This window comes from Ornithodoros turicata, unplaced genomic scaffold (genome assembly GCF_037126465.1).
Source record: "Ornithodoros turicata isolate Travis unplaced genomic scaffold, ASM3712646v1 Chromosome25, whole genome shotgun sequence".
Lineage (NCBI taxonomy): Eukaryota > Metazoa > Arthropoda > Arachnida > Ixodida > Argasidae > Ornithodoros > Ornithodoros turicata.
Genome location: NW_026999346.1, coordinates 807,280 through 879,368, shown reverse-complemented (window position 1 = coordinate 879,368; position 72,089 = coordinate 807,280). Strand labels below are relative to the sequence as shown.

The 72,089-nt window shown below is 46.5% G+C and overlaps 2 protein-coding genes and 4 long non-coding RNA genes across 6 annotated transcripts; all 6 read left to right on the top strand.

Annotated features, from left to right (window-relative positions):
* The first annotated feature begins 4,177 nt into the window (after positions 1–4,177).
* On the top strand, positions 4,178–7,291 carry LOC135373482 (uncharacterized). Its single transcript, XR_010416485.1, has 3 exons — positions 4,178–4,265; positions 5,093–5,206; positions 7,118–7,291. It is a non-coding gene; the product is annotated as an uncharacterized LOC135373482 (long non-coding RNA).
* A 23,880-nt stretch (positions 7,292–31,171) lies between these two features.
* LOC135373430 (uncharacterized) lies at positions 31,172–36,428 on the top strand. Its single transcript, XR_010416462.1, has 3 exons — positions 31,172–31,355; positions 35,127–35,231; positions 35,298–36,428. It is a non-coding gene; the product is annotated as an uncharacterized LOC135373430 (long non-coding RNA).
* Positions 36,429–36,733: 305 nt separating this feature from the next.
* On the top strand, positions 36,734–40,390 carry LOC135373431 (uncharacterized). Its single transcript, XR_010416463.1, has 3 exons — positions 36,734–38,683; positions 38,743–38,851; positions 40,309–40,390. It is a non-coding gene; the product is annotated as an uncharacterized LOC135373431 (long non-coding RNA).
* Positions 40,391–52,960: 12,570 nt separating this feature from the next.
* LOC135373444 (uncharacterized) lies at positions 52,961–54,817 on the top strand. Its single transcript, XM_064606645.1, has one exon. It carries the CDS (start codon positions 52,961–52,963, stop codon positions 54,815–54,817), a length of 1,857 nt encoding a protein of 618 aa, XP_064462715.1.
* Positions 54,818–54,943: 126 nt separating this feature from the next.
* Positions 54,944–58,294, top strand: LOC135373443 (uncharacterized). The gene has a single exon (XM_064606644.1). The coding sequence runs from the start codon at positions 54,944–54,946 to the stop codon at positions 58,292–58,294; it is 3,351 nt and encodes a 1,116-aa protein (XP_064462714.1).
* Positions 58,295–61,239: 2,945 nt separating this feature from the next.
* Positions 61,240–62,419, top strand: LOC135373474 (uncharacterized). The gene is made up of 3 exons (XR_010416479.1): positions 61,240–61,743; positions 61,851–61,970; positions 62,297–62,419. It is a non-coding gene; the product is annotated as an uncharacterized LOC135373474 (long non-coding RNA).
* Positions 62,420–72,089: the final 9,670 nt, after the last annotated feature.

The following is a 72,089-nucleotide window of genomic DNA, read 5'->3' as shown; positions in this document are numbered from 1 at the left end:
TCACCGTTCGGGCTTGTGTATATACTGCTGTCTGACCGCGCTCGATATCGGCCTCCGGGATTCGCTCTGGCACCCAAACGATCTTCCTTCGATCGAAACCAACTCTCCGGAACGGTGAAAAACTTACCAGTCGTTGGTAATAATAAGTAAGACATTTCGGTATCTCTTCTCCGACGTAGCATTTATTTCTTTTTTTTTATTTGATCTACTCACAATTGAGAGTTAAATTACGACTGTCTAATGCACTGTATTAAGCAGAGTTAGAGGTAACTCGTTACAAGTAACTCGTTAGTGTAACTAAGTTCCTTTTTTTTTCGGTAACTTGTAACTTAACTCGGTACTTTTGCGCCGTGGTAACTTTCAGAGGAACTCGTTCCAGGTAACTTTTTCAGGTAACTTTGCCAAAGTAACTTAAGTTAAAAGTTCCAAGTTCCTTTTAACTAGCTTTTCACTCACGTCCCCATATTTTCTTGCTTTCCCTCCTGTTCATTTATGACATTTTTTTTTGCCATAAAACGTGATATTCAATGAATGACAGTATTTTATTCAGGAACTAAGAACCGCTGCCATTGAAATGAAGCTGAACCATTGTGCGCCCACAGGGGGTAAGATGCAAAGCGTTCGAATAGACCTCTACCAGGGAAACGTCATCATGACATTGGTAGACAAACTGAAACCGAAACAAATCGGAAGGAAGGCTGGGTTCCACGAACGGGCACTCGTTCGCTTCCTCCCATTGGAAGAAAGTCAGAAGTAACTTGGAAGTAACTCGTTCTTCTTCTTTTTTTTTTGAGTAACTGAGTAACTGCGAGTTACATTTCACGCTGAAGAACTTAGTTACATTTTGCACACGGTAACTTAACTTGTAACGAGTTCTTTTTGACGGCTAACTTCTCAATCTATGCTATTATGCTCAACAACTGGACGCTGCAGAAAACCGGCTTCGTGGGGGGACACAAAATGCAAACACTGTCGTCAGCTCGACGCCATTGAGCGCGTACTAAGGAAGCGTTATGACGGCGCGCGTTAAAAAGAGGACGTTAAAAAGAGGACACCTCAGAGGTATATGCTTGGACACCTTGATGATGTACTGCGTCAAGTCTTTAGAACCCTCATAGCTTGATCTAGCGCCTTGGAATATCAGTCAACCATTGATCGATCATAATCCCCCCCCCCCAATCCTCACCTCATATAAGCATGCTTCCTTACCTTCCAACCTAACTCGTGACGTAGACTACAACTGCGACTTTCAGCGGCGTACAGACAATAACAGATGGATAGGGGATATAGGAGGAAGGTGTGGAAGACAGGAGGTTTAGTATTCGTCCCAAAGACGTCCTCGAACCCACTATCTTCATGTCTTTAGCATGATCTTGGAGGTACAACTACCGAGTGGTTGCTGTACCAAGTCCTTGCCCAAGTCCTTCTTGTACCAAGTATCTTGTCGCATCCGTTGAAAGATCGTGAAGTTGTTCAAATATATCCCCGCGCTACGTCCAAAAAGAGAAATAGATCGCCAACCCAGGGAGACGTCCAGGATACGGCGTCATTGTTGCCCAACATAGGGATCTTGCAACGAGCGTATTTTACGCAGGCCCATGTCATAAAGCGTGCAATCCGTCTAAGTAGGTAATAATGTTTACACGTTCATATTGTTTCTTTGTTTTTGTTTTACGCCCAACGAAAGTATAAGAAAGAAAAACGCGTCCTCGTTCAAGACATATCGGAGCAGATCTTGGTCAGTGTTGAGGTCAATCCCGATCAACTTGGGGGATTCATCCGGGTCAACCTGAGAGCTGCTCTCCATAAACTTGGGAACTGATGTGACACAACTTGGGAGCTGCCCCAGATGAGATTCAGAGCGCATGTGAACCAACTCGATGGCTGATGTACGGGTCGGTGTCGCTCAACGACCGCGCATCTAATGTAACCATTTCCATCCTCTAGTGATCGGGTATTCGAGGCGTGACGTTATAAAATAACAGGGCAAGGTGCAGCAAGCGACTTTTCAAGTCATGTGAAGTGAAAGCGCCTCAATTCAGAAATCATGTAATCAATCATGTAAGCAATCAGTAATGCGCACGAATAATGACAGCCTTTATAGTTTTATCATCAAGCAATCATGCAAGCAGTCATCATCAATCATGTAAGCAATCAGTAATGAGTACGAATAATGACAACCTTTATAGTTTTTATATCCTAAGGATGAAATAAAATTGAATCGAATTGAATTGAGTTGATAGTTTTGTAACGCAAAGATATTTTCAAAGTCTTACCCTGCCTGCTCATTTTAATGTAGGGGGAATCAGATAATAATAACGTACAAACACTCACGCCACTAATTAGTTTTTCACAGACCTGAAGAATATAACAAGTTCGTACCTACAAATCGCACACTATAGAAAAAAGCTATTTTTGCCAAAACGCGCTTCTACATAAATCTGACTGCGGATGCCATCGATAACGATTAGTCACGCTATCATTGCATATTTATACCCCTTTGGTCACGACGATGTTACGGCGGCATGCGATCCTTAACACCATTAATCTGCAACCTAAGCTACAACGGGCAATACTCATGCACGAGCACTTTGCCCAAGCCAAACACCATTTATCAGTAAGCGCGACTTCACGCGCGGCTCGATGCGTTGAATGTCGCCAGCTTTCTCATTCGAAACTACTTCGTGGCGACATACTCAATCGATGAACATCAAAGGCGTAGCTAGGAGTCTCAGTGCGCAACCAAATGTTATTGACGTCCAGAGTGGGTTTATTATACGAACGGTACTAGCTACGGCTGAACCTGAACTGTCTCTGCACTTTTCCGTGTGAGTACGGCACGTACGAAGAATAGGATGAGAAAAATGTTCTAGGGTCTGTCTACTTGGATGACGTTGCAGAAAACACGCTGCCAGATGAGGGAGTCTGATGATGATCATGATGATGATGATGATGATTCGGGTTTTTATGGCGCATGAGCAACTAAGGCTATAATGCGCCAATACTGGATCATGATGATGATCAGGGTTTCTCTGGCGCATCGTGAACTAAGATGAGGGAGGTTAATGAACACGAGGTGTTGAAGCACAAGCCGCAATTAATCCTTATTTCATATTTAAAGTGGTATGGTTTGATTTATGTCATGGATTGATGGTGATAATGATGATGATTCGAGTGTTTTTTTGCGCATTGATAACAAATGTGCCACAACTGATCATGTAATTGATTTTAATTGAAACACTCAGACGTTTTGCACTCTGGCAGTCGGCATCATCAAAAAGCAAGTGGCAGCCTCCTCGGTAGTCCAGTCGGTAACGTGTTGACTTGCTGAGCTCCCGGCTTGGACGCGTCCATTGGCACCGTCCGAGGACGGTGGCAATGCTGGGGAGGTGAACATTGCCGCTTCCAGCACCGTTTCTCATAACATAAAAGCGCTAAAAACAGGACGAACACAAGACACACACAACATCGGTGTCGTGTTCGTCCTCAGCATCGTTCAACATCGTGTTCGTCCTGTTTTTAGAGCTTTTAAGTTATGAAAGTCTGTCATCAACAAGCCCAAAGGGTTGTTTTAGTTTCCAGCATCGTGTGAAGTAAATATCCGGCGTACGTCAAGAGAACCCCAGGTGATCGTGATTGATTGATTGATTATTTAAAAGAAAACCAGGGCGAAATTGAACTTGTCTCGTGACCAGTTCTGCTACTACCAAAACAAAACAACAAACAAACAAACCACCCAAAACAAACAAAAGTACATGCCCCACCCGCAGTCCTATATACCCTCGGCACGTGCAACATGTCGCCATACTATATGGGCAAACAAACCTCACGTGTAACGTGGCGGCAGCATTACAGCGTGCTTTTTTGTTACTCGAAGCCCTCGCTAGGGGTCCGCACTGTCGCTTTAAACGAAGCAGAAGAAGAACGAGAGAAGGGCGCTCCTGCAACATATCCAAGCTGCAGCTCTTTTTTTAACGAGGGCGAAGCACATGTTGGAAAGAATCAGTTTGGTCATCTGCACTCGGTCTAATTATGATTCTTTGAGCAGTCATTGTGAACGAAAACATAAGTACGAGCAACTGCGCAAAGCAATTAACGTTGAATGAAAAAAATAAAATAAAAAAGAAAACGCTCCAGACCGTACCAGTTGCGAGCAATAAAAAAACATGTCTGCATCTCAACTGAGAACGGGTGTCATTTTCTTCTTCAGCCATTTTAAGCAACGGTCCGGTCACAGGACTCCATCTTACTCGAGAAAAGACGAGGTACATTTTTATCTAACACATTTTTTTCTTCTCCTATCGACTACTTCCGAATTTTAGGCGTCCCATTACTATCTAGGTTTCTGCGCCTTATCAGTTTTTTCTGTGTAAATTAATCTGATAATTGTGTTAACTGTGTAATCTGAGAAGTATGTTAACGCGAACAAAATGCGTTCCATTTTTTGGCATCATGGCAAACGCGTTTAAAGGCAGTAACCTTACAAGCCCCTCACGTGGCTGGACCATGTGTGTGTGCGTTCCGTGTATTTTCACACTTGTGTGTTTTACTTCCGAATCACCACCACCACCACCAATAATGATTATCATGATCACCCTCTTCCTCCGCCTAATTGGCATCATCACTACAGGGGTTTTCACGTAACAATTGTAACTCGTGCAGGCGATGTGCAGTTGAGTGCCTCACACTAGTGAAGCCAAGATTTTATTTTATTTTTTTGTTACAACCAACCAACAAACACTGATGGACTACTTCAGATAACACACTACTCATGTTGGTGATGATGGTCATGATTGGAGTTTTGATGGCGCACAAGCAACTGAGGCCATAATGCGACAAAAAAAGGTGGTTAGTGACTAGGTAAAAGCAGAAATATTAGACTAAAATTGGCATTTCACAAAGATTGAGGCATAAACATGATATATGAGCAACGCTGGATAAAACTATATATCATTTAAATCGCCAATACCATTAAAATTGCTATAAATTCTCATGAATGGTAGAAAAGGCTCATCACCCAACAACAAGGCTGGGTGCACTACTTATGTATGGGTATTACTGATGGTGTTTATTTAATCTCGAAACCACATAGAATATGATCCACGCCTGGCGCCTAGTGCTGGTTGTCGCTATGTTGACGCCAGTAGTCATGGGATATCCCGATGTCTCCCAAAAAGCTTATTCGTGTCTTCTGTGGTACGATCAGGTAAGCTAAATTTTTCTGTCATTGCGACCAGTCGTTGAGGATTTCTACGCAGTACGAGCTTTACAGTTGTTGTTGTTGGTGGTGATGATGCAAGTTTATAACTGTGTCTACGTACCATGGTAGAAGTCGAATACTGATGCGGCTGCGATGTGTATGAGTAACTGTAGCGCCACTCATTGCATGCCGATAGCCTTCGACGACGACGAATCGGCCCGTCTGTTTCTCGTGCACAGCTGGCATGCATATCGGCAGTTCAGTTCTGTGTCGCGCAGATTAATCCGACCTAACCTGGCTCCTGGTCTTTGAGTCTCTTTCTCGGTAGGGCTTCAGTAACTACAAATTGGTGACCCGAACGTGATAATGGCTTCGGAGCCCCCTCAGGCCGGAAACCAAACGCTCCCACCTCCTACTGCCAACGCCCCATCGCATACGGGAGACAAGGCTGCCTATCTAAATCCATGGCACATTTGCACACCTACACATGACCTTATAATGTTGTGTGTAATACTATACAGTGGCCTACTGGCACGGTGGGCCTAGACCCAGACTTTTCAGGCATGTGTGTTTTGCAGTTTGTCTGCTATTTCGTCATATGAGGCAGATTTCTAGAGGAGTTGGGGTTGGAATTAGAGGACTTGTGCGTTCACCTGTACGTATTTTGCTAACTGGAGGTTTTCTTACACAGCAAGAAAAAAAAGTCTGCTTGTTCGTGTAAACCTATTCACTGGAGTCTCCGTTAGTTTTCCCCTCTGACAAAAAACATTCGAAACCCAAATATGCATATTATTCATACAATTATCTGAAAGCAGTTAAAAGAAAGACGTTGAAATCCAGTTGCAGCCCTTCTGCACTGCCTTGCAGCATGCGTCGTCCTCTTGCGCCCTTTTTCTGTCCATATAAATGGGACAAATACAGGGACAGGCGTGAGCCATAGACTGACTTTGAGATTAGACTTGACCGTTGTGATATACGTTCAGGTGTCACCTGCATAATTTCACCTATCACCTACAGCCCATAATCATGATGGCATGTGCATGCCTGTTTTCTGCTTGACCCTGATGTCCGCACTAGATAAAGATGAATGATGACTGTCTTCGTGATGATGATTATTCGGGTTTCTGTGGCGCATCAGCTATTAAGGCCAAAATGATGACTGCCTTGAGATATCATAAATTTAATTATCAAGTTTCGTCTCGAGCAGATGGCTCGATTGCCACTGACCGTGATGTCATTGTGGAGAAAGCGCATGTAATAAGATTCAATTATAGTTTATAAACAATTAGCTTCGAGTGTAGCTCAAATATATCTTGCACGGCGAGACCGTACGGCATAGGTTGTTGATGATTTCTGGTTTTCCTGGCGCACGAGCGACGAAAGCCATAATGCGCCAAGACAATGGCAGAGAAGGTACTAGCTAAAAGTTGATGATGATGATGATGATGGTTGGTATTTTCCGGCACAGAAGCAACTTAGTCTATAATGTGCCACGCTCTAAGAAAAAAAAAAGGTAGAATTTCCTACCCAAAGTTGCAGCAGGACAGGACTTCTACCATTTCGTGCCTATCCACACGCGACTTATCCCCCGGGGGCTTAAGCGGCGGCGTCCCTTTCCCTTGCTCCTCTCTCTCGCGTTTGCTCCAAGAGAAAATGGTAGAATTTCCTACTCAAGCTGGTATAACGACAGTTTCTACTCGGCAGTTATACCCAAAAGGTAAAACTGGTTGGACTAGAAATACGGTTGCAATGCAGTTCTACCGAATCGGGCAGAAAATCATACCTTTTTTTCTTAGAGTGCAAGCTGACACGTTTCGTCAACTTAGACTTAGACGTTTCGTGAACAATGCTAGACAATCTACGCTCCTGATTTGTGTCTCTTCCGCATATATACGTGGAACTTTCTCATATACGCAGTGCGAGCGGAACTATGAATGCTGCAGTTACTATTGCGAAGTCAGCCTCTGGCTAGGGGATAAGCGGTGTCTCTGAAGGACAAATCAAAGACTTCACACTTCAAGCTTACGAATAAAGTATTTTGACTAAGTGCCTGTTCTCCTATAGGTTCAATAAACGCGTTCATTGCAACAATATATTGTTTTTCTTTGTTGTCGTCTCACACTGCATATTGTTAATAATACGACCCTTACCAGTGGCATGATTTTTTTAGTAAGCTGTGTATTACGTACATAATGAATTTTCCAATGACAGCTGGAACACAATCACACTCGTTTTTCCTCTTTTAACCTGGTAATGTACTTCAGGTAAGAACACGACCTACTAGATTATAACGACCATGTCATAGGCACCCCTTCCCAGCGCCGCATTTGGAAGCTAGCCGTGGCGCTTCTCATCGTCCCAGTTATTGCTTCCTCAACTTCTACAATACTTTGTACTTCAGCTTACCTTGGTATTTCTGTACAAGCGGTGGATATTCCACAGATGTTTCATTCTGAGGTTGATCATCGTCATCATTCCACGCGTTTTCATAGGAGCTATTGCTGTCGTCTGCTACGGAAGTCGTACATACGCTTCTGCACGTTCAGAATTCAAATTTCCATCGTCCAATCGCGATGCAGGTCTCGCGTGCCGATGAGTAGCGCCCCTAGCGGATCGTGCGGACGGGCTCCTCATAGGGGTTGCCGATTATGACATGGTCGTTATAATATAGTAGGTCGTGGGTCAAACACGCCGCATGTATAGAATAAATACTTTCTTCAGTTTAATTTGAGCGACACAGAGCAACTGTGGCTGTGAGAAGAGAATACTGACGATCCCGCTTCCTTGATGTCTTTAGCGTCCAAAGGCCGACATGCATGTGACGTTTTCTCGACGGTTGTCTGCTCGGCTCCGAAACCAATCAATGGGCCAGACCTGTCTCGCCGACGTCTGGAGGAGCAGATACTTGATGTGAAAGGCGGAAGTGACGCGTTTGTCTTGACCAGTCGGCGCCTACCGGAAGCGGTCTCCGGCACAGCAGTGTGCAAGCGCTTTCGTGGATAGGCTATGAAAGTAGCAGGCAACCAAGTTGGCTGATGATGATGATGATGATGATGATGATTCAGAGTTTAATGGCGCAAGGCCAAGATGGCGTACAGGCGAAGTGGGCAACACAGTTGGGACAAAGAAGCATTCCTCTTGTGGAAGGAACCAAAAATGGTCGTCCCAGTTACAAAGCAAGGATATCGCGATGGCTGCTTCCTTCTATTCTTGAAAGCCATGCGGTCCTACAAAATGGGAGGACTGTCTTCGCATTCTTCGTCTTTCATGTTAGTGGGCTTCTGTTGTCAAATTACATGCGTGCCGTATAATGGTGTTTTATATTGTAACAGTGGAAACGTTAGAAACATAGCCGGATGTACCTCACATCCAGAGTCATGTACTATACGTATTTTATCTATGTGTGTTGTCGCACGTGTCTTCTGTTCTGTATATTATTTTTAATTCGTGCGTAATTGAAACGTTTTCAAGAAATGCAGCAGCAGACCCCTAATTGGCGTCACCCAGCTCCGAAGTTTGCGAATAAACATATATTATCTCTCTCTTTCATCTGTTTTGGCGCATTGCAGCCATAGGAACTCGTGCGCCATAAAAACTACAATATCATCATCATCTCTCTCGCTCTCTGTGATATATGTTCTTGCTTGTGACACTAAAGAATGCAGCTTGGGGCTCCGAATGCGAAGCGTCGCCGACGCCGCGCAAGGAATTTTCCAGAAATCGCAGTTCGCGGGTCGGCTCGATTGTTTTCGGCCGAGCTGACGCCAGAACTGCGGAACTCGGCGCTTTGCCGTCGAGGGAACATTGGGTGCTGGTCCCGCTTTAAGGGGGGATCACTTCTGCGCAATACAATAGAGAACGTTTGTTCCCACACCGCTCAGAAACGGCGTAAAACATCGTCAAAGCAGAAGTTACTAGCGTGTTGACCTTGCTTTACCCTCGGCAGTGACACATTTTGTAGAATTCCAGGACTGTCCGTTGATTTGTATTGAGCCCGAATTCGCAAATATTTTAGTGTGCGACACTCTCTGAGATGACAGCACGTGTTCGCGACGCACCAAACTTTAATTTATTAAAAATCAACGGCTCAACCTTGTCCTCTAAAAAACTACGTCATTGACCAGGGGAAAAAAATAGCAGAACACGCCAGCACCAATCTTAAGATCATAGTTGAGAGCGTTCACGTGTCTTATGCGAACGAAAGTCGCCCATAGATTTCTGAAGAAGTGATTCCCCCTTAAGGGAGCGACACATGTACAGCTTGGTGATGATGATGATGATGATGATGATGACGATTTTATGGCGCACAAGCAACTAAATGTACAGTTGGGGACAAACTTTTACGGAACACTTCACTAGCTTTTTTCTTCATGGGAGCGTCAACCTGCTAGCTATATACGGAAGAGACCGAGTAAGAAACGGGTGACATATGCTATTCTATCCGTCTCTCAGTAGGCGTGCCCGTACCTGTCTGCTGCTAGGGTATAGCCGCAATGGAGGAATGCGACACTCCGGTGTTCAGGTGTTCAGGAAAATTTTGTCCCAAACTGTGCACCGCACACTGTACAACTTTTGTCCAAATCTGTAGGACAATATGCGCGACGAGTCGTAGGGCACGTGTCATCCTCTGTGGGAGCTCTTTGCCCCCCCCCTCCCGCCTCCCGCCGCGTAATAGACCCCTTTCCATACGCAATACACAACACTGTCATATCACAGACAGAAAAAAATATCACGTGCTCGCAGAGTGCTCCTCATGTCGCTGCAGAGAATGAAACTATTGGTGCGGCGTGTCGTCCGGTGCGGACGGCGACCACCGCACTCGCAGAGCAGAGCACCCTGAAACGGATTGTTGCGAAATATAGGTAGTCGCGAGAAACCATGTAGGAAAGAAAGAGATGGGGAGCCCTACTGCTCCGAGAAGTGAAGCCAAGATTGGGGGCCACTCCAGTGACATCACCGCTGGCCTTCCGGTTTCGGTTACGTACATCTCTATGGGAGCCTCCAACGCATAGTTTCGGAATACTTGTACAGGTGTGGATGTAGCGCACCAAAGTGCCGTGTGCAAAGCGACCTCATTGGGCTATTCAGGTAACGTGACCCTCCTGTGGCTCCAAAGAAGCTACAGCTCACCTCCTATCCCCACGTCACTTGCCCCACGCTCCCCTCTCCTGTTGAAGAGCCGTTGGGGCGCCTCCTTTCCTTCCTTCCTCCATGGCAGAGACTCTCTCCGACACGTCTCAGTGCGACTGAACCGCCTGGATATCTCCGCTCCCGTCGGCTAGATGTGCCGAGGTGGTAACATCACGAACCAGGCAGCCAATGATGATGCCTCTATGGCAGATGTGGTTGGTCTGATAAAAATGGCGCACGGTCTGCATTCAGAATACAACGAGTGGCTGATTTCGTGGAGTTGCGCTGAGGGCCAAGTGAAATAAGGAAAGAATTTTTCTTGTTTACTGACTAATCACGTGAGGAAATCCTCCTTCCTTACGTTAAATGAACTGTAAGCGAATGTTGCTCTGACGACGCTGTTATAGGGCTGTTGCAGTGAAGTTTGCACAGCGCCATTTCGGGCCTAAACGGCCGCGGATCCCAACAGTAAGGAGTTCCATCAGCGGGTTTTGCATGGTGTGTCAAACGGTATGGTGCCAAGGAAGCTACAAAACCTGTAGGAAATCAACAGAAAAAGCGGTGCTTCTTGAAAAGCGCGGGCAACTCGAAACCGTGTACTTGAAAGTGCCGCGTCGTCTGCTAAACTGGGGAGTGTTGCATGATTTGGGGCGCTGATGTTGCTGCTCACTTGCGCCGCCTGGCCCAGAGCAACAGGCCCATAGCGACACGGCGGTCGAGAGTCCTCCCTGAGATTTGCAAACGCTGTACGGGATATGGAAACGACGGAACGGTAAGTTCAAATTTTACATTAGTAACCGATAGCTGCTCAACATCTTGACCCCTTCAAGAACTATAGAGCAGACTCAGCTCGGTCGTATGCGCAAAAATTTAAGTTGGCATGCTGGTTAAGCTTGATCTTTAAGTCTATTGTATCATGACGTTACACGCGTGATGCATACCGTTTCCACCCTTATATATCTATATGTAACTGGTAGGGCCTAATTTCGTGAACTGTGCCATTATTCCTTACAACATTATACGACACTGTTCAAAGACACACCCATCTGTTGTGCCATTTGTAAGGCGAGCAATTCCAAGAAGACGAAGAAGTAGCACATGAAACAGAATGAGTCTTGTGCAGTGACGTCGCTTTTGGTCACGTCACTCGAGAAAACATATTGCCGCATCGGAGTTACTGCAGGAGGGCATGCCGTGAGTCGTTGCAGTGTGCATGCAATTACCAAGGTATATTGTAAAAAAAAAAAAAAAAAACACGCTGTTGGCTCATTCGGCACGCGGTATGACGCCTGTGACGCATCCCCATGTTTTCCCGAGTCACGTGGCTCAAAGGCGCTCAAAGGATGTGCGTGACGTCATCTGCACGAGCCTCAATGATACTGGACTTGGGAAAACCTTTTTCTTTTTTGTGTGTGTGAATGTGTGTATTTGTATGTCTAAAGGCTATATAATTTTCTGTGTTGTTCTACATGTCTTTTGGAGTACATCGAACTTCTGTTTTATATTTGGCATTGCTCCACCTGTTCTTATTTTTCACTTTTAGGTATGTATTGCAGATGGTACTCTATGCAGTTATGGCAGTGGTTCTTTGATGGAATTCCGCAGTCTTTTGGTGATTTTTTGTGTTTTGTGCAGTATTTTCCATAATTATTTCCATTAGCAGTGAATGCAAACTGGTTTTTTCAGGGATCACCCGCCATGGCTGCACCTTTCCTCTTGTTTCTTTTTTTTACTAGTTTCTTCGTATAACTTCCTATTCTTCATCGGCTCTACAGTAAATAGATAGTGCTATACGGCTAACAGAAATTAAGTAACTAATTAGGAGCAATACAAAACATCCAAAGTTGGGCATGACGACTGCCAACCACATCCCGTTGGTCTCACCATCGTATGATTCCCCATTGTTCTTAAACCTTTCCTCAGGCTAATTGAAACACCCTTGTAAACATAGGCAGACACGTGACAGCAACATGGCACATATACTCGTCAGCAATTACTTCCTCCGTTGGGTTTTGCCAGCTAGGTCGTAAGGCGTAATGTAAGTATGCAACACGTCATAGTTTTTATAGCTTTGTTTCATTGTGGAAGCAAAATGTAACGAACGACACGCGTAAAAAACAGGCTGTAGTTCTGAAGGTGCAATAAAGAGTCTCAACGCAGCTGTTCTGAGTTATTACACGTGTCATTCCTACTGTTCCAACTCACTCCGATACTCATTTTCTGATCCCGGCGTCGGGAACTTGGCGCCCCCATCGCCCGGCAGCAGCCGCAGTAGCCCCCTCCTGCTTTCACGGTTGGGTCGCCGCAGGAGGGAGACCCCCACATACAGCTGTGTGTGGCTGTCCCGTGTCTGGGGAAAGGATGATCCTGGTGGTTGAGTGGACCCGGAGGTTGTTTAGGACCCCTTGGGGCCCCTCTGAGAAAGCAACACACCGCTTTGGCCCCTGCTTCCCATAGTCGAGTGGTCCTGGAAGGCCCGGCCAGGATTATTCAGCTAGTCGCCATCTCCTATTTCCTTACTTTCTCCTTTCATCTCCTCTTCCTTCCTGTACTTTCCTTACTCACCTTCTTTGGCGGCAAGGGTCAACCTTGGGCAGTTCTTTCAATCTCCGTTGATACTGCACTTGGGTATAGTGCAAAAGGATGTGTTAATGTGCGGAGCACGTTCCCTTGGTTGGGGTCGGTGGTGGCCGACACACCTACTGCACTGAATGGAAAACCAAAATATATGGATAACGAAAACCCCAACAAAACTGATCGGCGCCTGAAAAGGAGCCGCACCGAAAGGCTTACGCAGAATTTTCTTGACCATACGTCAGGTCCCTGGTTCCCCAAGTTTCTTGTCATTCAGTCAAATGAAGGCGGAAAATCACTGACAAAAATCTCTCCTTTTGCCGTGGCAAAGGAGCTGGAAAAAGTCATAGGTAAATCATATAAGGCAAAAAAACTGAACACTGGGGACATCCAGGTTGAAGTTCAGAACCAACAACAAAGCACTGCATTGCAAACATTGAAAAGCATTGGGGATGTTTCTGTAACTGTTACCACACATCGTACATTGAACACGACGAAGGGCGTGATCTCGGAGGACGAGCTCATCGAATATACAGAGGCTGAGATCCAAGAGGGTTTGAGTGAGCAAGGCGTAATATCCGCAAAACGAATCATGATCAGAAGGGACGCCAAGGAAATTGCCACCAAACACATTATTCTGTCTTTCAAACTGCACACGATACCCACTAACATAAAGGCAGGTTACCTGAGTTGTAATGTTAGACCCTACGTGCCAAATCCGAGGCGTTGTTTCAAATGCCAGCGTTTTGGGCACAGCTCACTTGCATGTCGCGGACATCTGACATGCCCAAAGTGCGCTGGCAAAGACCACACAGGAGAGTCTTGCAGCAATGAATACCGTTGTGCTAACTGCCAAGGTAACCATCCAGTATACTCAAGATCATGCCCGCGCTGGAAAGATGAAAAAGAAGTAATCACAATCAAAACAGAGCAGAATATTTCCTATAAAGCGGCTAGAACGCAACACGAATTTCAAATGAAAGGCAGTTTCTCCGAAGTGGTGCGCAGGGGAGTGGCACCACAGGGGAAATCCGTGGAGACTCAAACCTGCTCACAGGTTATTGAGCCTCCACCCCACACTCCCCAACAGGAAGCTGGGGGCACTCAGGTGTCTCCTGCTACAACGGAGGTCAGCCGTCCAACTGGCCAAAAAGAAGCAGTCACGGCTCCTTCTAAAGCCGATGGTCTGCAGTCGATTTGGGATGGAGGCGTGACAACCCCCACCCAAAAAAGCACTCAAAGCATGGAGGTTGATGATGACGACAGAATGTCGCAAAAGTCATCATCAAGCCTCCCTGAAATGCATCCAAGAGAAAAACGAGAAAAAGGCAGAGGAAGAGGAGTAAAGACAGGTGAACCACAGAAGCCACCCCCGCGAAAGGTCCAACCCCGTAAATGAAACAAGTGTTATTTAGTCGGCATAACCAAGTGCTGCGCTTCGTTTTCTTTCTTCTTGGAATAAGCGCGACTATGAACCACTTCCTCCAATGGAATTGTCGTGGTTTGTTTTCTAACTTAGATGACGTAAATCATCTTTTCGATACCTATAATGCAGCATGCTTTTGTCTACAGGAAACTTATTTGAATACTACCTCTCCAACTCCTTTACGTAGACACAATATATTCCGAAAGGATCGAAATGACACGAATCGTTCATCTGGAGGTGTGGCGATACGAGCATCTATTCCAGCCAAGGCAGTTAACCTCAACACACAGTTGGAGGCTGTAGCAGTGCAGGTGTGCCTGGACAGAGTAATCACTGTCTGCTCCGTTTATCTGCCGCCAACAGCATCCATCACGCAAAACGACATAGAAGATCTATGCAGCCAACTTCAAAATCCGTTCATTCTTTTAGGCGATTTTAACGCGCACAACCCACTCTGGGGTAGTACAAGGACCGACTGTCGGGGAAAGATGATAGAAAAAGTCTTGCTATCATCTTCCATCTGTCTTTTGAATACAGGGTCACCTACGTACGTACATTCTGCTACACAATCTTTCTCGGTATTAGATCCGTCTTTATGTAGTCCATCTCTTTTTGGAGTTTTAGAGTGGTCCGTAAAAGAAAATCCAATGGGAAGTGATCATTTTCCAGTGGTATTGAAGTATCTGCCTCAAGTAGGTATATTGACGTGTCCCCCTAGATGGAAACTGGAACAAGCCGACTGGAAGACTTTTTCTGAGAAATGCGACTTGTCTTTAATCTCTGTTGATAGGATGACAACTGACGAAGCAAACGATGTCATAACTAATGTCATCCTTGACGCAGCAACACAATGCATTCCTGAAACTTCTGGTCGCTTGCCTAAGCGACCAAAACCCCTGGTGGAACAAGGAGTGTGAAGAAACACGAAAATCTCAAAATCGTGCGTGGGGTACATTTCGAAGATACCCCACCAGTGAAAACCTTGTTCTCTTTAAAAAGGCGAGAGCCAAAGCAAGGTGGACGCGCAAGCAAGCCAAGCGGTCCTCTTGGCAGAGCTTCCTATCATCCCTGCCTTCCAATTCTCCTTCTAAACTTATTTGGGATCGCCTTCATAAGATCAGAGGTGTACACATGAGCCGCGCTACCCCTCTTTTAGTAGTGAATGGTCAGCCATGTGAAAGCCTATAGGAACAAGCCAACGTTCTCGGTGAGCACTTTGAAAGCGTTTCCTCTTCCTGCAACTACACCAGTGAGTTCCTTAAATTAAAGAGTAGTGCAGAGAAGAGGAAAATTCCAATGCATTCTGGAGACAATCTTATATATAATCAGCCTTTCACAAAAATAGAGCTTCATCGTTCCTTAAAGTGTACAAAAGCAACTTCACCAGGCCCAGACAGGGTGATGTATTCTATGTTGAGTCATCTGTCTGATGCATCTAAAGAGGTTTTACTCAAATTTTTTAACCAAGTTTGTACCCAGTGTGCATTACCCTCAGCGTGGAAAATTTCAACTATAATTCCTCTGTTAAAACCAGGAAAGGAACCTTCAAGCCCGGCCAGTTATCGACCAATCGCTCTCACGAGCTGCATTGGCAAAACGGTTGTGCGTATGGTCAATGCTCGACTCGTCCATTTCCTAGAGGAAAATAAATGCCTTTCTGGACTACAGTGTGGTTTTCGCGTTGGACGTTCCACAACAGACCACCTCGTTCGAGTGGAAACAATCATTCGTGAAGCGTTCGTCCGAAGACAACACTGCCTGTCAGTACTTTTTGATCTTGAAAGGGCATATGACACCGCTTGGCGGTATAACATTCTACAATATCTATACTCCTTCGGAATCAGGGAGCGCCTTCTTAGGTGTATAACAAACTTCCTTCAAAGCAGGACATTCCGAGTACGGCTTGGAATGATACTATCCCGTCCTTTCATCCAAGAAAACGGGGTGCCGCAGGGATCTGTCCTTAGCGTCACTCTGTTTCTCGTGAAAATCAATTCAGTAGCTAGCATAATCCCACCTTCCATGTCTTATTCATTGTACGTGGATGACATTCAGATTTCCTTCTCTTCCACGAATCTAGCAACATGTGAGCGACAGGTGCAGCTAGCTTTAAATAAACTTCCCAAATGGTCCCTCGAGAATGGGTTCAAGTTCTCATATGACAAAACCGTATGTGTTCACTTCTCGAGGGTCAGAAGGCTGTTTCCTTCACCTACTCTTAAGCTGAACGGACAGGACCTTGCTGTTAGGGGTGAACACAAGTTTCTTGGGGTCATCTTTGATAGCAAGCTCACTTTCTTACCCCACATCAAGAGCCTTAAAACAAAATGCATTAAGTCACTTAAGCTATTGAAGGTGCTGTCCCACAAATCTTGGGGAGCAGATCGCGACACCCTGCACAGGGTCTATGTGTCCACAGTGCTGTCTAGAATGGACTATGGATGTGTTGTTTTTGGGTCTGCGCGGAAATCTGTCCTGAAGATTTTAGACCCAGTACATCATCAGGGACTGCGTTTGATAACTGGTGCTTTCCGTACGTCGCCAGTGGAAAGCCTCTATGTTGAGAGCAACGAATGGTCACTCGAAAGAAGGAGATTTTACGTATCTGTTTCGTACTCTTTGAGGGTAAGAGGTTATCCCAATAACCCAGTTATTACCTGCGTTGGAGGCACGCGCTTCAAGCAGCTGTTCCTTAATAAGCCCAGCATTGTTCCCCCATTTAGCATGCGTGTTCTTCAGGGATGTGAGGATTACAGTTTCCCACATAATTCGCAACTTTCACGGATCATAGGGGTCGCTGCGCGGGATTCAATATGGCTGCCATCTCGGGGGTTGCTGCTGTAGTGTCGTATGCGCCGGAGGGATGGATGGAGCGGACAGTCAACGTAGAAAGCTCTCCCTCGCAGCTATACTGCTGTATGCTGATGATGACAGTCCAACGACGCAAGGTGACACCGAAAAACGTTCGAAAAACGAGGGGAAAAGGTGTGTAATTGAGGGTGAACGACTGCTGGAAGCAAAGCATGTCCTCGCATGCGGCCTCGTTGAGAAATCAGCGACATACGAAAAGTACGTCAGCCTCGTCCTTACAACGAGCAATCCAAACGGCGATCCCACGGAAGTGTTAGTTAGGCTCGAGGATTCTTGCACCATAAAGGTAAATGTCCTATCGCTCGTTTTGCAATTTAAGATACGAGTCATTGTTTTCATAGGCGCACTGCAAATGCAAGGCTGGAAACTGGGGCCACTGTAAGCATGTCTTCGCAACTTTGCTGTACATGCACAGGTACGTAATTGATAGCAGTAAATGTCTATTTTCTCGTGTCAATTAATGTGAAAATTACATTCGACAGTATCGCGCCTCCCCTTTTGCAGGGAATTTACTACAACACTCCCCCACGCCTTCCTTGTACACACATTAAATTTTGCAACACTCCACCTCACACCAAAAATTCTCACACCAATAAATTTTTCTGTACAAATGCCAATAACCAGCACCGTTTTAGTGTCACTCTCACTGCAAAATCTCAGCACCCCGTAGAAGACAATCCTTAGAAAATCTTTACTCTTTTCTACGCAGCTTATGCTGAAACTTCCTACTCTGTCCACAGGTACGGATTAGAGATTTTGATTTGATTTGGGTTTTTCTGGCGCACTAGCTACTCAGGCCATAATGCGCAAAATACTACTATAAGTTTTACCTACGTAAAATTTGTGCTTACTAAAACAGTGTTAAGTGCAGGGTTAGTAGTTAAAATCACAGATCCTTTAAAAACCCGGTATCTTTAAAAAACATGTAGATCTTTTCAAAGGGTACGAAACTTTCATCGCCCAGCAAAAGCGCCGGGTGGAGGGGTAGGAAGTTTCTGTAGAATAAAACAAAATGACGTTCACGAAGATGCTGATATGCTGGGCATACAATGAGGATATGAAGGACTGAGAGCTCTTCCCCACAGTGACTGCATTCAGGAGGGTCTTCTTCCCGTAAGAGATATCCATGTGTTAAATATGTGTGTCCCAAGCGGAGCCGACAGGACAGCACCTCGTACAGCCGATTTGATGCAGACGGAGAAGGGCCTATCTTTGGTTTTGTAGTGTGTAATTTGTTGCTTGTCTGTTGGTCCCAAGAGCTTTGCCAGTGTCTGTTAATGCTGGTTTTTAAACATAACCTGAGATCTTTTGATGGAATGTCGAAGAGCGTTATGTCATTTGTTAGGGCAGCAGCAGCAGCTGCTCGATCGGCCTTTTCGTTTCCGGGTATCCCTATATGGCTGGGTACCCAGCAGAACAGTAACCGATAAGCCCTGTTAGCTATAGTGTTTGCTAAGCTCCTTGCACGATGAACAATGGGGTCTTTTGTGCAACGAATGCTACAGATAGTCTGTAAGGAACTCAAAGAATCTGTGTATATGACTGACGATTTGATATGATTTTGCAAAATATAGTTGAGGGCTAAAATAATGGCATACACTTCCGCTGTGAAAACAGACATCGTGACTTTCAAGCGATGTGACCTTGTAACTGTGCCAGTGACCATAGCGCACGATACCCCAGAAACGGTCTTTGAGCCATCAGTGTACAACTCTACATGGCTGCCAAAGCTATCCTTTAACACCTCAAATTCCTGCTGGAGTACACTGTTAGCAGTATCACGCTTGTTGTATCTGGAAAGGGATACGTTGCATTTTGGAGGGGACTGCCATGGAGGGATTTTCTTAGTTGTCTCAAGAATCATAGAGTTGTATTCTGGAAAGCCATAGTGTTCGACTGCTTGTGACATTCTAACGCTAAAAGAAGGCACGGCTGAAGGTCTGTTCAAGAAGTGCTGTCTGAATGGTGTATCTTTCACACATTGATATGCTGGGTTCTCGGGGTGACCCCTGATTCTAAGTGCATATGAAGCAGCGAGGTAAAACCTACGTCTCTCTAAAGACCACTGATTCGCTTCTATGTATAGACTTTGTATCGGAGAAGTTCTGAATGCTCCGAGTACTAAACGCAGTCCTTGGTGGTGTATTGGATCGAGGATTTTGAGTGTAGATGGCCGTGCTGAACCATACACAGCACACCCATAATCCAACTTGGATAGAACTGTGGAGACGTAGATCTTCTTGAGTGTGTCACGATCTGCTCCCCAGGACCGGTGAGAAAGCACTTTTAGAAGATTTAGAGATTTAATGGCCTTTACCTTGAGGTGTTTGAGGTGAGGAAGAAAAGTCAATTTCCGGTCAAATATAAGTCCAAGGAATTTATGCTCGGGCTTTACGTTAATGTCGTGGCTGCCCATTTTAAGTGTTGGTTCGGGGAACACTCCCCGTACCCTAGAGAAAGAGACGCATACTGTCTTTTCCGGAGAAAACTTGAAACCATTTCCGTGCGACCATTTGACCAACTTGTTTATTGTGAGTTGGAGTTGACGTTCGCACCTAGCGACGCTGGAAGAGGAACAAGAAATCTGAACGTCATCTACATACAGTGAATACCTGACTGAAGGAGGAATGACACTTGCTATAGAGTTCATCTTTACGATGAATAGAGTTACACTTAGGACGGATCCTTGAGGTACACCGTTCTCTTGTATGAATGGGCGAGAAAGTGTCGATCCCACCTGGACCCGGAATAATCGTCCTTGAAGGAAATTGGCAATACAGCGAAACATGCGGCCGCTTATTCCCAGAGTGTGCAGATCTTGCAGAATACCATACCTCCAGGCGGTATCATAGGCCTTTTCAATGTCGAAAAATACGGACACACAATGCTGCCTTCGGACAAATGCTTCTCTGATGGCACTCTCTAGCCGCAACAGATGATCTGTTGTCGAGCACGCAGCTCTGAAGCCGCTCTGGAATTTATCTAGGCATTTATTTTCCTCAAGGAAATACATCAGGCGATCATTAACCATGCGCTCAAAAGTTTTCCCTAGGCAACTTGTGAGTGCTATGGGTCGATAACTGGAGGGGTTTGTGCAGTCTTTTCCAGGTTTTAACAATGGGACAACGGTTGCCACCTTCCAGCCAGACGGAAGACAACCCTCTCGCCAGACAAGATTAAAGAAATCAAGAAGGGATTCTAAGGATGTGGATGATAAATGCTGGATCATGGAGTAGGTAATGCGATCAGGACCTGGGGCTGTAACTTTACTGGATGATAGAGCCCTTTGTAGCTCAGTCATTGTAAAAAGTGAATTGTATGGGTACTTGTCACCGCCCTCACTTGGAATAGTCTGTTTCTCAGCAGATGATTTTATTTTCAAAAAATCCCTGCTATAGTGAGCTGAGCTGGATACATGTTGCATATGTTCCCCAAGGGCATCGGCCTGCTCTTCCAAATTCTGACAAACTACGCCATTTACCTGCAGTAATGGGACAGAGAAACTTGTGTAGTCTCCTTTGATTTTCCTTAGCCTGTCCCATATAAGTTTTGAAGGAGTGTTACAATTCAAAGAAGATACAAAACTTTTCCAAGATTCTTTTTTTGCCTGTCTTCGTGTCCAGCGTGCTTTTGCACGTGCCTTCCTGAATGCGACTAAGTTTGGTGTGGTGGGGTGCCTCCGAAACACACCCCACGCCCGATTTTGTTCTTTGCGTGTAGTCTCGCAGTCGCTTGTCCACCAAGGCTTGGAGCGCTTAGGGAGGCGACCGGATGTTTGTGGGATGGACTGTTGAGCAGCATTTATAATGGTGTCCGTAATAAGATTATTGACATCTTCTATACTTAACCCTTGGAAAGATGGTGTTAGGAGATTGGCTTCTTCCTTGAAGAGATTCCAATCAGCCTGTGACAGTTTCCACCGACGTGGACGTGTATCTAGGGTGGTTGGTACATTATGCACTTTCAGAACTACAGGAAAATGATCGCTACCCCGAGGATTCTGGTCCACTGCCCAGTTAATGCTTTGAAACACTGATGGGCTGCACAAAGAGAGGTCGATAGCGGAGAAAGATTGACTAGCGCTACTTACATAAGTGGGACTTCCTTTGTTAAGAAGACAGATAGCTCTAGAAAGTAATATCTTTTCCAACATTTTTCCTCGCCTGTCGACTCTTGAGCTTCCCCATAAGCAGTGATGGGCATTAAAATCTCCCAGTAAGAGGAAAGGCGGTGGGAGCTCGTCAATTAAAGTTTCCAGTGTGTTTTGGCCTACCACAGCTGATGGTGGTAGGTATAAGGAACATACAGTTATGACCCCCTGAAGACATATTTGAACGGCAACTGCCTCAAGTGCTGTTTTCAGTGGAAGGTGCTTTGTAGGGAGGGTTTTTGGTGTAAGGATAGCAACACCTCCAGATGTACGTGTTGCATCAACCCGATCGTTTCGGAACAGGTTCCATCTCCGGAGTGTATGTATCTGTTGTGGATTAAGATAAGTCTCTTGTAGTGCAAAACAGAGTGTATCATACCTGTCCGAAAGATCATTGACATCATCAAGATTAGTGAGAAGCCCTCGACAATTCCACTGAAGGATCGCCATAGTATAGAAAATGAAAAAGGTGTGCACAAGAGGCGTCTTCGTCATTGGAAAGTGTGTACTGTGTAAAGAAGATTTCATTATTTCTTCTTTGGGGGCATTATGGGCTGCCTAGGAGTTTTCTTCCGAGCAGCCGCAAGTTCCTTAGGTGATATATCGGGGAGTGAGCCGCTCCCCGACATACTGCTCTTAGGCTTCCTTTTTGTTTGTGAGCTCACGCTCGTAAAAGAGCCTTGCGAGCTCGTGTCGTCATCGCATTCCATGGAGCTTGCCTCCACAGTTTGCGATGACGAAGGCGGCGTCTGTGAAAATGACGCCGCGGAAGAGGATTGCGAATCTGTGGTTACTGCTACAGGAGTTGGTGTTTGAGAAAGAGTTGTACATGTTACTTCACTTTGTATGGTATTATCTGTCTGTGTTGCACATGACATCATCCTTGGTTTCTCTTTAAGAACAGATGAAAAGGATTTCTGGAACGAGAACGGAGATGCCTTCCTCCTGGCTTCTGGATAACTTAGTTTCTGTGTGACTTTGATGTGCATCACCTCTTTCTCAAACTTCCACTTTGGACAAGACCTAGAGTACGAAGGGTGGTCACCTGCGCAGTTGACACAGTGATCCGGCCCTCTGCACTCCTTAGAGTCGTGGTCCTGCCTGCTGCAGCGGGCACAGCACGCAGAACCTCTGCAAGCATCGGAAGGATGGCCAAAGCGGTTACACTTGAAGCATCTGAGTGGATTAGGGATATATGGACGCACCTCTGCAGTCAGATACCCTACCTTTAGCCTTTCTGGTAAAGTCGGACAGTCGAACGTAAGGATTGTGTTGCGCGTTGTTATATACTCGTTGTTTTTCCGGATTTTTATTTTCCTGACATCAATCACTTTTTGGCTTTTTAGATTTTCCAGTATCTCTTCTGATGGAACGTCAATGAGTTCCGCTAGTGACACGACACCACGGCAGGTATTAAGGGTCCTATGCAAGGTTGCTGATATTTTGATCCCGTGCATCTCCTGTCTGTTCAGTATACGCTCGCAGTCGGCTTCAGAAGTGCATTGCAGCAGTAGGTCACCTGATCTAAGGCGTTTGATTTCTTTCACGTTCTTTGACAGAGATGCCACCGCCTTTTCGATGAAGAACGGTGACATTTTCCCGAGTGGAGTGTTTTTTTCAGTCTCTGAGTTCACACTGCTTACAACAATGTATTTATTTTGAAAGGCGTCAAACGCTTGTTTGAAAACTTCGGTCCGCGGGCGCTTACCGCCCGCGATCGAGGAAGGAATATAATTTTTACCCATATAAGGTTTAAGTAAACGAATGTTCCAGATGGTCACCCACACTTCACATTCATACATGTGGGAAGGTCCCGGAGTTTAAAGAAAACCCATCGGCCGGGGCTTGACCAAGACCCCGACCGCCACCGTTCAAGGTTTCTACCCTTCACCTTAAATCCCCTCGGCACGATACGGTTAACACCTTAGGACTGGGGGCTGGGGTCCGTGGTGGCGCCACTCACCAAACACCAACTGAAGCCGGTGCCCCCTGCGGGGTACGGATTAGAGAGCATCGAGCAGATGTCATCTACTGAATTACAGCAACAATGGGGGAAAATGTCCCGCCACAGGAAACCGTATCAGCCATGCTGTGTCAAGCACCTCTGCCATGTTAAACAACGTACAAACCCATTTACTGTTGATGATGACACCCTTGACGTGATCAGAAAGGATTTCATCGAGGCTGAACCTCCGTCAGCTTTAGCTCTCCACGCACAAGGACGAGTGACATTGCAATCCCAACCCCTGCTGCTTAGTCCATCTCTAGATCACTACATTCCCATGTTTTCTGCCATAGCTACTGCAGAGAGTGTAGTAGCAGCAGTGAATTCCTTAAAATTTCACACGTGCATCTTCCTCGACATGACGTCAGTTATCGTTAGAAAATTTTCATTGGAGCAGCTAGAGTATAAATGTTTGGACTTTTACAATGCTCATATTGTGCTCAATACGTATGAGGCAGCCAAGCTTTGCTTGCAGACCGAATCACAAAATAATTCGCTTTGGCATACATCCAGGAGGCTCCGGATAACTGGGTCCATCTGCCATGCAATGTACACATTTCAGCCTAATGATGTGATGCTGTGGGAACCAAAAGTGGAGCGGCACTACTTTAGTGTGCCATTTAAAGGTAATGCGGCAACTGAATATGGGAAGAAAAGTGAGCCAGCTGCCTTGAAAGCATACAGTGATGAAACAGGGAATGTTGTCAAAACTATGGGCTTTGTTGTCAATCCTTCAGTACCCTGGCTCGGATATAGTCCAGATGGAATCATCCATCAAAATGGTGTGCCAGAGGTACTGCTTGAAGTTAAAAGCCCAGTATTGGGTGAGAAACATGCTATTGTGGATTTGGTGAAGCAGAAGAAAGTGCGTTACCTCAGCAGTGATGGTGAAAATATTCGTTTGAAAAAGGGGCATAGTTATTATTCTCAAGTGCAGCTGGGTCTCTTCCTGCTTAACTTGCATGAGTGCCACTTTTACATTTATTCAAAGGTTACGTCACTCCTTATCATTGTGAACCGAGACGATGAGTACTTGTGGGAGATGCTCAACAAACTGTACTATGTGTATTTTGTCCACGTGCTGCCAAGGTTGACTACAAAAGCTAGAAGGTGATCTAGTACCTCCTAACCTGACCGGATATGCTTCCTATTGAGGGAAGTATTTCAGTCTGAAATCTAGTCACTGTACTTTCGAGAAGCTGATGTGAGATACACTATGCAAGGTACAAGAGTGATTCTTATTTCTGTGCAATGTTGTGAAGTCTGTGATATCTATTTTGAAGTAAAAACACTTATATTTAGAGATAAGCACCAGTTCTGTGTTAATAGCCTCTACAACATTAATGTGATAGATTCCCTATAACTGATGGGCAAGTTAGCAACGCAGCCTAAGGAATGCATCCATTTCACCATAGCAGCTTTGTGGTGATGCGTAACCTGTGTTGTGAATAACTTTTATGTGCATTATATAGATATACAGAAAACATACATACACACTCTAGAGTCATACAGCATACATTGGTGATGGAAAAATAATGTACAGGGTTCGCCAAGATAAACTTCAGGGTTTGTAACGAAGATGAAACAAATTAGAACAGTGTCGGAAAGCCAAAGTAGATGTTAGAAGACGTATTATGCCCCAAAATTTTATGTCGATAATGCCGCTTCGTCTGTTTCTCTGCGGATAATCGTGAAAATTTAAAAAATCACCGCTGCCTAAATGGCTACTCCTGTGTTTCAGTATCTTTCCAGCGGATGGCGAAACGGTCGAACGCGGCGTTGCAGAGTACGATTCTGCATTCAGTTCCACTTGTTCAGATTTCGATGTCGTCTGTAACGCCGCGTTCGACCGTTTCGCCATCTGACGGAAAGGAGCTGAAACACAGGTATAGCTGACTAGGCAGCGGCGGTTTTCCAATTTTCACGATTTATCCGCAGTGGAACGGACCGAATGGCAGTATCGACATAAAATCTTGGGACATAATATGTCCTCTAACATCTACTTTAGCTTCCCGACATTGTTCTTTTTTGTTTTATCTTCGTTACAAACCCCAAAGTTTATCTTGGCGAACCTTGTACATTTACATACTACGCAGTAGACCTGTAAAATTTGTCGCAACTGAGGATGGGTGCAGATAGATTCACTAGGCCTGCTGCTACTATCATTAAATTGTCAATGTGGGAAAGCAACTCCCATGGAATGGGGCCTCTTAACAACTTGAAAACTTTCAGCCTTTGAATAGCCCGCTCGACGTGGACACGGGCACTAGCAATTTTTGATGTTTCTTTTGCCTCCTGGACAGAGAATTGTTGCTTTTTCCTCAGAAACGGCGGCCGGATGAGACCAATATTACTCTCACTGCAAGCAACATCGATCGCGAACCCTTTGTCAACCATCACATCATCTTTGTAAGCGGACAGTTTCTTGAGAATACCAGATTGTTCAACTGTGGTCTTGTCTGAGGCTCTTCCCCCAAAGCCCTCACTGATGTGCGTGATGAGACCTCCAGGAGAGACACCAACAAGGAATTTCACAGTGTGGCATCCTTTGTAGTGGGAATAGGTCTTGATGCGGCACGCAAGGCATTGTGATTTCTCAATCTGCACTTCCGTTCCATCTAGGACCACCATAACTCGAGGGAACGACGAGAAGCACAGTGGCATGTTTTGCATCACCTCTTCTTTTGAGGGCCAGGGAAGTGCGGCCCTCATTACTTGTGCGAGGATGGGCAGTGTTGAGGAGAAATAGCGGTGCACGGAAGCTTCACTTACACCAAACAAAGGACTCATGCAGTTAAAGGACAAACCAGTCTTAAGACGTACAAGCACGAGGAGTACCCTGCTGTTTGTTGATAACTTGGCTTTGGTACCACTGAAATTGTCTACATGATGCACAATCTTGTTAAGCAGCTCAAAGGAGGGAACACCAGTGAACTTCTGCAAGGCACCTTTGCTCGAAATTAAGTCTGCTAGGGTGAGTTTTCTCAGTTTTTGTTCCATTGAATCAGCTTGGACTGAAGCATCCTTGGAAAGCACAGTTTCTCCTCTTTGGCGGCAGCAACTGCAGTGTACCTCTTGTTCACAAACACCATCATCTTTAGTAGTCCTTGGTAGTTCCAATGACGAGAGTTGCACACTGTCACTGTCACATACAGCAGAGCCACTTTCACATTCAGCAGGCTCGATGTTTGGTGGCGATTCATTGCTACCTAGCAAGGGGCAAAACGGCTGAATAAGTCAGGGAAGTTATGCGTTCACATAACAGAGTCCCAGCTCACTATCGTTATGGGTGCTAACAACGTGGAATCTACATTATGCTACGTTATTTCGTGACAGTCAGGTTTTCGTCATTTACCTCTTGTGTCCGTGAGTCGCGATGCTCGAGCCAAAGCTCGTGCTTCTCGAGACACTGCAGAAGCTTTTTGGGCAGACGTGTGGACGCTGTCGTGGCTACGTTTAGGAAGGTTCTCGGACGGCACAGCAGTCTTCTTTAGCCGCCTCAGTCGCGGCGTCCAGATAGAGTGATCTGCAAGCGAGTTTGTGTTAGTGAACGTGATACTATCAGTTTCCCCGCCGAAAATCAACTTACCAACATTGTGCCAGAAGAAGTCATCTCGCCGAAAATGCTCGCTGCATACATTCATGAACGATGTTAGCGGCTTTCCAATTCGGAGCTTGGCTTTCCACAGCTTACGCATTGCAGCGTCTTTGGGAAATCCATGGAGACTAACACGGCCATTGACTGACCGGTTATGGCATTGCGAAACGCAGCACATTTTCTTACTTTTTGGTCCACGGAGTGCACCTGCACTTGTGCTATCGTCGCCTACGTTTTCTTTTAGCTTCAGTCGGCCCATAGTGGCGGCAAAAGTCCGCAATCTCCGAGTAAAATGCAGTAACGACGGTGAAACGCAAATACCTTCACCCTGCGTGATAACTTCTCAATCCTCCGCTGCCTCCGGCACCCCCGCCGTAGTAACTGACATAAGAACCGTGGTGCGGCGCCACCATAGGTGAAAGTAGCGAATTATATCACCATAGTAGAGGCTAGTCCTCGGGTCCCGCCGTGGCAATCACCTCCATGTTTCAATAGCTCCCTGACTATGTTTAAGAAACAGGACACACCACCTGCTGTGCTCCAGCAGCAGTTTGAATCCCTTAAAGAAAGTCTTGGGCAACACAGAGCTTTTTACACTGACGGTTCCAAAACACGCACCTCAGTCTCATGCGCAATGGTAACCGATGGACTCACACAGACATATCGTCTACCTCGCATGCTCTCAGTTTTTAATGCCGAAGTATACGGAATAATCCTCGCACTGAACTACATCTTAGAAAGTCACATCAAGTCGTCAGTCATTTACACAGATTCTCTGAGCTCTTTTCAAGCAATAGGCAACATAGTGATGTCCAAAAACCTCCTTGTGCAGAAGGCACAGTGCCTTGCTGGTAAGGTAATTAAAAAGGGTCTCTCTTTAACATTCTGCTGGGTACCCAGTCATGTGGGTATACCCGGGAATGAACTCGCTGATGCAGCTGCTACAGCTGCTCTTTCATGTGAGGTGAGTCCTTTTGATGTACCGTCCCAAAACCTCCGGCCTACACTTATGAGGGCCATAAATAGCAGATGGCACTGGGATACACTACACAGCAACAAACTTCACCTGGTTAAGCACAACATTGTAAAACCGACACAGATTTTTAACAGTCGTCTTCATGAAGTTGTTTCTGCCAGCTTGAGAATTGGGCACTCTCATCTGACCCACAGTCACCTCCTCCGCAATGAAGAGGCTCCGCATTGCATGCGATGCGACGAGACAAAATCAGTCCTTCACATGCTCATTACATGTCCATCACATGAAACACACCGACTTCACCATTTCCACGAGCTCTACACATACCACACACCTCTACATCCATCCCTTTTGCTGGGGGATGAGGCTCTTGTACCATTTGAACGGGTGTTTAGTTTCTTTGAAGACGTTGGTGTTTTAAACGCATTGTAGTTTTAGCTTTATGTCCTTTTATTCTCTAACTGTACAGTTTTATCTTAGCTGAATCACTATACTTTTAACTAGTACTTTCCTTATCATTGTCTTGGCGCATTATGGCCTTCGTTGCTTATGCGCCAAGAAAACCTGAATCATCATCATTTTCGCTAGAGCTGTAGAAGAAGAGTAACATCCACTCTGCTACATCGTGAGGTAAGTAGTGTATATTTAGATTCGACTGGATTAGAGCAGACTGGAAAACAATATATGGAGAGTCAACAACAGATGTGACCGTAATGAGAATTTGATATTTCATGGCGCACAGACAACTAGGGTGATAGCGCGCCGAAGCTGCAGTGGGGTTATATAATATATATAATTATTATATTATATATATTATATATATAACATTAATATATCAGGAAGGGGTGGAAAACAGGAGGTTTAGTATGCGTCCTAAGGCGACTTCATGGGGGACTGTACCAGCATATGCGTCTGGTGATGATGATGATGATTCAGGTTTTCGTGGCGCATAAGCGACGAAGGCCATAATGCGTCAAGACAGTAAGCGAGTAAAAGTATAGCGATTCAGTTAAGATAAAAATAGGACGTAACAAAGGACGTAAAAGCCAAATTTAAAAGCTACAATACATTTGAAAGACCAACGTCTTGAAAGAAGTTAAAAACTTGTTCAAACGGTAGAAGAGCCTCATCCCCCAGCCAGAGGGATGAATGTAGAGGTGTATAGTATGTTTAGAGCTCGTGAAAATGGTGAAGTCGGTGCAGATGGAGGCGTGCCTATCTCACGTTTCATAGCGTGTAATTTGTTGCTTGTCTGTTGGTCCCAAAAGCTCTGCCAGTGTCTGTTGATGACATGCTTTTTTAAACATAGCCTGAGATCTTCTGATGGAATGTCCAGCTGAGCAGCAGCTGTTCAATTGGCCTTTTCCGGGCATCCCAATATGGCTGGGTACCCAGCAGAAAAGTCACCGATAAGCCCTGTTAGCGATAGCACTTCCGCGATGGACAATCGGGTCTTTTGTGCAATGAATGCTACAGATCGTCTGTAAGGAACTCAAAGAATCTCTGTATACGACTGATGATTTGATACGACGTTGTAAGGTATAATTGAGGGCTAAAATTATGGCATACACTTCTGCTGTGACTCAACACCAATCATCTGCAACCTAGACTATAACGGGCAATACTCACATACAGGCGCTTTGCCAAAGCCAAACACCATTTATCAGTAAGCGTGACTTCACGCGCGGCTCGATACGTTGAATGTCGCCAGCTTTCTCATTCGAAACTACTTCGTGGCGACATACTCAATCGATGAACATCAAACTCGTAGCTATGAGTCTCAGTGTGCAACTAAATGTTATTGACGTTCACAGTGAGTTTATTATACAAACGGTACTAGCTTCGGCTGAACCTGAACTGCTTCTGCACTTTTCCGTGTGAGTATGGCACGTACGAAGAATAGGATGAGAAAAATTTTCTACGCTCTACTTACATCGATGACATTGCAGAAAACACGCTGCCAGATATGGGACTTTGATGAAGATGATGATGATGGTCAGTGTTTTTCTGGCGCATCGCAAGATGAGAGAGGTTAATGAACACGGGTTGCTGTAGCACATAACACAATTGGTATTTACTTCATATTTAAAATGATGTGGCTTGATTGATGTAATGAAATGATGATGATGATGTGAATGATGATTCGAGTTTTTTTTTTTTTTGCGCATTGATAACAAATGTGCCACAACTGATCATGGAATTGATTTTAATTCAAACACTCAGACACTCTGGCAGTCAGCATCATGAAAAAGCGAGGTGACAGCCTCCTGGGTAGTCCAGTTGGTAACGTGTTGATTTGATTTGATTTGATTCGGGTTTTATTGGCGCATCAGCTACAAAGGCCAGGTTACGTGTTGACTTGCCGAGCTCCCGGCTTGGACGCGGGTTGGAACCGTGGGTGGCGAACCCGTCCGATGACGGTAGCGATGCTGGGGAGGTAAACATTATGCTTCCAGCACCGTTTTTCATGGCATAAAAGCGCTAAAACCAGGACGAACACAAGACACACACAACGTCGGTGTCGTGTTCGTCCAGTTTTCTTAGCGCTTTTAAGTTATGAAAGTCTGCCAGCAACAAGCCCAAAAAGGGGTGTTTTAGTTTCCACCGCCGTGTGTCGTAGATTTCCGGCGCACGGCAAAAGAACCCCTGGTGGTCGAAATTATCCGCAGTCGTATACCTTCGGCACGTGCAATACCATAGACCACCGCCATACTATAGACCTGTTTCTCTCGGCCAGGTGGCACGAGTGAGCAGCAACGTCAGCGCCCCAAATTATGCAACACGCGGTGGTTTAGCAGACGACGCGGTACTTTCAAATACACGGTCTCGAGTTGTTCGCACTTTTGAAGAAGCACCGCTTTTTCTGTGCATTTCTTACATGTTTTGTAGCTTTCATTGGCACCATACCGTTTGAAACACCATGCAAAACCCGCTAATGAAACGACTGACTGTTGGGATCCGTGGCCGTTTGAGCCCGAAATGGCGCTGTGCAAACTTCACTGCAACTGCCCTTACAGCATGCTTTTTTTTTTTTTGAAGCTTTCGCTGGGCCCGAATTGTCGCTTTAAACGAAGCAGAAAAAGCACGAGAGGATCACGGGAAGGGCGCTCCTGCAACATATCCAAGCTGCGGCTCTTTTTTTTAACGAGGGCGAAGCACGTGTTGGAAAGAATCAGTTTGCTGATCTTCACTCGCTCTAATTATGATTCTTTTGGCAGTCATTGGGAACGAAAACAAAAAAGTACGAGCAACTGCGCAAAGCAATTAAAGTTTGGAAGGAAAAATAGGTCCAGACTGCACCTGTTGCGAGCAATTAACAAAAAAAGGGTCTGCATCTCAACTGAGAACGACCGTCAGTTTATTTCTTCGGCCATTTTAAGCAACGGTTCGGTCACAGGAATCCATCTTACTCGAGAAAAGACCAGGTACATTTTTATCAAACACATTTTTCCTTCTCCTATCGACTACTTCCGAATTTTAGGCGTCCCATTACCCTTTTGCTATCTTTTCCTTGTGCCTAAGTTACTTTCGTGGTTTCTGCCCCTTATCAGTTTTTTTGTAAATTAAACTGAGAATTGTGTTAACTGTGTAATCTGAGAAGTATGTTAACGCGAAAAACAAATGTCTTCCAGTTTTTCGGCACCATGGCAAACGCGTCTAAATGCAGTAATCTTGTAAGCCCATCCCGTGGCTGCACCATGTGTGTGTGTGCGTGTATTTTCACACGTATGTGTTTTCCTTTAGAATCACCACCACCACCACCACCAATAATGATCATCATCGTCTCCATCCTCCTCCTCCTCCTCATTGGCATCATCACTACAGGAGTTTTCATTCAGATTCATTTCATTCATTCGGATCCCGCGGTATCCGGACAAAAGGCACGGGAACCGATTTTCCTCCATGTATTTTGTTCTCGTTTATACGGACTTCAGCTTCCGGACTCGGACAAGAATTCCCAGGGAACGAAAGTCGAAAATTCTTGTAATCCAGCTTCAGTTATCCGGACTACCGTGAGTAAGAGGAGACACTAGAGAGTTTTAGCAAAGTGCGTCCTCCCGCTCGGTAGATTACCGTCGGGCCGGCTACGCAACTGCGCATGCTCAGATGACGTCACCCTCACCGTATCTCTCCGGCCGTCACCGGAGCTCCGCTCGCTAGCCGCCATTACCGGACCTACTTACGGTTGGAAAATTTCACAACGGCTACGTCGTTTGCTAGTATGACACCCGCCCGAAAGCGTTTTACGATCACCGATGATCTTTATTTTCTCTGTGAGGAGCTCGGAGAGTCTCCGGCGCATTTCACTTACATTGCGGTAGCAGTAAGCATTGTTCCAAGCGTGCAAAAACGAAAGAATAACTTAGCCGCAACTGTCTTTTCTCCAAGTTTCGAAGAATACACTTTAGGTCCACACATTTGTCGAGCAGCACCTGTTCACGGTCAGGAAAAAGAAAGCACAATAGTTCTTTGAAAGTTCTTTCAATCGTGAAAATGTGGACAGCAGTAGAACTTCTTCTTCTCAATGGCTGTCCTCTTCTTCGTCATCTAAAAAGATATCGGGCGGCGGGCAGCGAGCGCGTCTCCGGCTCCCTCCGGTTTGCTAAAAGTGTTCGTGCTGGCGTTCTTTCCGGATACGATCGGTTCGATTTCACCGTATTTATTAACGATCGGGAGCTGCCAGATCCCGTTTGCTAAAACTCTCTACTGACCCCGCTTCGTCACCCTTTTCGTTGTGTCGGGGTTATTCCCGTCACACGTTAGGGACCTACGTTCCTCCGTAGGGGAGACAACCGTGCACGATGACCTCCTTTTCTATTTGTATGCGTTGGGTCACGCTGACCAGTCGAGGCATTTGGAAATATCTCGAGCAACTGTCCGGTTCCAGAGGGGAAAACTCCAACCCGAGGGCCTGCTGCTTACGGCCCGTTGGCCGATGAAGACATTCCCCTAGGTGAGCTGCGATCCCTGATGCAGAGGCTCACTGTGACTGCCGTAGGTGATGCTGCGGTTTCTGACTACGTTGACGTTGATAAGGATGATGACGCGTGCGCAGCTATGACTGATGACGGTGTGATTGCTGCTGTTGCCCCCAATGATGTGCAGCAAAACGGTGCCGATGACGCCAGTGAGAAACAAGGCTTCGACATTGACACTTTGCGTCCGCACTGACATTCTTCGAGCAGCGCAACGGCGTGGCTCAACGCTATGCAATTAGCAAAAGTTTGCAGGAATGGAGTGCCTACACTACTATGTAACAGCTGCCATTGACAAGATTTCTGTGTTTTAATTAAACCTTGCTCTGTAGGACGTTTCTATTCGGTCGTTTCATTTATCCTGATGCCCCGGTATCCGGATGATTTCGCCGGGAACGGCACCGTCCGGATAAACGGGGGTCGACTGTAATTGATAAACAATTAACTTGGCGTTTAGCTCAAGTATCCTGCACGGAGTGACTGTACGCCATAGGTTCATGACGATTCGGGTTTTGCTGGCGCACGAGCGACGAAGGCCATAATGCGCTAAGACAATGGTAGGGAAGGTATAGTAGAAGGTATAGAAGGTATAGGTAAAAGCATAGTGATTCAATTATGTACGCCACAGGAAAGCGCATAATAGCGTTGTTTTGGTTTGATTTGATTCAGGTTTTATTGGCGCATCAGCTACAAAGGCCATAGCCAAATCCCAAATACCACTGAAGACTACTTAGTTAAAAAGTATATGTGCAGGACTAAAATTTGACTACCGTTACATTAGGATTTAAAATCACAGATCTTTTAAAAACCCAGTATCTTTAAAAAACGTATACATGTTCTCAAAAGAAACAAAGCTGTCATCTCCCAGCTGAAACATTGGGTGGAGGGGCAAAAAGGTTCTATAAAAGGGGGGGATATATATTTATTAAATGGGATTCTATAAAAGGGAGTAAAATGATGTTGACGAAGATGTTGGTACGCTGGACACGTGATGAGGATATGAATGATCGAAAGCTGTTCACCACAGTGGTTGCATTCCGTTGGGTCTTCTCCTCGTGTGTGTGTAGTTGGAAGTTTAGTGGCGCGAGGGCAACTAATGCTAAAAAGCGCCAAATCAATGACGAATGTGAGCACAAGGTGAATTAATGGGTATGGATGGATTAACAAAAATACTGTTTAGCATGTCATAAAATAGATGCTCTAAAAACTGTTAAATGAACCAAGCTTTTACAGGCTACTCATAAGCTTATTTTTTATTTATTTTGTGTTAGCGCCGCGAAGCAACTGTGGCTATGAGCAGCGTACAGACGTGGACAGATGGAGAGAGGACAGCAGGAAGGAGTGGGGGGACAAGGGGGTTAGTATGCGTCCTGGGCCGACTTCAGGGGGAACTGTGCCGACATTCGTCTGGAAAGTCTTCGGAAAACCCAGGGAAAACCTCAGACAGCACAGCCGGTGACAGGATTCGAACCCGTGTCACCTCCCAGTCTCTGCGTGGAAAGCGGTCACCCTAACCACTATGCCACGGCAGCTGGTACTCATAAACTTAGTGGTCTCTAAAAATTTGATGACATTTATGTGTGGCACAACTGGTTCCTCACTCAGCAGGAGAGAAGGGTGATATGGGATGTGATATCGATAAAACGTCGAGAAGTATGTGCGGCGATGATGTTCATATAAAGGACATGTCAGTAGAATATGCATTACTGTCAAAGGTTCGCAACAATGATGGCATTCTGGCTGTTCTTCACCTAACAGTAAGTGAAGGTGCGTCATGTTGGTATGTCCAATCCGAAGTCTTGCAAATGTAACTTCATAAAATCTGTTTTTGTTGTAACTGCTACCCCATTCATTAACTGCTGGTTTAATCACGTGTAACTTGTTCTTTGTTTCTTTATGCCAGCTCTCCTGCCATAACGATAGCATGGCTCTCCTAAGCACTGTTCGGTGATCCTGGAATGGTATAGCCATAATTTGCACCTCAGTTTCCGCTCCTTTCGCCGTAGCATCGGCAAGCTCGTTCCCTGAGATACCAACATGGCTTGGTACCCAACAGCAATGTATATTATATCCTTTCTGGATAAGTCTTTGGATACACAACAAAAGAAGGTGCAAAAGTGCATTTTCAGCTGGTTGTTTTGTTTTGATTGCCATCATCAAACTTTTGGAGTCTGTGTAGATGACTGCCATTTTCTCCTTTCCTTTTTCTATGCATTCAAGTGCAAGCAGGACTCCGTGTATCTCTGCAGTGTATATGCTGGCTTTGGGATTAATCTTGACAGAGCTCACGTGACCTGTCTCTGTCACTGCTGCTGCAGCAACACGGTAAGGTGACTTAGAGCCATCGGTATAGAATTCTGCAAAACCTCTGTAAATGTTCTTTATTTCCAGGAACTCTGCTTTAATAACAAAGGAAGACGTAAGTTTCTTGTCGTATTTGCCCAGCTCAAAATTACACCTGATCTCCTTTTTCTTCCATGGAGCAAAGTCATCCCTGTGTGAAAGAATGTGTTCTGGTGTGGGCTCCAACCCAAATTCCTCAGCTATACTTTTAGCTCGAACTGCAATAGTTGGGATGGACTTTGGTTTATTTTTGAACAAGTCCCTTCTGCGATTGTTTTCAACGATGGAATGACAAGGGTGATCTGACAGCGATAAAACCTTTTGGACATAAGATAGAGTTAAAAACTTCCTTCGAAGTGTTAAAGACGGTTCAAAGCATTCGACATATAAACTTTGGACTGGAGACGTGCGATATGCCCCTGTTACCATCCTGATAGCCGAGTGGTGAACAGGATCAATGCACTTGAGTGTGGATGGCCGAGCTGACCCATAGACGATACTTCCATAATCTATCTTGGACCGTATCAAAGATCGATATACGCGGAGTAAGCATGCTCTATCGGTACCCCATGACTTGTGAGAAAGAACTTTGAGAATATTTGATGCTTTCTGTGTACGTATTTTCAAGTCACGAATGTGTGGTCCAAATGTTAGCTTTGAGCCAAATATTAAGCCAAGGAACTTATACTGAGGTTTAACCGGTATCCTCTCTCCGTGAAGAGAAAGATTGGGTTCAGGATGCACACCACGTTTGCGCGAGAAGCAAACATAGGTAGTTTTCTCAGTGGAGAACTTAAAGCCGTTCTCGTCTGCCCATTTAGTCAAACGATTGTGGTAATCTGCACCTGCCGTTCACATATAGCAAGATTACAAGAAGCAAAGCTTATCTGTAAGTCATCCACGTACATGGAGTACTGAATCGTGGAGGGAATAATGCTGGCGACTGAGTTAATCTTGAGTGCAAAAAGTGTGACACTCAATACACTTCCTTGAGGGACTCCGTTTTCTTGCACATACACATCTGAGAGTGTGTTTCCAAGGCGAACACGAAGCGTTCGTTGAGAAAGGAAGTCTTTAATGCATCGGAACATGTTACCTCCAATTCCACAATTTATAAGGTCTTGAAGGATTCCGTATCTCCATGTTGTGTCGTAAGCCTTCATAAGATCAAAAAATACAGATGAGCTTCTCTCACATGAGCTTCTCTAATCTGTGTTTCCAGTCGTGTTAAGTGATCGAGTGTTGATCTGTGACGTCGAAACCCACATTGGAAACGATCTATTTTGTGTGTAATTTCTAAGATGTAGACTAATCGGTTGTTGACAAGTCGCTCAACTGTTTTGCAGAGACAACTTGTCAGTGTTATTGGGCGGTAATTTTCTGCGCGACATTGGTCCTTATTGGGTTGAGTTGGGTTGAGTTGAGTTGAGTTGGGTTGGGTTGGGTTGGGTTGGGTTGAGTATCGGTATGACGATAGCAGTTTTCCAATCTTTGGGTATTATGCCCTCCTTCCAAATTCTGTTAAAGAAACCAAGCAATGACTGAAGGGAGGAACTGGGTAGATGTTGTATCATACTGTAATGGATACTATCTGGGCCTACTGCCGTGTGTTTACAACTGGATAGCACAGTTTCCAATTCGTGCATCGTGAACTCGCAGTTGTATTCAGCCCTATCCTTGGACGCTAAGAGTTTCTTTCGCTCGGATTTTTCTTTGTGCCTTATAAAATTGTCTGAGTACCCAGCAGAACTTGACACTTCAGAAAAGTGTTTACCCAAAAGATCTGCTTGATCTTTTAGTGAAGTGCTGCATGAATTATTTGCCGTAAGAAGTGGAACAGTGAAAGCCCGATTTTCACCATCCATTTTTCGTATTTTCTCCCAAACAGCTTTTGCAGGAGTCTGGCTGTTTATACTTGTGACATACTTCTGCCATGAAGATTTCCTAGCTTGCTTTCTAGTGTATCTAGCTTTCGCTTTTGCCCTTTTGAATGATATCAGATTGTCCAGTGTTGGATAGCGTTTGAAAACGTTCCACGCCTTGTTCTGAGCCTGCCGCGTTTTACGACATTCCTCATTCCACCAAGGCTTTGGCCGTAGTCTTACCGTCCCACTGGTTTGTGGGATGGCTGTCATAGCTGCGTCGAGGATAACCTTTGTGATAGTATGGTTTTCTTGGTCTACCGGTAGGTGTTTTGTCATGTCACGATTGATTATGGCATGCTCTCTGAAGGCTGGCCAGTTCGCCTCTGACAGCTTCCATCGTGGAGGACGTACTTGTAGAGTTGGAGGACTCACTATCGTCTCCAGAAGAACCGGAAAGTGATCGCTGCCATACGGATTTTGGATGGCATTCCAGGTATAGTCTAGCGACAGCCCTGGAGATGCAAGTGATAGATCAATACAAGAAAAGTTCCTGTGTGTTGAGCTGTAATACGTTGGACTACCATCATTCAAGAAAGAAATGTCTGTGGTGTCTAAAAGTTGTTCGATTAATTTCCCACGTGCATCTGTTCGCTCACTGCCCCAGAGTTGGTGGTGAGCATTACGATCTCCCAATATAAGGAACGGTTTTGGCAGCTGTTTGACTAAATTGACAAGATCACAAAATGTAGGATGGCTATTTGGTGCCATGTACAGGAATACAACAGTGGTTAGAGTCTTGAGCTGCGCCCTAACAGCTACAGCTTCTAGGGGAGTGTTTAGTTTTACCTCTTCGACGATTACACCAGAGTTCGCTCTTATAGCTACACCTCCTCCAGCGTTGTTGTCCCTGTACTTGCGGAAGGTTGTGTAATGTTTGAACAGTGTTGTTTGTCTTTTACTCAGCATTGTTTCTTGCAAGGAGAACAAATGCGGTCGATGTCTGTCTAATAAGTAGCAGATATCATCATAGTTATGTATGGCATCACGACAGTTCCACTGTAGAATGGAAACAGTCATCATACATGAAAGTAAGAGATGTTTAAATCTGAAGGTTCTGTTTTGCATGTTATGTTGAACTGTCTTTTTTGGGTCCTGTAATTCGTGGTTTCCTTCCTTTTTCAGGTATTTGTCGTGGTTCTTTCGGTGTCAAAGTTATGTTAGAGTTATGTTGTGTGCCTGTGTGCCCAGACGTGCTAGGACTTGTCTCCATAGCCTCCTCCGTTGGCACACAACCGAAGGGGGATCGATCAGGCGGGTTTCCTGGTCGCTGTGATTCTCTGGCTGGCGCGGAATATGTCCGCGCCTGGGGGGCAACTGGTGTCCCACTGGACTCTCGGGGAGTCACTGTGGGTGGTGTACTCAGGCCTGCTGTTGCCCCCTGGCGCACAGCCTGAGCATAAGGGGTACTCTTGAAGAAGGATACCCTTCTTCGAGCTTCAGGGAAAGAAATGTTCTCTTTGATTTTCAGTGTTACAATCTCCTTCTCAAGTTTCCACTGCGGGCAAGAGCGTGAGTATGCTGGGTGTTCTCCTTTACAATTGATACATTGTACTTTCTGGTTTTCGCAGGTGTCATTACTGTGATCTGATTCGGAACATTTCGCACATGTCAGCTTCCCACGGCATACCTGTGAACTGTGTCCGAAACGCTGGCAGTGGAAACATCGTCTCGGATTTGGTATGTATGGTCGCACTCTACATACGATATAACCGGCTATCAGTGTTTACGGAAGAACAGTTGACTCAAAAGTTAGAACAAGGTGCTTGGTGGGGATTTCATTTCCATCTCGACGGATCATGATTCTGCGTACAGATGTTATATTCTGGTCCTGGAACCCTTCAAGAATATCATTGTCAGATATGTTTAACAGTTCGTTGGAGGATATTATGACTCGAGTAGTGTTCAGGAAGCGGTGAGCTGTGACTGTTACCGGGATGTCCATGATGGTGGTCATTTTTAAGAGGTTTGTACTTTGGATGATGTCCTGTACTTCGACCAACAGGTCTCCAGAGGACAATTTCCTTGCTTTGTATTTTGGGCCTACAGCGTTGCTCAGTACTTTACCAACAATGAAAGGGGATATGCTGCCCACAGTGGTTTGTGTGTTTTCAGAGTGTATCACAAGAAACTTCGGGAATGAGTGTTGGGGTTTGACAAGCCCTACAGAGATTTCTTCGGTGCGTCCACGTTTAGGAGGACGATCAGAAGCTTGAATTTTCTTGGAACCCATATGATTGCCGATTGTTTCGGCAGTGGTGCCGGCCGCCCACCACCGAGCCCAACGAGGGAACGTGATAAATGGTTGACACGTTAGCCGTACACCGCTGCTATAACCCTATGCAGCGTAACCAAGGGTGATTCGATGCACAAGGTTAACCCTCGCTGCCTGGAATGAGCGGAAATCAGGGGGTCTTCTCCTCGTAGAAGACACCCATGCGTCAAGTTTGTGTGTCCCAAACGAAGGCGGGAGGATAGTACTTCATATAGTCGACTGGACATACCAGGTGAACTGGGGCCGCCTACACAGGGCTTGATACTGTGTAATTTATTATTGGTTTGCCGGTCCCAAGATGTTTGCCAGTCATTGTAGATGCATCTTTTCAGACCTAGTTTGAGATCTTGATATGGAATTTCGAAAGGAGCTATGTCACATGTTAACGCAGCCGTAGCAGCATGATCAGTTCTTTCATTGCCAGGTATGCCAACATGACTGGGTACCCGTTGTTTTGGTTTCGGTGAAGACTGTTGCTTTAGATGCACCAACCCTGGAAACTGATGATGATGATTCGATTTTAATGACGCCGAAGCCGGTAGCCTCCCTCGGAGCTCCCCCTCCCCCTTTTGGCGAAAGGCTTCCGACGCCCTTGGTTTTAGCATATGCACTTAGCGGATGGTATCAGCTATACAGAAAATCCCATAACGGCAAAAAAAAAAAAAAAAAAGAAAACACTCCTTTTCGTGATGAATGTGAGGATCATCGGTATTTTCCGGCACGGAAGCAACTTAGGCTAAAATGTGGCAAGCTCAGACGTTTTGTCAACTTCGACTTTGACGTCTTGGGGACAATGCTAGGCAATCTACGCTCCTTATGTGTGTCTCTTCCGCATATACTTGAAGCTTTCTCTTATACGCAGTGCCAGCGGGACGATGAATGCTGCAGTAACTATTGCGACTACTACATCCTCTCCATGCAAAATAAGATTTGTCACTAATGACTTCAGGCTTACGAATAAAGTATTTCGACTAAGTGCTTGTTCTCCTCTACATTGAATAAACGATGATGATGATTCGGGTTTTTATGGCGCATGAGCAACTAAGGCTATAATGCGCCAATACTGAGATATATGATCTCTTTACCAGTTAAAAGAAAACGATCAATTTAAAACTGATATAAACATAAAAAATGTGTGTGAATTCAGATATCTCTTAGGTATCCAGTGTCCCTAAAAAACTTGTAAACTCTGCTAAATCTGACAAGTGGCTCATCGCCCAGCAAAAGGGCTGGGTGAAGAGGAATTCTATACCGGTAGAACTCAGAAAAATGAGTTTGGCGATGATGTTCCTGGAGAGGGCAGCTGATGAGAATGTGAAGAATAGACAACTGCTCAGCACAGTGCACACACTGAGGTGGGTCCTTCTGGAGGATTAAAAAACCGTGTGTGAGAAATGTGTGGCCGATACGCAAACAAGACATGACTACTTCATAAAGCCTCTCTTTGAAAACTCCTGCAGGCTTACCTACATTGCACTTGATCAATTGTAATTTATTATTTGTCTGTGTGTCCCAGTCATGTTGCCATTTTAAGTTAATTTCTCTACGCAAGGCAGACCTCAGATCCTGAGCTGGTACGTCAAAAGGGGTTATGTCACCTGAGAGTGCGTTGGTAGCCGCTGTGTCCGCGAGCTCGTTACCGGGTATCCCGACGTGGCTGGGCACCCAGCAAAGTGCCAAGGAAAGACCTCTGTTTATTATGCGGCTAGAGAGGTGTTTTGCTCGCAGAACGAGCAGGTCTTTTGGTGGCTGCAGGCTACATATAGCCTGCAGGCAACTAAGTGAATCAGCATACACAACTGATGACCTGATGGAAAGTCGTAGTATATATTTAAGTGCCAAGATTACGCCATAGACTTCTGCGGTGAAAATGGAAGCTGTGTTTGGCAATCGATGCGATCTACAAGATGTGTCTGTAACCATTGCACATGAGAAACCGGTGTCCGTTCTGGAACCATCTGTGTAAAATGCGACATGGTCCCCAAAACCTTCTTTTATAGACAGAAACTCTTGCAGGAGTACGGCTGTGGGGGTTTCGTGTTTCTTGTACTGCAATAAAGATGTATTGTGTTCGGGCGGTGGTTGCCAAGGAGCAATCCTCCCACTAGTTCCTACAGGCGTAGAATCGTACTCTGAAAAACTGTGTGTTTCAATTTCCTGCAGGATTCGCAAGTTGAAAGGAGGTGTACATGACGGTTTGTTAAGAAATAACTGTTTGCAGCGTGTCTGAGTAACACAAGAGAAAGCTGGGTGCTGTGGATAACTTCGTACTTTTAGTGCATATGTGGAGGCAAGGTAAAATCTCCGCCTTTCTAATGACCACTCGTTGCACTCCACATAAAGACTCTCGACCGGCGATGTGCGAAAGGCTCCCAAGACCAGTCGCAGTCCCTGATGGTGGACAGGGTCTAGAGCTTTCAAGACGGACTTTCGTTGAATAAACGTGTTCGTGTCAACAATGTATTGTTTTCTTTCGTTTTCGTCTCATACAGCACATGCTTATTAATACGCCGCTATAAATCACTGTTTTCTAGAGCGTTATCCGTGGAATGTCTTTTAGCAAGTTGTGTATTGTACGTACATAATGAATTTTCCGATGACAGCTTGAACACAATCACGCTTGTTTGTCCTCTTTTAAACCGGTAATATATTTCAGATAAAACGCGCTCCGTGGATAGGATAAATGCTTTCTTCAGTTTAATTTGAGCGACACAGAGCAACAGCGGCTGTGAGCCGAGTATGCTGACGATTCCGCTTCTTTGATGTCTTTAGCTTCCAAAGGCCGACGCGCATGCGACAGTTTTCTCGACGGTTGTCTGCTCCGCTCCGAAACCGATCAATGGGCCGGACCTGTTTCGCCGACGTCTCCAGGAGCAGATACTTGAGGCGAAAGACAGAAGTGACATGTCGTCTGTCTTGGCCAGTCGGCGCCTACCGGAAGCGGTCTCCGGCAGGGGGGGGGGGGGATGCTCGAGGTTGGTGGCCGTTGCTGGCAGCACTCAAGTGGGCATCGTCACGACTATAGCAAAAAAAATAGGAAAGGGGGAGAGGGGAGTTGAAGACATCAAAGTGATGCATAGGCAGGATCAGGCGGAGGCCCACTGTAGATGAGAGGAGGACTAGAGTGGTCCTTCCGCGAGGCCCGTTTCTTGAAGAAAGCGCACGGGGCTGCGAGTTTTTGAAAGTCGTTCCGCATAAGAACCTTCGGGGAAGAAGACGTCCGCCAGTATGACAGGCCTGGCGTGGGGACGATGAGTTTCCCGCATAGCATGGTATGCACGACGTTCTGTCAGGATATGCGCGATAGTCTCCGGATGATTACGGTGACCGCAACTGGAGTCCTCCCTGGAGCCGGTGTTGAACAGTTGCGAGTTCGTGAACGCAGATCCCGTGCGTAATCGATGGAGCATTGTCTGCATAACACGGGGAGTATCTTTCGTGGGAAGAGAGGGTCGGTGATTCTGCATGATGTCCTCTATGCCAGGATGACGCACCTCAACTACTCTGTTTGACGACCATGTGCCTGTCAGTGTCGGCCGGAACTGGTAAGGATGGGCTGCAGCTGTGGTGTGCTGAGGACGCTAGCTCCGGCACAGCAGTGTGCATGCGCCTTCGTGGATAGCCAATGGGCGGGTTAGGTTCGTGCTCCAGAAACGTTCCGTCTTACAGGGGATCACTTAACCACTTCCATGGCGTCTTCCGGTGCACGCTCTCGGAATCATCGGATGTCGGCGGTAAACGGTAATACGATTCCAGAGGGCGGCTATAGTTTACCGCTATGTTTACTTCAAAGCAGACGACAGAAGAAAGCTCGTTAGGTGGAGCGCGCGCTCAGCGTTTGTGGCGCTCGGCTTCCGGATAGCCTCAAAAGCACCAAAATGGAGACACCAAGGGCACGTTTCCCTGAGAACGCGGGATATGAATCCCGGGTTCTCCCTTGGGGTACCCTTGGTACCCATGGTCTCTCGCGTTACCCTTGGTGTCTCCTTGGCGCTCGGGAGCCTGCCTAACGCGCCCAATGATAGGAGCTGGGAACCAAGTTGGCGTATGGACCAAGTGGGCAACACTACTGGGACAAGAGGAGCATTCCTCTTTTAGGGAACCAAAAAACTGTGCAAAATGCTACGAACGAAACGCTTAGGAAACGGGCTGTAGTTCTGAAGGCAGTAGGTAGTTCAGAAGAGTCTCAACGCAGCTGTTTCGAGTTCTTACACGTGTCATCCCTTGTGTTCCGCTCCCTCCTATACTCATTCTCTCAACACCTATAGGAGAAGAGTAATATCCACTCTACTTCACCGTTAGGTAAGTAGGAGTTTGATTACATTGGATCAGAGCAGACGGGAGAAAAAAACGTGGAGGAGCAACAACAGATGATGACGATGGTGATGATGATGAGCTGTGTTTTCACGACGCACGGACAACTGTAGGTTCATAGCCCGCCAAAGCTGCAGTGTGGTTAGAGACGGAATGTTTTTTCAACGCAAGAACCCTTGCGGCCACTCGCGCGCTGACGGTTAAACAAATGTAGCTTCTGGGTACAGAGCACCGATGGGCCTGTTTCACGACGTTTGGGGGCGCTCCAGACTGTATTCTACACCGCCAACTGTGCACCCGGAGGTTCGTCCGTACACACAGGCACGTATCGCCTATACACTGCGGCTCTGAAAAACCGTAGCGCAATGATTTCCGCAAAAGCGACGCCGCTCCCAGTACGGTGGTGAGGCAAGGAACGCGCTGGACACGGCAGTCATTGGCACTCTGCACACGCGGAGGGAGTTGGCGCTGCAATCGTCAGGCGAAACTTGACTGCAACAGGCCCGTTGTTGTAACAACCGAATAGTGCAGATCGGTTACTTTGTTACACTCTTTTGTTTGCATTCTGTTTCTTTCTCCTTTTTTTTTTCGACTGTTAGCAGACTTAACGCGAAATATTCGCAGTGTAAATGACACTTTTCAGTCGGCCAAACTTGCGCTCGGGAGAAACAAAAGCAAGAAAAATGACCTTCGCAAGACATTAATTCTGTGAAAGATGAAAGTCACTGAAAAGGTTAGCCAGCTGTAGGACTCGAACCCACATCTTCTGGATTACCGGTCCAGGGCTCTACCAATTGAGCTACGCTAGCACGCCTTTCTTTCTTTTTTTTTTTTCACGCCTTCCACAAGATGTGGATTCGAGTCCTACAGCTTTTCAGTGACTTTCATCTTTCATCGTTGATTTCTTTTGAGTCCTTGTATGTGTTTGCCCTTTCTATGTTGTTCCAGCCTCAGAACATCAGTTCTCTCTTATTAATTCTGTATTTATTTCTGTATTAATTCTGTCTTCCTGTGCCAACTACATGCCCCGGAACCCTCCAGCGGATGACGCGAAAAAAGCCATAGCTGCTGCCACCTGAACGCGAGCGCTCGATATGCCTTTTCGTACAGTGCTGACTCTGGGGAATATCCTGCGGCGCAGATATAAGATATTTCATAGCAGACCACAAGAAGAAGACATGGACCGTGTCGTCTGCTACGCGAATACCCGCTACTTCAGCACCGTGCGAACGTACAACGTAACAGGCGGCGGAACTTCTTCTCCAGTTGTAATTTTTTTCTTCTTTACACTAGAATATTCCATGGGTATGCCTCTCGTGCGAATACCCGGTAAAGGTGTGCTACCATGCAGTCACTGACATATCCCAAGCAGCACAGTGTACTGAAAGTCGAGTGCAATAGGTGTGGACGCGTAGGTGGAAGACCTTGAACAGACTCGTGAAACTAGAGACCATTGATATGACTCATACCGTCCACCTCTATTGGACTCGTTCTTTCAGTACATTGTGCTGTTTGAAGAACCTGGGATATGTATCACGGGTTCTCCCATGGGGTACCCTTCGTCCCCTTGGGAGACCCTTGGTACTCCCGGGGTACCTTGGTGTCTCCATGATACTCGGAGGCCTGCCTAACGCGCCCCATGATAGTAGCAGGCAATCAAGTTGGCGTACGAACCAACTGGGCAACACAACTGGGACAAGAGGAGCATTCCTCTTGGGCCGGATTGTGCTGCTACATTGCTGCTGCTTGCTACAGTGCTGCTGCATTGTGCTGCCTGGGCCCAAGCAGCACAATGTACTGAAAGTCGAGTGCAATAGGGGTGGACGGATATGTGGAAGGCTTTGAACAGACGCTTGAGACTAAAGAATATTGTTACACATACCGTCCACCCCAATTGCACTCGACTTTCAGTACATTGTGCTGCTTGGGCACAATGTACTGAAACATTGAAACGACCAGACTATACATTGAAACATGAAACATTAAGACAGACTATAGTCTGTGATGTGGTCGGGCCCTATAGCTATCGTTAGCAGCTAAGGTCCCAAATTTTCCGAACTAACTCAGATTGTGGTCATTTTGCTTGTGCTGAGACAGCTTTTGTACGAGTGTAGATACACTGCATAACGCGCAACCTGAAACTAAATCAGAAAATGTTCCTGACTTGGCGCCTTGTGGTGCTCCTAGCTGTGTTGATGCCTGTGGTCATGGATTCTTCTGATTCTAACCAAGAGAAAGAGTGGACGCCACGTAGCTTCTCGGTAAGGTGAACTTTTAGCTCAATGTGCGCATGTCTTCTAACTGTTCTACTCTTGTTTCGATGACAAAAAATCGAAGATGCGCGCCAAACCTGCGTTTTAAATGTTTCAATAAGCACACAAAAGTTTGAAGGGTGATGATGATGATGATGATAGGAGGGAAAAAAGTGGAGATGTGAGCCCGCTCACTGCTGACAAGCTACTCCAGGTCTAGTAAAGAAAACAGAAGACGGGAAAGACTAGTGTATTTCTGCTCAACTTATAAGTACCACGTACGTGTCACGGAGCTTTGGCAAGATGGGCACCCCTCGCCGGGACAAAGGGCGCTATAGCACTTCCGGTACAGTTAACGTCAAAAGTTCCACACTGCGTTAGCTTCTTCTTGCGATTGTTCCCATGTTCCCCCCAAGGGCGGTGCTTAGGAGCAAGGACAGGGATCTTACACTGTGAAAGATAAGAGTACTCGTAACATCGTACAAGAAGACCGAATGTCGAAGCACGATATTATTCTATTTTGGAGAGCGAAAAAGTGAGAAAACAGCGGCTACAGTGCCTGAAGTGACAGATGACGTCCCAGTGTCGTCATCTTCACAGGACTGCCGCAGACGATTTCAAGCACAATTAAACGGCATATATCGGCTGAAGGCGTCTTGTTCCCATGGCTGTGTCAGATAACGTAATCAGTACGCCTTCGCTTATGGGAAATACGTCATTTAAAGGTCATCGAAAGGAAGCAGGAAGGACAAAGTTCGATTGCGGTGTCCAATGGTTCGCCTGGAGGTCAGCATCGTCTGCCAGGCATAAAACATGGCAGACGACATTAAGTATAGCAGACGGCCCATCGTCGAGGTCTCGTAGATACAGAAGGCTTACTTAGTGCCCCCTCTCACTCCTTCGCCACGTTTGCGCATAATGTCCGGAGGCCGTTTGATCAGCCAGCCAAACGAATACACGGACACAGGCTTTCGTGTGGCCACATGTTTTGGTGCATTATAGCCTCAGTCGTTGCTGCGCCATAAAAACACAAATCATCATCATCATCGTCATCGTCATGTGGGCACCAGTGGCTGCCCATGTGGCTGACGGCGGCTTGTCTCCAAAGGTGCGGCCGCCGAAAGCGTGCTCGTCATCTGCGGACTCTTAATGGATTTTCCTGTCTTCGTTGCCGTTGCACGGTCCGGCTTCGTTTATTTGTAGATTTTTCGTTTACGAAGTATATTATTGTTAAGTACGGTCAATTTTTTTTTCCAGTCCCCGCTTTTTGCTTGGGGTAGCGTTCGCTTAAATGCTTTTGGTAGAGTCGAGTGACGTCTTCATAGCGTGCGATATTTGAAATGACGTTACTCCTTCGTTATGTGCAAAATCGTTTGTTGATGATGATTAGGATTTCACTACCACAAAGACAACTCAGGCCATGCAGCGCTAGCAACATCATTTGTCTCGTGTAGGCAAAGGGTACATTACTTGGCACAACTGACAGCGTACGTTGTCGAGATTTCACTTCTGTGCTTTGATCACGTTCCTCCTGCGCCTGAAATGAAGAATGCTGCAGTACAAACTGCAAGTACCAAAATCCTCGTGTTGGCCGCCAGTGTGAGTGAAAGACATCTTCAATGGACCCCAGAGTACACGCTGACGAATAAAAGGTTTCAGTGCTGTACGTTTGTCGCTTGCTTTTAGCACCGAAAACGTGGACAACAATACATTGCTTGCTTGTGTTTGAAGGACATGCGAATACTGGAGTTGTTGCCAGGACGTGCTGTTCCGTGACACGCGAAACGAAGACGCGTTTCAGAAAGTGACGATCCACAATACTGTGATTTGTACATCCCTGGGTTTCGAATGCACTGCTTCTTCGACCCGTGTTCGAATCCAAGCACGGCTGTGCTGCCTGGGTGTTTACCTGAGTTTTCTTCAGACACTTTACAGACAAAAGTCGACACAGTTCCGTGCGAAGTCGAAGCTGGACGCGGGGTCCCCCACTCTGCGAGAGAGTCAGGACGTTGCCTAAAGGAACGTGACCGGCTACGGCAAACAGTTCCGTCAGCTCCACCGTGTCTTTGCATTCCATCTCTTTCTATGCTCTCTTGCATTTAATTGAGTCTGGGGTTTTTCCTAGGTTTTCCTCAGACGCTTTCAGACATATGCCGGCGCAGTTCCCTTAGAAGTCGGCCCAGGACGCACATTCCCCGTCAGTCGTGACGTTGCCTACATACGCGAGGCCGACAACGACGAGGCCTTTCACCATCACCTCCAACTGAGTCGATGGTTAGTAGTCTCAAAATCTTTCGGTTTAACAAATGACAAACACTTCTTGTTTTGCTTTTTAATTCCGTATTAGGGCCGCGAATGAACTTTGGCTACGAACGACGTACAGGCACGGGCAGATGGAGAGGGGACACCAGGAAGGAGTGGGGGACAGCGGATTACTACGCGTTTTTTGCCGAGTCCAGGGGGGAACTTTGCCGACGTCTGTATGGAAAGCTTCCCGAAAAGCCTCAGACAACACAGCCGGCGTTAGGATTGCAACCCACCACCTGCGTATCTACATCACGACCTTCGACCTACCACCAATGAGCGGATGCTTTTATCCACTCAGCCGTGCTCCGATAACACTGGTAATGCGGACTACTGGTGGACTACATGAGACTCATCTGTTCCCTATCACCTTCTAGTTCATTACTGTTCTCTGGTGCAAATCTCAACATTACTCGATTTGTTGATGCTCGTGGAGAACGATGGGGTTGCAGCAGGCCGTGGACAACGGAGAAGATGGAGGACACGCGCCTGGAGCACCCGCTCCTCAGTTCCACCGGCGCGGCCATTGAGATGGGTCACCGTCATGGCATCTCCGTGACGTACCATCATCGGGTGCGGGTGCTCCAGGCGCGTGTCCATCTTCGACATTGTCCACGACGGCCTGCTACAGAGTCACCTGGCTGAGGACACGCGCCACCAGAAGCAGCTTCAGTTCTATTGCCAACGTCCTGGATGATGATGATGATGATGATGATGATGATGCGGGTTTTCCTTGCGCACGAGCGACGTAGGCCACAATGCGGCAAGACAATGGTAAGGAAGGTATACTCGCTTTAAAAGAATAATGATTCAGTTACGACAAAAGTGTATAGTTAGGCGTCCCGGAGCTCCCCTGTACGCCCGGCCCTCTGGTACATTACATCATCGCCTTCGGCACATGTGTGGGAGAACTCCACCTCCTCTACAATGCCATTGAAATGTTTGTTTCTAGGAACGCGCGGTGTTTTCTAAGTTCCATGCACGTTGCGATTGTCCATGGTTGCTCGAGTGGCGACTTCTCCGCGGGTGCGGCGGAATGTTGCTCGGGGGGGGGGGGGGGGGGGTCGTGGGACGTGGAACGAGTTCATAGGAAACTTTTGCTCGGGGGGCATCGTGCGACGTGGGCCGAATTCACAGGAACGTGTGCCGGAATTTGCCTTAATTCGCTAATGCCTTAAATTAGGCAAATGTCAGAGCTTGTGGGTAAGCCGGGGAAAATGCACAGCGGGTGCTGAGACTGAGTTCAGTGAATGTTGGTGTCGGTAGAAAACGTATGAAGGTGTGAGACATCACTTGGCGTTTGACCGGCTATTCAAATGGCGATTTAATCTAGCGTCCTCGTTGTATTACCCTGGTCTTTTCTTTGAGACTTATGTCTGATTACGAGCATATGTTGGGGGCTTTGTCGTTATTATTTTCTGCCGCCTTGCGTCACGAGCCTCCAGGCTTAGGCAGGGTCGCTATTATTACTTTGTAACTTGCCAAAGATGCGATAAATGAACTGAATTGAATTATTATTATTATTATTATTAACTCATGAGAAAATTTCCATGTAAGCTGGGTCAGTCTACATATCCGGTTGTGTTGTGATAACGACACTTTTGTTATTTATTAGTCCTGTGTTAGTTAGTAGGACGCTGAATATGTGGCAAACAGCCAGTGTTGTTTGAGAAGAACTCGGAAAATGAGCAAGTACTACTCCGTTGTGTTCAGAATGTGACACGAAAACAAAAATTTCTACACATGAAAGCTATATTATCCTGCCACGACAAAAAAAAAAATAATAAAGAAAGACGTGATTCCCTCTACCTGATGATGATGGGGGAATATCATCGCGAGAAGCGATATTCTACCACATTGCTGGCGGTAATGTGGTGAAACGGAATAATGAGACGCCTCAGAGTGAGGACCCAACTCCTATGCTGTCCAATAAGTTTAGAACTGACCTCAGGGCAGAGCGGATAGGGTAGGGCAGGCACGGCTGGATTTGGCCAACAACCAAGTACTTTTGACATAGCATGAGGCGAGTGTTCAGCTGACTTAGAGACAGCTTGGTGGTTCTGAGAGGTTGCTAGTGTAGGCAATGGAGATAGAAGGGTGTGCTCTAGATACAATTTTTGTTCATGAGTGGCAGTCATGTAACTACTGCGTGAACAAATTCACGGTGAGGGCATACGACCTCAGGTAACCACAAGATGTGAGGTTTCTCTGTTTTTGTGTGTGTATGTGTGTGTGCGTGTGTGTGCATGTGTGTGTTTTATGGTTTCGGTTACCCTCATTTCGTGCGACAGCTATTCTTACAAACACGTAGCAGGGCAAAACTACTCAAGAAAGTCGAGCCTGTAGTTATGACGTGTTCAAGACATGAGGCTGCAGAGGGCTGCCCGATGCAGTGTTGTGAGCAATTAAAGGGCAAGCAGATGTGCTCCAGTTCATCGCCATTCTTCCACCGTCCATTCTGCGGCAGCACTAAGTCAGCTTCGTGACAGCACTCAGCTTCGGTGAGTCTCAGAAACTGACATTCGCCCCGCATTCATTCTTTGTTCTCCCTTACTCTTACGAATTGGAGAGTGTTAGATTATCACATGTTGGATGTGGGCTTTGTTGGTGGACAGGATGGTTGTTGCATGGATCTTCTTTGAGCAGGCAGCTCCATGTTATGCGAAATCGGTCTTGAAACGCAGAATGCCCTAAAGACAACGTTCGTTCCCCAGCGTAATTGAAATTATTATGTCCGTCAGGAGTTCGAAAGGGTGTCCCATAAAACGTGTCATTGAATTATATAAGAAAGAAAGCTATGCCACCTACAATCATGCAGTCAACGTCATTTGTTCTGACTCGGTTTTTGCAACCCCTTGATGTTGATGATGATGATGATGATTGGAGTTTAATGGCGCATTGACAACAAAGATCATAATGCGCCACAAACTGAGGTATGATTGAGACAGTGGTGATGTTATGGTTATTTAAGAGTAAACATGATGACTAATAAAAGATGAACGTATACGTGTAAAACATTACTCTGCGACTACAAAAGGCTAATAAGGCCAACGTCTCTCAGGAAATCAAAGACGCTTGTAAAAGGGACGAGAGCCTCCTCACCAAGCAATAGGGCTGGGTGAAGAGGTAAGAAGTATTTATAAAATTCCTTGAAGTGATGTTTGCGATGGATTTCATGATGTGTGCATGTGATGAGTATGTGTACAACAGACAGGAGCTGACCACAGTGCGCACACTGAGGTGGCTCCTCTCCCCGAAGTAAGAAACCGTGTGTAAGGTACGTATGGCCTATACGTAACCTTGCCCGTACAGTGCACAACAGGCGGTTTTCCAGCCGGTCTCCTGTATCCTGAATTTGAGGTTTAATTAAGTGGAGCTTGTTATTTGTTTGTGTGTTCCAAAAGGCTTGCCATATTCTGTGCAGTGATTTCTTGAGTGCCGATCTCATGTCTTGCACGGACATCTCAAAAGGTGTGATGTCATTTGGGAGAGCAGCTGCAGCTGCTTTATCTGCTAACTCATTGCCTTTGATGCCTACGTGGCTGGGCACCCAGCACAAGATAAGGGAGTACCCCTTTGTCCTTACCAAACTGGCTAAAGATCTTGCTCGCTGCACAAGAAAGTTCTTTGTTGAGTGCTGACTACAAATTGCGTTAATGGAACTCAAGGAGTCTGTATATATAACAGAGGACTTTATGGAATCTTGAAGGATGTAGTTGAGAGCCAAGATAATGGCGTAAACCTCGGCAGTAAAAATTGATGCAAATGTTTTTATACGATGAGACCTTGTGTGCGCGCCACAAATCATGGCACAAGTCACTCCTGCACTAGACTTGGACCCATCTGTGTAAATCTCAGTATGGGTATCAAAGCTGCCTTTCAAGTGTGCAAACTCTTGTTGAAGTACTGATGAGGCACTGTCTTGTTTCTTGTATTTTGACAAAGAGGTGTCAGACCTTGGAGGTGGTTCCCAGGGTGGGAGCTTTCTGCTACACTCTACAACTTGTAGGTCACAGGACGTGAAACCGTGGCAATCAAACTCCGATGCAATTCGCAAGGAGAATGGAGGGACCACAGAGGGCTTGTTAATAAACAGCTGTTTAAAGCGTGTGTGCTTGACGCAAGTCGAGGCTGGATTTTGGGGTTGACTATGTATTCTAAGTGCGTACGACGTACCGAGGTAAGAACGCCGTCTTTTCAAGGAGCATTCCTTTGATTCAACGTATAGACTCTGTACTGGAGACGTTCGGAAGGCGCCAAGCACGAGCCTGAGCCCCTGGTGATGGACAGGGTCCAGGGCTTTCAACACCGACTCGCGAGCAGAGCCGTAGACAAAGGACCCATTGTGTAAATATGTTTAAAAGGGACTATCATTGGACGACGACGTTGAAGCGATATCATGAACCACGTGACATCGAATGACTTCTTCACTTTCTTACTCTCTTGTTGGGTTGTGTGACACGTAGGAGTAAAGCTCCAAGTAGTTTTTTAGACTGAGTCTCTCTGGCCTATCTTTTCGGGGCTAACTTGGGGCATTCTTGTGGATACAACGCCGTTCCCGCTCAAGGTAATTTAACAAAGTGGTGCCGAAACCCGGGATACGGAGAACAAGGAAATCCACAGCATCGAACGAGCCCTTCAGTCATGCCTAATACGAACGATCCGGAGAGGCTTAGGAGCAAGCGTGGAGCAAGGAGAGCGCAAGTCACGAAGCTTACAAACGATGCTGCTGCGGCACTTCAGGACCACAACACTACAGCGCTGGCTATTCACGTTCTCCTGGAGAAGCTGATTCAATGCAGCAAGGAACTCTATGCGCTAGATCGTGAAGTTGAGGAGCACACTCCCGCTGAAGACTTCGACACGGATTATGCATCTGTGCTACAGTATGAAGAAAAGATCACAGAGTATATTGCCAAGTTAACTCGGACCTACGAACAGCTTCAAGTAGCGACGACATCGGACTCTCCACCAGCGGTACCGACAACGATTGGGTCCCTAACGGCACCGTCTGGCTCTGGCGTCAAGCTACAACGCCTGCAGCTCATGAAGTTTCGTGGCGATCTTGCAGAATGGCAGCCCTTCTGGGAGCAATACAAGGCAAACATACACGAAAACAGGAAGCTAAGTAAACGTGACAAGTTTCACTACCTTCGTTCATTGCTTCTGGGACCGGCTGCTGCAGCCCTGTCAGGGCTCCAAACTACTGAGGCGGCCTATGACGACGCGATTGCCCTGCTCACGCAACGTTTCGGAGATAAAGGAAGGCTCGAGAGGCAATACTTAGAGAAACTGAGGACGCTCCCACGTGTCAGATCTTCAATGGACACGGCGGCTCTGCGGAGGCTCTACGACTACGTACAAACGAATACCTGTGGACTTCGCTCATTGGGAGTCCCAACTGTAACATATTCGTCAATGATGACTGAGATATTGCTGGCTGCACTGCCACCCGACCTTCGACTAGATTATTACCGTGGACATGCCCAAGGCGAGACATCATCTCCTGCAGCAAACGACCAGTCCCCTGCCTCCGAAGATGAAAACGCGGCCTCTTCAGCCTGTTCGGAAGAGCTGAACAAGCTTCTTGGATTCTTGAAGAAAGAGGTTGAAAGCAGAGAGAAAAGTGGATTATGTGTCCAGCTGGACGACAAGCAGCGCAAACAGCGGGCGACCACTACCAAGGGTCATGCTGGTACGCCGTCGGCCCTTGCTTTGCACAGCCGGACAACGGCGGGTCTACTAAGCTGCATCTTCTGTAATGAAAAATCTCACACAACGGAGACATGCAAGGCTGACGTACCATTGGAGGATAAAAAGAAGGCTCTCGCTAAGAACCGACGCTGCTTTCGATGTACGAAAAGCTACCACAGTTCTAAAGAGTGTCGGTTCAGGGGAAAATGCTCAAAATGCGGTGGTCGGCACGTGGACACTATGTGCGACCCTAACTGGAAGCCCAAACCGATCGAAGGCGGACAGGCCACGAACGCTTCGCACACGTTAGAAGCTCCTGGGCTAATGACAGCGGTCTCCCATCTGAGCACTGTCCTCCTACAAACATTTCGCGCATGGGCAGTGGCGAACTACAGGTGCCTGTACATTCGAGGTATCGTGGACAGTGGAAGTTCCAGGACGTTCATCCGCGAGGACCTCGCCCAAGAACTTGGTTTGAAGGAGGTGGCACAAGTGGTGATCGGCATCCATACGTTCGCCTCGGGATCGGACTGCACGCCTATCAAGCGGAGCGTGGTGGAGGTGACTGTTAGGAGCCAGTACGGTAATGAAGAGATTACTCTTGCGGCCATCGTTGTACCTCTGATTTGTAAAGACATCGAAGAATCACCAGTTGACAGTGAACATGTGGTGGAACTGGGGGACTGCGGGGAGCAGATCGCCGACATTGTTGCTTTTCCTGGCATCCCTCAAGTCAGTGGCATCAGTCTGCTAGTCGGATCTGATCAAGTGTCAAAACTAATCTCAGGAGAAATCCGCTGCTATTGAAGACAGCAAGAACTGGTTGCGGTAAAGACTAAGTTGGGTTGGACCTTCCAGGGCCCAAGTGCTACGAAGTCTCTCATCGCACGGCAATCTGACAGCCTCATAGTGCTGAGGACAAACGTTAACTGCATGACCATACAAGACGAAGAGATACGGCGAATTTGGGAGGTCGAAAACACAGGCATCAACGAAAACCCCTCACCAACGGCTGCGGGTAATGAAGTACTGGCAGAGTTTCAGCGTAACATAAAGATTGCCAACGGGCGTTATGAGGTGTGCCTCCCCTGGAAGCACATCGACGTCCCCTTGCGTGACAATCGCGATATTGCGGAGAAAAGACTGAGGCGGTTGGTAAATCGGCTGGCACATGATGACGAGCTGATTACGGAGTACGACAAAAATATTCGAGCCTATCTGCTGAGCGGCCATGCTGAACCAGTGCCTGCATCTGGGTCGAAGCCATCCAAACGCGTGTACTACATGCCCCATCGTGAGGTCATCCGACCTCAGTCAACGTCAACGAAAATGCGGGTCGTCTTTGACGCGTCATCGCATTCTGGCTCTTGTACATCTCTCAACGACCACCTAGAAAAGGGGCCAAAGGTGCAACCAGACTTGTTGGACGTATTGATCCGCTTCAGAATGCACTCAATTGGAATTACTGCGGACATAGAAAAGGCTTTTCTGCAGATCAGCGTTGACGAACGCGACAGGGATGCCTTGCGTTTCTTATGGTTTGACCATGTGCCGCAGCGGAAGAACTTAACCCTCAGTACGAATATTGTGGAATGGCGGATGCAGCGTGTACCTTTCGGCACATCGGCTAGTCCATTCCTGCTCGCGGCAACGCTACTGTACCATTTCAACTGCGTCACCGGTGGTCTGCAGGAGACGGCTGAGGTCCTAGCCTCATCATTCTATGTTGACGACCTTCTGACCGGAGCAGCGGACGTGGAGTCAGCAATTAAGCTCTACAGGGAAGCAAACGACATCACTGAGAAAGCGAAAATGCGCCTATGCAAGTGGGCTTCTAACTGTGCAACTCTTCGAGATGTTTTTGCTCCAGAGGAGGGGGTTGTCCCGAACAGTGACTGCAAGACGACAAAGGTGCTTGGGACGGTGTGGGACAAAAGCGAGGATACACTTTCGTGTAGTTTAGACTCAATCCTCAACTACGTCGATCGCCTCACAGGCACCAAACGCAACGTACTGCAAGCTGCAGCCAGGATTTACGACCCTCTCGGATTCCTTAATCCGTTCACCGTGCGAGCAAAAATGCTGTTCCAAGCTTTGTGGGTTGAGGAGAATGAGTGGGATTCACCTATGTCAGAAGACAAGCAAAAACTCTGGAACGAATGGTGCAGCGAAATTCCGGAACTGACAAAGGTCAGCGTGGACCGTTGCTTCCTGCCAAGCGGTCACAGAAATCCGCAACTCCACATATTTTGTGACGCAAGTCCCAAGGGCTACGGGGCTGTAGCGTATCTTCGAGTTGAGAACAAAGACGGAACTGTGACATCAACAATTGTTCTCTCTAAATCTCGAGTAGCCCCCCTTAAAAAGTTGACCCTGCCTCGCCTGGAACTAATGGCTGCGTTGATCGGCTCGAGAATGTTGAACTACCTTAGGCGGACCTGCACAGGATTGGATTTTGACTACTTCCTATGGTCGGACTCAATGATTGCGCTTTGGTGGATAAGAAGACCCCCGAGTGAATGGAAGCAGTTCGTGAGCAACCGCGTTGAGGAAATTCAGCAAAAGACCGATCACCGAAGATGGAAACATTGTCCGGGGACGGACAACCCTGCCGATTGTCTTACTAGAGGCATGCCCGCGAGGGCACTGGTGGATAGCAGCACCTGGTGGCAGGGACCCGCTTGGCTTCATCTCGACTCGTCAAGTTGGCCAAACAGCGACGTCGAATGGGACGACATGACAAACGACGAGAGGAGTTTCAAATCTAGCATCCTGCAAGTCTCGGTGTCATCGAATTCGGCAATCATGGATGCAGAGAAATACAGCAGCCACCGGAGACTGACAAGAGTTACCGCTTGGGTCCTACGCTTCGAGCGTAACGTGCGATGCCGTAACGGTCGAACTGTCGGCACTCTAACGGTCAAGGAGCTCAACGACGCGGATAACCTTTGGGTAAAGCAGGCACAGGCGGAGCATTTCGCCGAGGAGGTTAATCTGCTACAGATGGGTCATCCAGTGGCACCTGATTCAAAGTTGACCAATCTGCGACCGTACCTGGACGACAACGGCATCATACGCTTACGGACGAGACTGCAGTGCGGAGCAGATGGAGAGGACGTGAAATGTCCAATCATACTTCCCCGCGCGCATCACTACACGAAACTTGTTGTGGAACGTGCTCATCACAGAACACTGCACGGAGGCTTGCAAGACACATTGAACGAAGTAAGAGAGCGCTGGTGGATTCCACAAGGCCGACAACTAACAAAAGCGCTCATATTCCGATGCATCACCTGCTCGCGTAATCGGGTCAAGGCAGCTTCAGCTCCCACTGCTCCACTGCCATCTGACAGAATTACTCCCAACCAGCCCTTCGAAGTAGTGGGAGTGGACTTTGCTGGGCCTGTGATGGTGCGATCCGAGCGCGGCTCGTCAAAGTCGTACATTGCGCTTTTTACGTGCGCAACAACGCGGGCCGTGCACTTCGAACTCGTTTCGGATCTTACAGCACGCTCATTTCTCATGGCGTTTCGCCGTTTCGTTTCCCGACGAGGATTACCGAATACTGTGTACTCGGACAATGCATTGACCTTCAAGAAAGCGTGCCGGGATATTCAGAAGTTGCAGACGGCTGTGCGACAGAGCGAGATCCAGGATTATTTCGCCTCCCACCAAATAAAGTGGAAATTCATCGTTGAGAGGGCAGCGTGGTGGGGCGGCTGGTGGGAAAGGCTAGTGCGTACGACGAAGCAGTGTCTCCGAAAGGTACTTGGACGACAGTCTTTAACGTTCGAAGAGATGATGACTGTGCTGCAGGACGCCGAAGCGTCGATAAATTCTCGCCCGCTTACGTACTTACACGCATCACCTGACGAGCCTGCCGCGTTGACGCCTGCTCACCTGCTGATTGGTCGACGACTCATCGCACTTCCGAGTGGTGAACATCAACAGCCGTCATCATCTGCGACCGACCTTTCCCGTCGATGGTGTCACCGCCAGAGAATAGCTGATCATTTCTGGAGAAGGTGGCACAGAGAATATCTGCTACATCTGAGGTCTGCCCACGTCTCTAAGCCCGTGGGGTACCATTCGCTGAAGGAAGGAGATCTTGCCTTACTGCATGAAGACAAGGTTCCACGCAATCTTTGGAAAACCGTGCGGGTTGTGACGCTACACAAGGGAAGGGATGACAAAGTCCGAGCATGTACCATAAAGCTGCCAACGGGGAACGTGACAAGAAGACCGGTACAGCTACTATACCCCCTTGAAGCATTGCTGGGATGAATTTCATTCGGCGGGGGAGGATGTGTAAATATGTTTAAAAGGGACTATCATTGGACGACGACGTTGAAGCGATATCATGAACCACGTGACATCGAATGACTTCTTCACTTTCTTACTCTCTTGTTGGGTTGTGTGACACGTAGGAGTAAAGCTCCAAGTAGTTTTTTAGACTGAGTCTCTCTGGCCTATCTTTTCGGGGCTAACTTGGGGCATTCTTGTGGATACAACGCCGTTCCCGCTCAAGGTAATTTAACACCATAATCAAGTTTCGAGCGAATACATGCAGTATACACTTTGTGCAGTGTCTCCTGGTCTGCACCCCAAGATCTGTGAGAAATTATTTTTAGAATGTTTAATGATTTGACACACTTTATCTTTAGGTTTTGGACATGAGCCTTGAAGGTCAGCTTCGAGTCGAAAGTGATGCCAAGAAATTCGGCTTCTGGTTGAACAAGGATATCTCGTCGGTTAAGCTGCAGTGTAGGTGGTGAAAAGAGTCCTCTAATCCTAGAGAAATGGACACACACAGTTTTCTCAGCTGAAAATTTAAATCCATTTGATGAAGACCACTTGGCCATATTATTGATGGCTACCTGCATCTGTCGTTCGCATATTGACAGGTTCGCGGAGCAACAAGATATTTGAATGTCATCCACGTACAAGGAGAAAGATATGGAGCGTGGGATGACATTGGTCACAGAGTTGATTTTCACAATAAATAAGACAACACTGAGAACGGATCCCTGCGGGACACCATTCTCTTGTACGAAGGGGCGGGATAGAGTGGTTCCCAATCGCACTCTAAAGGATCTGTGCTGGAGGAAGTTTGAAATGCATCTAAGGAGTCTGCCCTCCACGCCAAAGGAGTAAAGATCCTGCAGAATACCGTGTCGCCACGCAGTGTCATACGCTTTCTCTAAATCAAAGAAAACGGATAGGCAATGTTGTCTTCTGACAAAGGCTTCACGGATTGTGGTTTCTAGCCGAACAAGGTGATCCATAGTGGAGCACCCCGTTCGAAAACCACATTGAAATTCAGAAAGGTAATTATTTTCTTCCAAATGATGAACCAGCCGGTTATTGACCATTCGCTCAAATGTCTTCCCAATACAACTCGTAAGGGCGATAGGTCTGTAACTGGCTGGGTTCGATGCTTCCTTTCTTGGCTTGAGAAGGGGAATGACAGTCGCAGTCTTCCATAATAATGGTAATGTTCCCTCTGCCCAAACGCGGTTAAAGAAAAGGAGCAACAATTTTTTTGAGTCATCGGACAAGTGGCACAGCATGGAGTAGGTTACTCTGTCTGGGCCCGGGGCAGTGGCTTTAGCAGCGAATAGAGATCGCTGAAGCTCCACCATCGTGAACGGCTGATTGTATACGTACTCATCGCCACCACTCATTGGAATTTTTCGTTTCTCAGCGTTTGTTTTTACTCTAAGAAATTCGGGACTGTAATGGGATGAATCAGAGATGCGTTCAAAATGTTGTCCGAGCGCATCCGCCTGTTCTTGTAGGTTTCCGCACACCTGCCCATTGACTTCTAAAAGAGGGATTGTATAACTGCGGTGTTCTCCTCTGATTTTGCCAAGTCTGTCCCACACCACTTTGGATGGGGTACTGTGAGATAGGGAAGACACGAAGTTGTGCCAAGATGACCGCTTTGCTTGTTTCCGCGTCCATCTGGCCTTGGCTCTCGCCTTTTTAAACAAAAGAAGATTTTGTGATGTGGGGTACCTCCGAAATGTACCCCACGCACGATTTTGAAGTTTACGAGTTTCCTTGCACTCGCTGTTCCACCATGGCTTCGGTCGTTTCGGTAGACGACCGGAAGTCTGGGGAATGGATTGTGTTGCTGCATCGAGGATGACGTTGGTAATTACATTGTTGGCCTCTTCAATCGTCATCCTCTCCACAGGGATTAACGACAGGTCACATTTTTTAGAGAAAGCATTCCAGTCAGCATGTTGGAGCTTCCATCTAGGGCGGCATGCTGTCAGACTATTGACTGCACACATATATTTGAGGACCACTGGAAAGTGATCACTCCCAAGTGGGTTTTCTTCCACACTCCATTCTATATTTTGATATAGAGATGGACTGCAAAGCGATAAATCTAAGACCGAAAAAGACTGACTTGAACAGTGGACGTACGTAGGTGCTCCTGTATTTAAAAGACAGATGGAGGTTGATAACAAGACCCTTTCCAACATTTTCCCTCGGCCGTCGGTTCTTGCACTGCCCCAAAGCGGATTGTGGGCGTTAAAGTCGCCTAAGAGTATAAATGGAGTTGGAAGTTGGCTGATTAAGTGTTCTATATCCCTCTGTGCAAAACTTCCTGATGGTGGCAAATAGACCGAGCAGATAGTGACAATTCTGTCCAGACACATCTGCACGGCTACGGCTTCCAAGTCTGTAACTAAGTGGACTTCTTTGGACGGAACAGTTCCTCGTGTGACGACAGCCACGCCACCAGATGCGCGAGTGGCGTCTGTTCGATCTCTTCGAAATACATTGTGTCTACGAATTGGATTTGGTGTGTGTGTGTTTAAGTATGTTTCTTGGAGGCAGAAACATGCTGCATTGTACTTGTCGAAGAGATCGTTAATGTCGTCTAAGTTAGAAAGTAAACCACGGCAGTTCCACTGGAGGAAGTGGTTCATAACGGTCACACTAAAAAGGAGGAAAAGAAAGCGCAGCACTTGGTGACAACGACTAGAAAGGACTTGTACCATTTAGGGGGGTTGGACCCTTCGCGGGGGTTGTTTCTGTTGCTCATTCCCTTTGAAACCCCTTCCTCGTCCTTTTTCTCGTTTTTCCTTCCGTTGTGAAGGAATGCTGGGGAGGCTCGACGATGACTTCTGCGACATGCAGTCATCATCATCGACCTCCATACTTTGGGTGCCTCTTTGGGAAGGGGTTTTTATGACCCCGTCCCAAACTGATTGTGTGCCATCGACCTTAGAGGAGGCCATGGCTGTTTCTTTGTGGCCAGTTGAACGGCTGGCCTCCGTAACTGCAGGAGTCACCTGAGTGTCTCCAGCCTCCTGTTGGGGAGTGTAGGGTGGGAACTCAGAGACCTGCGAGCAGGTTTGAGTTTCCACAGATTTCCTTGGTGGTGCCACTCCCCTGCGCACCACTTCGGAGAAAGATCCTTTCATTTGAAATTCGTATTGTGTCTTTGCAGCTCTGTAAGGAATGTTTTGTACGGTTTTGATCTTTATGATTTCTTTTTCTTCTTTCCAACGTGGACACGATCGAGAGTACACCGGGTGGTTGCCCTGGCAGTTGGCACAACGGTACTCATTGCTGCAAGTCTCTGGCGAATGGTCTTTGCCAGAGCACTTTGGGCAGGTGGAGTGTCCGCGGCAGACAAGCGAACTGTGCCCAAAATGCTGGCACTTGAAACAACGTCTTGGGTTTGGAATGTATGGTCTGACATTGCAACTGAGGTAACCAGCCTTTATATTAGAAGGTAACGCATGTAGTTGAAAAGAAAGAATAATGTGCTTGGTTGGGATTTCCTTACCATCCCTCCTCATAATGATCCGTTTTGCAGAGACCACGCCCTGCTCACTCAGTCCATCTTCAATCTCAGATTCTGTGCATTCGATGAGTTCATCTTCTGATATTACACCTTTGGTTATGTTCAGTGTGCGGTGTACGTTAACATTTACAGGTATGTTCCCGATGTTTGACAGTGTCTGTAGTGCCGTGCTTTGATGTTTGTTCTGTACTTCGACCTGGATATCCCCTGCATTCAGTTTTCTTGCGTTGTAAGATTTACCGATTACTTTTTCGAGTTCCTTCGCCACAACAAAAGGAGAAATTTTAGCAAGTGGCTTTCCCTCTTCCTTAGACTGAATTATTAGGAACTTCGGAAACCAAGGGTCTGGAGACAGATCAAGCAGATTCGGTTCAGGTCTCTCGGTGCGGCTCCGTTTTAGGCGCCGATCAGTTTTTTTAGAGTGGTGGTTATCCATGTAAGAAGATATTATTGTTCAGTGCAGCAGGCGTGTCGCCCACCATGGAGCCCAACTTGGGGAACGTGCCCCGCACGCTAACACCTACCTCTGCACTATACCCTAGTGCAGCTTCTGGAGAGTGAAAAGACTGCCCAAGGTTGACCCTTGCCGCCAAAGAAGGTGAAGCAACCCCTTGATGTGAATGCCAACTAACTTAAATTCGATTATGTAAATTTTTACGAAATGAACTTGAAAATTTGCTAAGCAGTTCATGATAATTGAATTGGATATTGACAAGCTATCCCATCGCAAAAAAGGCCGCACATCATGCGTTTCGGAGTCCCCACAGCGTAGCGGTCGACGAGTTTTTGGGCACCCCCGTTGTCAGTCCGACGAAAGGCGGTTGCTAAATTTAGCGGACGAGGCTACAAAAGGAGTCCACTCCCTGACACGCTGAAAAATATACCACTGACCAAAGACGACATCAAAAGGGCAGCAAAGGGAACGGCAGATCTGGAGATGAAGAAGCTCCTGGACAACTTACACTGGAGACACCCCAGGCTTGTCGCCCTCGGTGATCCCTATGAGTATACAAGCTGTAGATGCATAATCCGAACTGACGCAGCACTCATTCACTAGAGCTTACAGGTATATAAGCTCAACGTGACCGACGACACCATACATGCAGACAATGCAACAGAAGCGAAGACGACGTCCCAAAGAGCTGCACTGAAGTCTGCTCTAGACCGCTTGGACAATAGAACCTTCGATATAGTCAAGGCGCTTGGTGTATGGGAACCCATGATGAGAGATGTGGCGTTATCAGCGCTTGTCAACTTCATAGTAAGCAGTGATATGGAATCTGTACTGTAGGATCGCATTCTCTAGGCATGTGTCGTCGAGTTCACTCTCCCTTCATTCATGCAATTCAATTCATTCTATTTCAGTTCAATTCATTGCACTTCTAGGGGATGTAGCTCCGCATGTGCACGTACACTTCGGTGACCGGGAGGGGTGATGTTTTTCTATTTTCAACTTTTCATTTTTCTTTTTCCTTTCATTTAAAGGATCTTTGTGGGAGTAGCAGAATTCATCAGGTGACTAAATTCAATATCTTCCGTTTTTTTTTACTATAATCAAACAACAACTCAAACGCAAACGACGTCCTTCTGCTACTGTACTGCTCAAAATACGAAGGACGGGAGAAATATCCTATACAAGAGCGACTCTCCACACTGGACAGCCGGCCACTTATTTTTGCAAAGATTCTGAATGCATGGTCTACGGACGACAAATGCCGCAAGGTGGCAGGGTGTCTACTACAATTTCTCAAGACCGCAAACCTGCGGGACCTGAGGCACGTATGCTTGCACGCATTTCCACTTCCCTGTGTGTGCGATTTTGACACTTCCCAAGCAGCACAATGTATTGAAAGGGGTGCAATAGGGGTGGACGGTACGTGTCTTACCAATGTTCTTTAGTTTCACGAGTCTGTTCAAGGCCTTCCACCTACCCGTCCACCCCTACTGCACTCGACTTTCGGTACATTTTGCTGCTTGGGTTAACACTTAAGAAACTTAGCCACACAGGGATAGTAGAAAGAGATAAGACAGGTAGGCATAGCTTATCGCATCCGGCTTCCGCTGGGTTGATGCCCTGCCTCTCTCAACTTCAAGAACTGTCACTTTTTCTACTATTCCTGTGTTTGCTGGGTTTTCTGGCTGTGTGGGTTGGGTCCTTTCGTCGGACTCGCAACGATTGCGCTCAAAGTCGTCGAGCGCTATGCTGTGGCGCTATGAAAAGCATGATGTTCGGCTATATTTTTTTTTTTTTTGATGGGGTAGATCCTCAATATCGCTGTCAATTATCGTGAATTTAATTAAATTCGGCACGCACTTCAAATTGGTGGAATAAAAGGGCGACCTTGACTTGGTAGATTTTCGACGTGGTTTCGTAAAAATTGGACAAATAAAACTTAAGCTAGATGACATTCCCATTAGGAGGCGTCAAAAACCTGTTTTCATTGGAGTGAGAACGAGGGCTCTCAAAAAGTCGTCGAGGGCTAGGTTCTGGACTCTCGGAAAAACATGATCTACGGCTCTCTTTTTTTCTTCAAAAATAACAGAGACGGCTCAGTGCTCTTTTTTGCTTACGGGTAACTCCTCAATATCCCTGTCAACTGTCATTAATTTGAGAAAATTCGGGACGCGCCTCACATTAGCAAAGTAAAAGAGATACCTTTCCCTGAGAAATTTTCAAGTTCAAGTTGCTTGATTGCGTAGTTCAATTCGTAAAAATTAACATAATGAAACTTAGGTTAGATGTGTGTGTGTGTAGCTGGTAGACGTTTAATGGCGCGAGGGCAATTATGGCCTAAGAGCGCCAAATCAATGATGCTCAAGAACTTAAGTTGGATGACATTCACATCAGGCGGGGGAAATACCTTATAAGAAGAAATGACGTTAACCGTGTGATTCCATGTGGCTAATTTTCCCATTATAATTCAATGGCACATGTTCAGGGACACCCTGTATATACTGATATATATGTGACGTCGCGCCTCTCCGCGGGGAAGTTCAAACCGTCTTGATTCCAATAAGGTATGACGCTGATAACGAATTACACCGCTAAAATCATCGAAAACTAAAGCGCAGAAATCGGGTTCATAAGGCAATGTGGCACTACCTGTGGAAACGAATTGATGGATGGAGTGCGAACTATCCATTTAAATCTAACTTAAATGAATTAAAGGGAGACTTCGCAAGGATTCGAAAAAAAAAATTAGGTGAGCATCATACCGAACACGGACCGCCCGAATACAACATTCGCCTTCATTTTGTGCGAGTAATTAATTCGTAAATGATGACAGTACCAACCCAAAATACAAAGCCCACAGCGGTTCGCCCGGAGGACGATACTGTGACGTCACCCAGTATGTTGTCTGACACGAAGCTTGCATTCTTCCACGCCGGATGACGTCAGCAGTGTTGCTTTCAGCGCCCTCTTGCTAAAACAGGGGCGAAGCGCTCACTAAGTAATAAGTCTGCTCACTTTTGGAACGTGATATTTCGTATGTATGTTCCTGACACCCCAAGGATTACTGCTATGTCACAGTCTTTGTGGTGATTTTGTTGCGGAGTCCCACTTTAAAGGGACTATGAAACGATTTTTTTCTTCGTTTCGTTCGAAAGAAGACATTTTTCTGAGTCTAGAACCGAAATTTTACTTTCGTCGCGCGAGCGGATTTCTCGGGAGCGAATTTAAACGGAGCGGCGAAGGGAGGACAGCTGGCGCCGCGCCGTGACGAGCTGCCGAGCGGAGACACAACGGGTAACTTGACGCGACCACGGCCGGCTCAGCAACACGTCATCGTGACGTGTTGCCGAGCCGAGGAATCCCGCCAGGAGCATGCGCCGTAGGATCCCGCGTATGCGTTCATCGGGAGTGGAAATCTCCATGAGAGCAGCTTTCGCGCGATCGGCAGATTTCGGCAGTGGCGGCAGCCACAGCGCGAGCTCGCGGCATTACTTGCCATTGTGCAACACCGGTGACGTAACGGGGAACCGAAGAGCGGTCCGTACAGTTACACCATCGACAGGGAAATATGCGCGGGAGAGGAGGAACGCGGAAGAGACATTTCCAGCGCGCGCTCCTCGCAGAGTGGAGCGATTTCGTCCGGAAAAATTTGTGGCATATTAGTTTCTCTGCGGGAAGAACAGTTTCCATCGAAAAAAGTATGGGGGTTCGGAAAATTTCATAGTCCCTTTAAGTACCATTGTGAGAGACACACTTTTGTCTATTATGACGCATGGAATTTACGAAGAAGATTATGAATGATGATGATGACTGGAGCTTTTATGACGCACAAACAATATCCTTCCAATTTACGATGTTCTTACTTGGTGTCTTACGGAACAATACTTCTTTTCGTTCTATCTGACCCACTTGAAGCAGGATCAGCTGCTACGTGATCGAAATATTTTCATAATTGTACACGTCTGACCCTTTTCAACAAAAACAGATTGTGATCTTCGTGTGTCGCCTTGCACCTTGCCTCTTCCTGGTCGTGTTGACGGTAGTGGTCGTAGCAGCCCTTCCCTGTCTGGGTGGTCGAGCATATAACTGCTACCCTCGTACGTTCCCGGTAAGTCAAACTCCTCAACCACTGTTAAGACCAACCTCCATGGATCGAATGTTCTGCGTAAAAGCTGGGAACTCCGTTCAGCGTCGGACGTCCTGCGCGGGGCGTCAAGAATGCGAGCGTTCGCCGGCGATCTATCCGTGACAGTCCGGACACTTGGATCCGGGACACTTTCGCTCAGCGACCGCGACTCCAGAAGCGTCAACTGTGGATGAACGCGAGGCTGGCCAATCAAAGCACTCTTCCGCTATGAATCTGCGCCAGCCGCACTGTGATGTCGTCTGCACACGTTGTCCGGACCACGACCTACTAGATTATAACGACCATGTCATAATCGGCAGTCCGTCCGCACGATCCGCTAGGTGCGCTACTCATCGGCACGCGAGATCTGCACCACGATTGGACGATGGAAATTTGAATTCTGAACGCGCAGAAGCGTATGTACGACTACCGTAGCAGACGACGGCAATAGCTCCTATGAAAATGCGTAGAATGATGATGATAATCAGCCTCAGAATGAAACATCTGTGGAACATCCACCGCTTGTACAGAAATACTAAGGTAAGCTGAAGTACAAAGTATTGGAGAAGTCGAGGAAGCAATAGCTGGGACGATGGGCAGCGCCACCGCTACCTTCCAAAAATGCGGCGCTGGGAAGGGGTGCCTATGTCATGATGTCGTTATAATCTAGCAGGTCGTGGTCCATAGTCGCGAATCGCCTTCTTCTTCCTGCTATGGGGTGCTGTCGTCAGCTGGCCTACTGCACCGCTAGATTTACGATTTCTCTGCCAAGAAACATGTTTTCTGTTCGCAGTATTGAATAGGCCTTTCGGTACATTACTGCGCACACTTTTTTAGATAGCTCTTGGATTTGGTTGCAAAATTTGTAAGATGAAGTGCATTTCTTTCGAGCAACTGATCCCACTGAACTTTCACCTTGTACTCTGGCATCGGTGACATCCAGAGCATGAGTTTCCAACGCCGTCCGATGGTTTTTCGCCGAATGGAGCTGGTGCCGCCGAACAACTGGTGGCGGAAGCGCGAACTTCGTTGCACGAAATCCGCTCCGTGCCTTTACACCCAAAGACCGACAAGAACTGCGATCTGTCAACCCCAACGTGGATAAATTACGTTGTCGCCCATAGGGCTCCTGAAACTTCACGGTATGTTCACGGTCGGAGCACATTAATGCGGTTACCTATTGGAGCCAGTAAGAAGAAGCACCGGCTGAGGAGTAAACGCTGCGTTCTTGCCTGAACAGATCTACAGCATTCCCGAATACGCGCCTTACAACATTTGGACAGTGTGGCGGGTTAAGTCACACATGGTTGTCTAAACTTGCTCCGCCCCCTTTAGTGGCAGAACTCGGGGATAGACCCAAAATAGTATTTGTCCTTCGGGCGAGCGATAAATACAATATGTCCTAAAGCAGCAGTGTACAAGCCTTGTTTGATTGCCGATTCTATGAATCGGTGAATTTAATAACTCGGTGAAGGGATGATTAAAAAAAAAACTGCCCTATTGTGTCTAGTCCATATGAGAAATTATCTTGTACATGTGGCGGCCCACAGACGGCGACGAAGACTTGCCTCTCTCGGCGTGCCCCACTGCGCTTGCCCGTCTGTTCTACAGTCGCAGTCCTATCTTGCGGCGCTCCCATTTGTGCGTCTAGCTTACGTCATCATTACGTCATCTTGATGCTAGAATCGTTGGGGCTTCCTTAGCTCTACAGAAGCAATGCGAATCTTTAAAACACTTTTATATAATATGCAAACTGTTTTCGCTAAGAGAAACTTGGTCAAGTGATGATGATGATGATAATGGTGGTGGTGGTGGTGGTGGTGGTGATGATGGTTAGGGTTTTTCTGGCGTATGGCCATAATAAGTTGGTCAAGTGCACTGTGAAGGGGTGCCGAACATTGCTGTATGAGTCTCATACACACGTCCGCGAATACCATGGCAGGGATTGTAGCCAACGTTTGTACGGATGTGATGATGATGATGATGATTAGGGTTTTTTCTTGCGCAGTGACTACAAAGGTGATAATGCGGTTTATACAGATGCGTTGAAAAGTTGCTCCGCTCATCTTTACATCGTTTACACGAAGGGTGCAATGATAATGTTGTTAACCTTGCAATACAATTTATTGGTACATGCAGTGCAGATGGAAGGCTGAATGCTGCAGTCAACAGTGTAATCTCCAGGAGCCCTGGGCCGGCCGTTGTGAATGAAGGGCAGACCATGGGCAGAATTTTTTCCCAGAACTGGCATCAAGTTCGGAAATAAAGCTTTCACTGAAATATATGCATTCCGATTCTTGTTATCGAAGGCACGACGTTATACCACACATCCGAGCGGCAACACACTTCGCGTTTGTCTTGCTATAAACATAGCTAGCGTGCTTTATCTTTACTACTTCCCGATTAGCACCACGAAGAGTGTTTCATTGTAACTATGGTTCCTGAAACAGCTATAAGAAAAAGAGAGAAAGAACAGAAAGGAAATGACGAGGAAATAAGTACAGAAAGGAAACCGGTGCACAAAACGTTCACAGCCGCTGTCCTACCTGCTTGCAGACGCACACAAAAAAAGAAGAAGAAAAAAGGAAGAAGACCTCCCTAGCAATTAAAGGCTTTTCCGTTCGTTCGGATGGTCATTCTTGGAGTTGACACGTTTAACAACGGTGGCATTAGCTGGACAGAATCCTTGGTACGAGACTTCGCAACGTCATCTTTTTGTAAGTCCAAATAGGATTATTTTATTAGCATATAGATTTCTCCCCCTCTCAGTCACTACCAGGGTTGGTAGTGACTGACAGGAATGGAATGGGATCACCCATTCCATTCCAATTCCATTCAGATGATGATGATGATGATTTGGGTTTTTTTGGCGCAAAAGCTACTAGGGCTATAATGCGCCAAACAACAAGGTAATGTGATGAACCCAGTTAAAAATTGAAATGCTCATATTAAAACAACTTGACTAGTGGTGGCTTAAAAACACATGAAAGGGTAAGAAAAGAGCTCACTGTAAAATTCACAGTTTGTTAAGATATCCAATGTTTTTTAAAAATTTATGTACTGCTGTAAAAGGAACAATAGCCTCATCACCCAGCAAAAGAGCTGGATGAAGAGGTAAAGAGTAACGATAAAATTCAGTGAAGTGACGCTGACGATAACTTTCATGTAATGGGCATGTAATTAAAATGTGTTGGACCGAAAGGGGCTCTCTGCAGCGCACGCACTCAGGTGGGTCCTCCCCACGCAGCAAAAACCCGTGAGTCATGTATGTGTGTCCAACCCTTAACCTGCACCTTAAGACATCGTGTAGCCTGTTTTCAAGACTTTGTGAGCGATTTCCTGTTTGAGGCTTCACCAGGTGTAGCTTATTCTGCTCTTGTGTGCTCCAAAACCGCTGCCATTTTATGTTGATGGCATTCATCAAAAATAACCTGAGGTCTTGAACAGGGACATCAAAGACTGTTATGTCAGCTGAAAGTGCAGCTGCAGCTGCACGATCTGCATTTTCGTTACCCTGTATGCCCACGTGGCTTGGCACCCAGCAAAGGGTTAAACGATAGCCCCTGTTAGTTATTGTATTGGCTAGACGTCGTGCTCGCTGCACAAGAAAATGTTTTGTTTTTTGGACTGAACATATTGCCTGCAAAGAGCTGAGGGAATCTGTATAGATGACTGATGACACAATGCAATGTTGTAAAATGTAGTTGAGTGTTATGATGATCGCATAAACCTCTGCACTGAATATCGACATGATTTTGTGTAAACGGTGAGTTATTGTGACTGTCCCAGTTACCATGGCGCAAGATACACCAGCATTAGTCTTCGATCCGTCCGTGTAAAACGCCACGTGCGTTCCAAAGCTTTCTCTTAAACCCTCGAACTCCTGCTGCAGCACAGTCGTGGAAGTATCGCTTTTTCTGTACTTGGTCAGTGACGAGTTGGAATGTGGTGGTGGTTGCCATGGAGGCAGGCTCCCACTAGATTGCAAAAGCGGACTGTTGTAGTGGGTAAAATTATAAAATTCAGCTTCTCGTAAAACTCGCATGCTGAAAGGAGGAACGACTGAAGACTTGTTTAAGAACAGTTGCTCAAAAGGCGTCCTTGTAACGCATGAGAGCGCCACATGTTGTGGATAAGTGCGAACCTTTAGTGCGTACATGACACTAAGATAAGCTCGTCGCCTTCCTAGAGACCACTCGTTGCATTCGACGTATAGGCTTTGAACGGGTGACGTTCGGAATGCTCCGAGGACCAGTCGCAAGCCCTGATGATGTATAGGATCTAAGCACTTTAGGACAGATTGGCGTGCAGATCCATAAACTGCACATCCGTAGTCCAGCCTGGACCGAATTGTAGACATGTAGACCCTGTACAATGTTTCTCTGTCTGCCCCCCAGGACCTGTGAGACAGGACTTTCAAAAGGTTCAATGACTTCACGCACTTAGCCTTCAAGATTTTGATGTGGGGAAGAAAAGTAAGCTTTTTGTCAAAGACTAGACCTAGAAATTTACATTCTGTCCCCACAACAAGATCACTGCCGTTCATTTTAAGTGATGGCTCGGGAGACATTCCTCTAACTCTTGAAAATGGTACACATATGGTCTTGTCTGGGGAGAATTTAAAACCATTTTCACTGGACCATTTAGTTAGCCTGTTAATTGTGAGCTGCAGCTGTCTTTCGCACATGGCTAGGTTGCAGGAAGAATATGATATTTGGACATCATCAACATACAGCGAGTACTTGACTGAGGCGGGTATAACCTTAGCGATAGAATTCATTTTCAGAATAAATAGAGTAACGCTCAAAACAGAACCTTGAGGAACACCATTCTCCTGTACAAAAGGGCGCGAAAGGATTGTGCCGAGTTGGACCCTGAACGATCTTCCTTGAAGGAAGTCGGCGATGCAGTGGAACAGACGGCCACGTATTCCACATGAATGCAAATCAAGCAAGATTCCATATCGCCATGCGGTATCATAGGCCTTCTCGAGGTCGAAAAAGACAGACACACAATGTTGTTTTCGTACAAAGGCTTCACGTATAAAAGTTTCTAAACGAACAAGATGATCCGTAGTGGAACATCCCGTCCGAAATCCGCACTGATATTGGTCAATGCACTCATTTTCTTCAAGATAGTGTATGAGACGGTTATTTACCATTCGCTCAAAAGTCTTCCCGAGACAACTTGTGAGTGCTACAGGCCTATAGTTTGATGGATTTGATGCATCTTTTCCTGGTTTTAAAAGCGGGATAACGGTTGCAACCTTCCAGCGAGAAGGGATATGTCCCCTTTGCCATATAGTATTCAAGAAATCAAGAAGACTTTCCAGAGAAGTGTTTGACAAATGCTGTAGCATGGAGTAGGTTATTCGATCTGGTCCAGGCGCTGTGATTTTTGATGATGACATTGCCCTTAACAATTCTATCATTGTAAAAGGCTTATTGTAAGAATACTTCTCGTAAGCTCCACTAGGAAAATTATGTTTCTCCTTCTGTTGTTTGATTTTTAAGAAGTCGCTACTATAATGCAAGGAGCTCGAAACCTTCTGAAAATGCTCACCAAGAGCATTGGCCTGTTCATCCATGTTCTGACACGTTGTGCCATTTATTTGTAATAATGGGACAGTAAAGTTGGCATATTCACCGTTGATTTTCCTGAGTCTGTCCCA

Bases quoted from the DNA above. Each gene is read 5' to 3' on its own strand.
- LOC135373444 (XM_064606645.1), top strand. From the start codon at position 52,961: ATGCCTAATACGAACGATCCGGAGAGGCTTAGGAGCAAGCGTGGAGCA.
- LOC135373443 (XM_064606644.1), top strand. From the start codon at position 54,944: ATGACCATACAAGACGAAGAGATACGGCGAATTTGGGAGGTCGAAAAC.